Raw genomic sequence first — 72,089 nt, 5'->3', positions numbered from 1 at the left:
GCTGTTCAGGTAGGCCGGTCTGGTGTTGTGGAGTACTTTGTGTACGTTGGTGAGGAGCTTGAAGGTGATCCTCTTGTCGACAGGGAGCCAGTGTAGGTCTCTCAGGTGGGGGGGTGATGTGGCTGCGCCGGGGGATGTTGACGATCAGTCGGGCGGAGGCTTTTTGGATGCATTGTAGTCGTCGTAGGTGTTTGGCTGGGATTCCTGCGTAGAGTGCGTTGCTGTAGTCCAGTCTGCTGCTGACGAGGGCCTGTGTCACCGTTCTTCTTGTTTCGGTCGGGATCTACTTGTAGATCCTGCGGAGCCTGCGGAGGGTGTTGTAGCAGGAGGAGGAGATGGCGTTGACCTGTTTAGACATGGAGAGGGAGGAGTCGAGGATGAGTCCTAGGTTGCGTGCATGGTCGGTGGGTGTTGGTGCTGTTCCCAGTGTGGCCGGCCACCAGGAGGTGTCCCAGGCTGAGGGGGTGGGTCCGAGGATGAGTACCTCCGTCTTGTCTGAGTTTAGTTTCAGACGGCTGTTCCTCATCCAGTCGGCGACAGCCTTCATTCCCTCGTGGAGGTTGATTTTTGTGGTGTGCGGGTCCTTGGTGAGGGAGAGAATGAGCTGTGTGTCATCGGCGTAGGAGATGATGTTGAGGTCGTGTTGTAGGGGACGCCGCAGAGGATGTCGGTGGCCTCGGATTGGAAGGGCGGTAGGCGGACGCTCTGGGTTCTGCCGGAGAGGAAGGACGTGGTCCAGTCAAGGGCCTCCTCTTGGATTCCGGCTTCTACGAGGCGTTTCTTTAGAGTGCGTTGGCAGATTGTGTCGAAGGTGGCTGACAGGTGCAGGAGGATGAGAGCTGATGTTTTGCCGTTGTCTAGTTGGCGCCTGATGTCGTCTGTGGCGGCGATGAGGGCTGTCTCAGTGCTGTGGTTTTGTCTGAACCCGGACTGGGACGGGTCCAAGAAGTTGTTGTCTTCCAGGTGGCAGACCAGTTGCATGTTGCCAATTTTTTCGATGACCTTCGGAACGGGAGCAGGGAGTTGGGCCGGAAGTTCTTGAGGTCCTTGGGGTCCGCCTTGGGTTTCTTGAGGAGGGCGTTGATTTTGGCGTGTTTCCAGATTTCCGGGAATGTCGCTGTTTCGAAGGAGATGTTGATGACCTTCCGTAGGTGGGGTGCGATGGCAGCGTCTGCTTTGTTGAATACGTGGTGTGGGCACGGGTCTGACGGAGAGCCTGAGTGGATGGATTACATGACTTTGCGAGTCTCATTGTCGTTGATGTTGGACCAGGAGGTCAGGCGGTTGGCACTGGTGGTGTTCACAGGGGAGATAGGGTCTGGCGTAGTCGGGACGGTCATGGTGTTGAAGCTGTCATGGATGTCAGTGATCTTGCGGTGGAAGAAGATGGCTAGTGAGTTGCACAGTTCTCGTGAGGACGGTATATCGTTGGTGTTGGCGCTGGGGCTGGAGAGTTCCTTTACGATGCTTTAGAGCTCTTTGCTGTCGTGTACGTTGTTATCCAGGCGGTCTTTGAAGGAGGATCTCTTGGCTAATCGGATGAGGTGGTGAAGTCTGCGGGTGGCGTCCTTGTGGGCTGCGTGGTTGTCCGGAGTGCATTCATGGAGCCATATCTTCTCCAGTTACCGGCATGCGCGTTTGGAGGTCTGGAGCTCATCAGTGAACCAGGTGGCTCTCTTGCTGGCGTGGTTGTTGGAGGGTTACTTGAGTGGGGCGAGGGTGTTGGTGCAGTCGTCGATCCACTGTCTGAAGTTGCCGGCTGCGGTGTCTGGGTTGGTGGGGTCGGTGGGTGGGTTTTGGGCGAGGGTGGTGATCAGCTGGTCTTCGGTGACTTTGCTCCACCAGCGGCGACGTAGCTGTTGGGTGCGGTGGTGCGTGGTTGGTTTATTGTAGGTGAAATGGATGCAGCGGTGGTCGGCCCAGTGGAGTTTGGTGGTGTGGTCGAAGGCGACGTGGGTGCCTTGGAGAAGACGGGGTCCAGCGTGTGGCCAGCAGCGTGGGTGGGTGCGGTAAATGAGTTGTCGGAGGCTGAGGTTGGCGAGGTTGTCGATCAGGGTGGCAGAGTTGGCGTCGTTGTTGTTCTCGAGGTGGAAATTCATGTCCCCGAGGAGGATGTAGTCCGTGGAGGCGAGTCTGTGGGTGCTGGTGAGGTCCGCGATGGAGTTGCTGAATTGAGCTCGGGGTCCGGAGGGTCTGTAGATGAGTGTTCCTCTGAGGGTGGTGTTGGGGTTGGTGTGGATCCGGAAGTGCAGGTGTTCGGCGGTGTTGAGGGTGTCGTCTGCATGGGTGGCGACCTTGAGGGTAGACTTGTGGACGATGGCTATTCCTCCTCCGGTTCCGTTGCTTCGATCCCTGCGGGTGATCTTGTAGCCGTCCGGGATGGCAATGGCGATGTCGGGCACTGAGGAGTCGTTCCACCAGGTCTCGGTCAGGAAAGCCACGTCTGGGGCAATGTCGGGCGCCGAGGAGTCGTTCCACCAGGTCTCGGTCAGGAAGGCCACGTCTGGAGCAGATCCCAGAGCTCGACGGCGTGTTTGCGTGTGGAGCGGGTGTTGAGGAGTATGCAATGGAGGTGGTTGGGTCCAGTCCTTGGAGGTTTGGTGATTCTGTAGCAGGTGAAGCTGCAGGTGTGACAGGAGAAAGGTCCGTGCGTCCATTTCGGGGCAGCTTGGAAGCAGGTATGGTTTTTGCCGGCGTTGAGTGCGCGGAGGGTGCTGGCGTTGTAGCGAAGTCTGGTGTTGTGGCGTTCACGGGGTCCAGGGGTTCTCGCGCTGGGCGTGGTCCAGGCACACAGGCGCAGACAGACTTGCCTATGGCGTACCTTCAGAGGGGGATAGGGAGGGAGGAGCAGCTGGGAGGCGGGAGTGGGGTGTCCAATGGGGAGCTGGTGGGCGGGGACGCAGCGGCGGGAAGGAGCGGGAAACGGCGGCAAAACAGGGAGACGGCAGGGAGAAGGCCCAAGGCAGCTGGCGACCGTGTGGTGGCATGGAGATCGACCTGCCTGCGATCAGGTTCAGACCAGTAACAGTGAGTAGTTTGCTTTCCACTCCCTCTAGAGTCTCAACACATACTAACACCACCTGCACAGCTATGCTGCAGCGGCCAGTATACTACAGCGCCCAGAGAAAATCAGTTTACAGCACTCAGCTCAAGGTTTAGGCGCACGCTTTCATCCCCGAGTGTACCGGCACCTCACATCAGCACCATCTCACTGTGGGCAAAACAGCACTTTCACACTGGTAGGGGTAAATACTTTGCTTCCACCAGTATGCTACAGCGCCCAGAGCACATCAGTTTGCAGCACTCAGCTCACGGTTTAGGTGCACACTTTTATCCCAGAGTGTACCGGCACATCACCTCAGCACCATCTCACTGTGGGCAAAACAGCACTTTCACACCGGTAGGGGTAAATACTTCACTTCGGCCAGTATGCTACAGCACCCAGAGCACATCAGTTTACAACACTCAGCTGATGGTTTAGGCGCTGGCTTTCATCCCCGAGTGTACTGGCACCTCAGCACCATCTCACTCTGGGCAAAACAGCACTTTCACACCGGTAGAGGTAAATACTTCGCTTCACACTCCCTGTATAGCACACCCTAACCACCCCACAGAGCTCACAGTGCTCCTACCCTCCTCTTTCCTACTTTTTTCGCCCTTTTTCGTCTTACTCACTTCAACGGAAACACAAAATGGCTGCCAACACTTCCTAGTTGCAACCGTTTTCAGCCAATAAGCAGCAAGCTCGTGCTCGTAACGCCTCAGCCAATCAGATGGAAGAATTCCCAAATATCAATATCTGTAAATTTTGATATTTCTCCAAAACTACTGAATAGATTTACACCAAATAAACAAAAGCGTGCTTTCTAGACCAAGACCCTTCTCCCTGCCAAATTTGGGGAAATTCCGTTCACCCGTTTGACCTGTAGCCTTGTCTAAAGTTTCCTATGGAAATTGCATGGAGAAAACAAGGTTTGGGATCCCTCTTTTTTCTATACTCTTTATTCTCTTACTATAACGTCCCTGAAACCTGTATTTTTTTCAGTGAAACGCCTTAGCTGCAACAGAATAATAAATGTTTTTAATTTGCCGGATTGAGTGCGGCTCACCTTTGTCTCCATGTGGGATAACCTATGGAATATATTGAGGCTTGGTCCTGCCTCGAGCCTGCACCGCCTGAAAATGAACGCCGCAAACTGCCTCAAAATGGTACGCGAGGGGTATTCCGGACAATTAAAGAGCAGCAGCAAAAACGAACACATACCATAGACCAACACTGCACTACGATAACCAGCATGCATAAGAGCAAGAGCCAGTCCGCTGAGGTGACTACTAGGGGGCAATTAGCTTTAAGTAGCAACAATGGCGAGTGCACTGTTTGGCCGGATGGATGTTGTGGCTACCTACCCCGAAGAAGGTCAGGGATTGACCGAAATGCATCGGGATACAAACGCCTTAGCTGCAACAGAATAATAAATGTTTTTAATTTACCGGATTGAGTGCGGCTCACCTTTGTCTCCGTGTGGGATAACCTGTGGAATATATATAATCCTACAGATTGGAGCAGGATCAAGTCCGTTTAAACCATCATCTAGATTTATGCCCATCATGCCCAAGGATGCAATTGACTCATTCCATGATGTGGTAGTTTCAGATCTTAAAAAGTTACACCACCAGGTCAAACACCGTGGCAGAATAAAGCAAGACAAAGAAAAACAATACTGGGACTTGGTATCTAGATTAAAAAATGACCATCGTAATATAGTCTGCAGCTCCGACAAAGGCGGCAATATTGTTATATGGCCACAAGAACAATATATTGTTGAAGCCACTAAACAATTATCGGATCCTGCATGCTATACCAAAACAGATGTCCAACAGTACGACGTGGCAAGGGAAAAGTTGAGAAAACTCCTCCTCCAGTACAAAAGGGAGGGTTTAATCTCTACTCAAGAGTTCAAATTCCTGCATGTTGAGTCGCCTATTATGGCGCGTTTCTACTTAATACCTAAAGTCCACAAGGAAGTAACACCTGTACCTGGGTGGCCAATTATTTCAGCTATAGAAAGTATGGGTGAACATCTTGCTTAATATATAGACCACTTTTTGCAACCGTTGGTGGTTAAACTACCCACATACATCAAAGATACGGGACATTTCCTGAGTAAAATCTCCAATACCACCTGAACAGATGACTCTCTGCTAATTACGCTAGACATTGAGGCTCTGTATACGAGCATAGAACATCAGAAAGGTTTGAAGGCCCTGGAATTTTTTCTTGGTACAAGGCCGGTTGAATGCTACAACCATAGCAAAATGTTCATTGCACTAACAGCATGGAGTCTCAATCATAATTTCTTCATGTTTGGCAAAGATATTTATCTACAGCAGAGAGGGGTGGCGATGGGGGGCTGCTTTTCCCCGAGCTACGCGTGTCTTCACGTGGGGTTTTGGGAAAGGCAGGTCCTCATGGGAATACATCACAATACCTTTATGTAAAATGTCCAGATGTGGGTAAGATTTATAGATGATGTGTTTTTAATTTGGAGAGGGGATGTATCGAGTGCGCTTGCCTTTGTTGATCAACTTAATGATAATGATTATAACTTAAAATTCACCCATCACATCAGTGATCAATCAGTTGATTTTTTGGACGTGAAGGTTTATCACAAATCAGGCAAAATTGCTACCACTCTTCATAGAAAAGCCACGGCGGGCAATTCAACCTTGCACACTAGTAGTGCACACCCGCATCACACAATTGAAAACATCCCCTATGGAGAACTGCTCCGCCTTAAAAGAATTTGCAGCAGCGAGGATGAACTAGAGAGATGCACTATTGAAGCGTTGAGTAGGTTCAGAAGGAGAGGGTATCATGTTGACATTCTGAAAAGGGCAGTTCAGAAAGTTAATAAAAAGCCTAGAGACTGTCTTCTCCAGCAAAATATCAGGAGTCCATCAACTGAAATTGCTCCTGAAAAATCAGAGTTGAGATTCATCACACCATACAGTTGCCAGAGTAGGAAAATTAGATCAATCCTCACGAAGAGCTGGCCAATTTTACAAACTGACAATGTTATCTCACCTGAACTTCCTGACAATCCCAGAATTACTTTCAGGAGAGGGCCTACTCTTCGCAATCATGTCACTAATGCATTTCCCGAAATCCTCAAACAGAAACCCTGGTTCCCGCAGCGTCAGGGTTTCTTTAAATGTTCTAGTTGCCGGGCCTGTAAGTTTGGTGCAAATACTAGCACCTATATGACACCTTTCAGTCCCATACCTGTCAAGATTAAAGGCAATTTCAATTGCAGAACGGAATTTGCTGTATACATCCTGACGTGTACTTGCGGCCTGAGGTACGTTGGGAGTACTCGGCTCGCGGTGCACGTCAGGATTTTGCAGCATCTCCGAGCAATTGTAAATAATGACAATGCCTATCCAGTGGCGAGACACTTTAAAAGGGTGCATAGTAACAATTTGGAATGTCTCAGCTACTATGTTCTAACCTCTGTACCCTGTCCCCGTAGAGGAGGAGACAGAGACAAGTTACTTCGCCAACTAGAATCGAGAATGATACTAGAGCTCGACACGAAGGTCCCAAATGGTCTGAACACCACTGAGGACCTATCTCACTTTTTATAAGTTACTGTATCTTGTATGCAGCAGCCTTGATCGAACATCTGCTTTGACTTGTATAAGTATATGTCTATAGGTTGAAGTTTCAGTCCGCCTTCCTTCTTATGTCAACATACTGATTTACTTAGTAAATTTAATTCAATTATTTCACATCCCCTTTTCTGTTCATTATCAATTTTTCTTTTCCCTCAGTTTCGCCCCATGTATATACTTCACGTTTTGAACTTAGAATCAAACCTACCATCATTTTCTTTAGATGAGTCAGGTTATACAAAAAATACATTTAAAATGAAACATTATCTAATGAATTTATTCGTTAATGTTTTATTTGTATAATTTACTCACTAGATGTTGGGCACACGATCCATTTTTTGGAAGATTTACTATTAGACGTAGGAAATATGTTCGGGAAACAAGGGGTTGCCATCGCATTTTAGATGTCCCCTCATTTAGTGCACCCAGGTGGGGTTGCCATCGATACATAAAGATGTCCCCACAAATATGTAAATAGGGTAAAGAATGCTTCTCTTTTTTTGTATATATGTATAGTATTTATTGAGTATCAAGTTGATATCTACTGAATATAGTATCTCCAGTATACATATACATGGTATATAATCTCTAGAACGTATGTTCAGAGTAATAACATATAGTGATACAATGTATATACATGGGTGACATATATTTATGTGTATATAATGACTGTATTCTATATTTATGTATTATTTAGATTATGCTTAGATTTCAGTATGTGACGATGACATAGGCTGTAATCTCACAATCAACTCATTCATTAAGTATACGTACAGACTATGATCATCATTTTTTTGCCCTTGTGATATTTGTAACTATGTGTCACTAAGCATTTATGCAGATAGAATTTGGTCACAAATTTACATGAATTTATTCAGATATTTAGTTGTGTCAGGGACGCTAAGTCACGTCATTAATATGTGTCTTTCTTCCCCTTATCCCGAACTCATGCCATCAAATACGTAATCACAGTATGTCTTCAGTGTCTACAGGTGTCACATGGTATGCACAAGCAATTTAAAAGTTCAGGTGTGAGGGGTTTACAATTGACTGTGATCAAGGGCATCCGCCCGAAACGCGTCAGTTTTCGTTTTTGTTAAGCGCTGCTTAATAAATAATCTTTTGCCTGATATTGGAATCGTGGAGTCTTCTGTTCTTCCTGGGGACCCGGGACGGCAGTTTGGCTTCTTCTTGCTTCTGAGATATATATATATATATATATATATATATATATATATTACCTACTGGCGGTCGCCAGTAGGTAGTTATAGTTAGGATCTAGTTTCCATAGGAAATCCGCAACATTCTATTGGGAATAACTTTTGCGCCGGTGGATGAATCTTCGCGAATTTCTCAAAGAAGATGGCCCGCTCCTTCCCTGAAAGTTTTGGGGGGATTCGTCAAGTGGGGGCTGAGAAAAAAGGGGGGTTCCAAAACGTGTTTTCCCCATGTTATTTTCCATAGGACGATTAGACACGGCTACAGCCCGAACGGCTGAACGGAATTACAAGAAATTTGGCAAAATGGTAGAGTCTGATTCGCAGATCACGCTTTTGCTCAAATGGTGTAACTCCCTCCAGTAGTTCCTGAGAAAATCAAAAGAAAAAATATATATATATCTAGGCGCGCAAACTGTACGCGTACCGTACGCGTACCGTACGCGTACCCTCCCGAGCACGAGCTGAATGCTAATTGGCTGTCAACTGTCTGTCAATACTCCAAACAGAAATTGTTGGCAGCCATCTTGTGCCTCGGTAGACTGAGGCACAAGAAAGCAGAAAAACAAACGTTAAGAACTCAAAAAAGGGGCAGGTTAGAAGCACCCTGACCCCCTAGGCCTGCTCAGGGGGTCCCACAAGGACCCCCTAAGCCCCCAAAAAATTTATTTTTTTAAAATCACGGGGTACGTGCACCGTACGCATACGGTATGCGTACGGTACGCGTACCCCCCGATTTAAAAAAATAATAATAATAATTTTTGGGTCCTTGGGGGTCCTTGTGGGACCCCCTGAGCAGGCCTAGGGGGTCAGGGTGGACATTTTACTCAAACAAAACCATTGAAATTCCCCTGTTATAGTTAGTTGTACTCACTATAACTCACGCGCCCGCAATCCACTGCTGATGATGTCACATATTACATCATTCATGACATGGTCAGTGACATCACTGATGACATCTCAAATGACATCACTGATGACATATATATATTGACAGGACCTCACAGCAACAGACGCGTTTTGGCAGAAATGCCTTTGTCAATGTTACCGGCACGTAATGAAACGCTATGTTTTAAACCACACTTTCTACAATCAGAATAAAGGAAGGACTGGCACTCCATGGATAATATGGGCGCCATTTTGTAACGTGTAGATGTTATACATTCACACTATTGCAATGCTTATACATACACTTATGCATGTCCCAACTGTACTTAAATCAATTCATGTGCTGCTGAAATGCCAATACATTCAACTAATAATTCATTATAGACAGATCAATACAAGTACACGCTTCGATGTGCGTAATTGCTGTTCTTTGTGTGGAATCTACTGGCCAGTTTTGGCAACACCGGATCCCGGGAGAAGCTTCCTGGCTTTTGTGTTTTTTTTATATATATATATATATATATATATATTCACAACCAAGAAATGCTTCTTCCGGAGTGCTGGGCCCCGAGAAAGGTGGCGCAAATACCGGCGAAGCAGTCCGGTTAATTAACCAATTCAAAGAAACAACAAAGTTCGTAATGCGCTCTCAGGAAAAAGGCGAAGGAACCCAGTAGTAGAATCTGCAGTTTTAATTACACAACGCGTTTCAGCTAAAGAGCCTTGTTCACGTGTAACCCAACATAAACACAAACCGGCATTTAAATAAAGTTTCGGGGTTGAGAAAACATACATCAAAACTGAGATAGGACTGGTGCATGAAGTTGGCAGACATCTTGGAATGGTAAATAATGACATAAACGTGATTCAAAATACATAGCAAATTGAATTCATGTAAAATACATCTTATTCATTGTCCCATCCGTTCTGTGTTAAGTGCCTATTTGAAGACAATATTTACAGTATTTACAAAAGTTGCACCTGGTCTAATATGGCTAGTCCAACTGAGCAGTCTTACAGTCCCACTCAAATATATATAGGGCAAACAGTATCATTGTGGAGGTGTAACTAATACTCCATACAATAAAGATATATGTGTAAAATACACAGCCCTGCCCTTGATCTACTCGTGAATCGGGGTGTGAGGACAATCACAAAAATGGTGAAGCCAACACATGGGTAGCACAATATTCAAATTCTGTTTCTTCTAATCACCACATTATTCATTTTTGTTCATAAATGGAATAGAAAATCTCAAGGGTCCTCATTGCAAATTCTCAAAAAAATATATACAAAAAATATATATAATCACAAAATACTCAGAGAAAACTAATAGCATAAAGACTGTCCCACTCTGGATAATGATTGTTGTTAATTCTCAGACCTTACATGCCGGTAAACAAATTGTGACTTAAGTGGAGAGCGGTGAATTCCAGAGTGCAAAGGGTAGGTGCGCCCGTGCAGGTGAAAATTCAGTGATGGGCCCCTTCCTTTCCTCCTGTGGAATGAAAACATAACAAATGCAATTAAAATCAATAAATGTACAGCATACAATACATGTGCAGAAGAAGAGTCAAAAAGTACATGGAAATTGTTAAGATTGAGTGGAGCTCGTGGGCATCTTACTCTCTCAAATGACTGGCCAATTCCTCGTCCATATTAAGACCCCCCGGGAATCTTGTTTGAAACTCAATTATGAGCCGGGATTCTCTTTGTCTGAGACAAACAGCCTGATTCATGAAGCAAAATTGCGCCCGCAATGGCTGCGAAAATGCAATTGCGGGTGCAAAACACGGAATCGGCATTCAAGTACAAAATAGCGATTTCGCAAACACAGAATAGCGATTAAAATAGCGATTATGCTTTAATAGTCGCAGAGTCCCGGTAGTCGCGCATTAGCGATACGGAAATAGCGACCAACCACGGAATCTGCGAAATGAATAGCGAAACGCAATTTATTCTCAATCGGCATTCATGAAAAATATACAATAGCGGAAACCCCCAAAATCGCAATTTTGCGCGGCGCAAATTAAGGACAACTCAAAGCAGGTGGTAACCATAAAAGCCATGATTAAGTAAAATTTGAAAAACAGTTGGCCAATCACCAACAGGTCCAGGCCTGACCAATCACACATAAGGACATTCAGCAGCAGCATTAGGCGTTCCACAATGCCAGGAATGTACATGGTGGTGAGGCGGCGAAGGCTACAGCGAGCAGCACGGAGGAGACGCATGAGGCAGGAAAGGATTTACCGGCAGCGGGTCACCTTGCTGGGCCAAACCAGAGAACAGATTTATGCCAAATACAGGCTGAATGGGGAAATGATCACCTGGCTGATACAAGAACTTGACCCCCTCATGCAGCACCCAACAAGGCGAAACAATTCTGTGCCTACACATGTGCAGGTATTGTGCAGCCTGCACCTCCTGGCCTCCGGCAGTTTCCAAGGCATAGTAGCGGCTGCTGGGGGGATATCCCAGCCCACCATGTCACGCTGCCTCCACACTTTCGTTGACGCCATGCTCACCCAGCTCCACCGCCACATCACATTTCCCACGAGCCAACAGGAATTGGACCTGACAAAACTACAATTTTACAATGTAGCCCATTTTCCCCATGTCCTCGGCTGTATCGACTGTACCCACGTCGCCATCTGCCCACCAGCTGCCACAGAGTATATGTACCGCAACCGGAAGTCCTACCACTCCCTCAACATACAGATGGTCTGCAATGCCAAGACCATCATCACTGACATTGTCGCACAGTACACAGTGAGTACCCATGATTCCTTTATCTTCAGGCACAGTGGACTCCACACACGACTGCTCAGAGGAGAGTTTGGGGAAGGACACCTACTTGGTAAGTACACTTTGTCGACAATGTCACATTGCAATGAAGTCACTGCGCTGCACAGGCAATCAACATCTGCTCCTCTCATTCAGGTGACAGTGGCTACGCCCTACGGGAATACCTCCTGACCCCTTACCTCAACCCTGCCACACCTCAGCAACGGCGCTACAATGTTGCGCACATCCGGACAAGGAACTGTATAGAAAGGACATTTGGCCTGCTCAAGAGCAGGTTCCGTATACTGCACAAGACAGGTGGGGCCATGTATTACAGTCCTGCTGCGTGCTGCCGCATTGTGGCTGTCTGTGCAATGCTCCATAACATTGCAACCAAGCGCCGGATACCTGTTGACATCTCAGGCAGTGAATCTGAAGGGGACGACCGGCCACCAGCACATGTGCACCATGCACGTGGGGAGAACCCAGCTGAAGGCCACAGACGTCGCAACCACATCACAGTGAACAATTTCTAGCCCACCCTCTTCCCCCACCCCACATATCACAATTGCATGCAAAATGTAATGATTACACAAGGCTAATGTGTGCAGCAAAATAAATATATTTGTTTCATTCACAAGAAAAAGGTAATCAGTCCAACTATTTACAAATAACAGTATTCCTTCATACTGCAGTGTGCATGTACATGGCAGGCTTAGCGTCAGCCTGTGCCAGTGTTATGCAGACAGTGTCAATGGCGCCTCCTGCGCGTAATGCCCAAGCGCCTCTGAGGCTCTTCCTCTTCCTGGGCACCTGTACCAGGCGTTGCCCTGGTGCTGCGCCTAGGTGGCGGGACCAGTGTGGCCGATTGGCTGCTCACGCTGGAGGCACCCTCACTGGCATCGTCGCCCCCTACAGTGGCCGGTAGCGCAGGTGTGTGTAGTGCCGTTACCGCGGTGGTTAGGTGCTCCAGGACCCTGGTGATGTCCTCACAGCACTGCACTAGTTGGTGCTGCTGTGTGAGAGAGCGCCGCGACAACTGGGTGGTGGCATTTGCTGCCACATAATTTGACCTGCTATAGGCTGACAGCCGGCTCATCAGCTGGTGGTGGCGCCGGCTCGCTACACTGCGGTGCTTGATCAGCGCAGCAGTGTTCTCCTCCATGGCTGCAGTCATGCGGCCCATGGCCGCCGTCATGCGGCCCATGGCCACCGTCATGCGGCCCATGGCCGCCGTCATGCGGTCCATGCGGTCTCCAACTCCCGCCACATTGCGCCCAATTTTGTGCAGCTGGAGCTGGATGGCACCTTGCTGCTGTGACTGGCGCTGGTGGATCCGGAGCATGCATCTCTCTACGCTCATACAGGCATAGCGATGTCCATTGCCCCTCCTGCTGATTGGCCGCTGTGTTGCCGCTGTCGCAGGCCCAGATCTCGTAGCACCAGCTGCAGGTGGTGTTGCAGCAGGCGTTGCTGGTGCGGCAGGGACTGGGGGCACATTAGTGGGGTGCCTGGCTCTGGCTGCGGGTGGGACGGCAGATCCAGATGCAGCAACGGTGGGGGGCCTGGCCTTGGCTGCGGGTGGGATGGCAGATCCAGATGCAGCAACGGTGGGGGGCCTGGCCTTGGCTGCGGGTGGGATGGCAGGAGCAGAGGCCACAACGGTGGGGGGCCTGGCCTTGGCTGCGGGTGGGATGGCAGGAGCAGAGGCCACAACGGTGGGGGGCCTGGCTGCTGGTGTTGTTGCAGCGGCAGGGGCTGGTGCCTGGGTTTCTGGTTGTGAATCCTCCTCCTGGGCCTCCTCATCTATCTGCAGCCTCTCGCTGTCACTGCTTTCTGCGCCACCTGTGAGGGTAAGTGGATACTCATTAGTTGCATGTGACTGGCAGACGTGCTGATGTTACATGCATGCTGGGTGACATTCCCTGGATGGCTGTGGATTTGCGTACTTTGGGACCTGTCTGGCTGCATTGGGGTACTACTACATTGTGGACATACTACATCTCCCACAATGCTTCAGGGCATTCCCTGATGCGCAACAAAGGCATGACTAAGGGCCAATAAGTGAGCCTATTTGGTCAGGGACGGTCATAGGGGACAGGGTCGCAGTCGCATGCCACTTACCTTGGGTGTCTTGGGTGGGGCGGGAGGAGTCCAGAGGGGTGACGCCAACGCACGCCTCCCTCTCAAGGGTGTTCTCGACCTGGTCCTCCAAGGGTGTGTTGGGTGGGACTGTCGGTCCGCCACCTCCAGTGCCCGATGCCTCTCCAAGGCGCTCCGCCACCCTCTCCTTGGCACGACCTCGGAGGTCATACCAGCGCTTCTTAAGCTCCTCCAATGACCTATCGGCCACACCCACCGAGTTCACGCTGGAGGCTATTCCCAGCCAGATCCTCCGCTTGTCTTGCTCTGGGACCTTTCTGGAGTTGGTCCCGAAGAGCCGGTCATGGTTGGCCACCACCCCTTCAATTAGGTTCTCGAGCTCCTGCTCTGAGAACTTCAGCTTTCGCTTTCGTCCTGCGCTGTTGCTGGGGCCAGGGACAGGTTCCTCAGACATGGCAGCAGATATGTCGCTATTACAGGCGGTTGTGAAGTCGCTATCGCTGGTTTAGCGTCTGCTTTCCGACTTGCTCCCTCGGAGGTTTGCCTCACTGTGGTGTTTGGGGGTGGGAACTGCCTGCTTCCTGGTTGTGATGTCATCACTGTGCTCGGAAAGCGACTTCCCGTTTTCCTGATCGCGCGAGAATGCGACTCGCAATCCCGATCGCACGGGATTGCGAGTCGCATTCCCGATCGCACGGGATTGCGAGTCGCAATCCCGACGCAGGTAGCCGGGAATAGCGATTTTTCTGCGTTTTTAGTTGGTCGCTAACGGATTTAGCGCCCGCGTGCGAGTCGCTATTTTTTCCCCGAAAAGTACATGAATGCCGTTTTGCGTTTCCTCAATAGCGAGTCGCTATTAATCGCTATTAGGGACACGCAAAACGGCCCGTACATGAATCAGGCTGTAAGTATCCTATCGCCTCCTCTGGGATGCCTAGGAACATGATCCAATATGAAGAAATTCAAATCCGCAGTATTGGAATAATGTTGTTGTTCGAAATGTCGGGCGACAGGGTACTTGGGGTCCCTGTTGGTGATGGCCCTCATGTGTTCGAGGATTCTTTTTTTGGCAGCACAGCTAGTACTGCCAATGTACCAGAGTTTGCAGGTACATTCACTGGCGTAGACAACAAAAGTTGTACTGCATGTTAGAAATTGTGTCAGATTTTTTGAAACACCGCCATATTCAACAGATCCCCTGTATTTGCTACATTTACAGGCCTTGCAGTGACCACACGGGTAGAAGCCCACCAACCCATGTTCTGAGATTTTGGGATGTAAACTGATATCATTTTTGACCACTAGGTCACGTATATTTCTATTCCTCTTGTAGGTAATGGAGGGTCTATCTGGCATGCCACTACCTAGAATGGAGTCTGTTTTCAAGATATCCCAATTCTTGGTCAAGATTTTTTTGACTTTATCGGTCTCAGAGTTAAAGGTCAATATTAGTCTAGTAGCCTCATCGTTCTCTTCAGTATCAGTACCATGATGGTCCTCTAGGGTTTGCGATCTCTTAATACCCTTAACTCTCTCTGTGGCCTTTTTGAGTACCCAACTAGGATAGCCCCTGCTCTTGAATCTGGTAACTATGTTGTCTTGCTCCCTTAAGTAGGAATCAGCGGTATTGCAGTTTCTCTTGGCCCTCAGCAGCTCACCATAAGGAATGCTCCATTTTAGTGCCTCTGGATGGCTACTGAGGGCATGGAGAACACTGTTGCCTGCCGTAGCTTTGCGATGCAAAGAGGTACACATCTTAAGATCTTTTATGTCTAGTCTCACATCCAGAAACTCAGTATGTGTACCACTGATATTACCAGACAAGGCAATATTATATTTGTTACAATTGAGTTTGGCAATGAAGTTCTCAGCATCACTTATGGTACCTTTCCATATAATGAAAAGGTCGTCAATGTAGCGAAGCCACATGACGACCTTCTCAAAATCTTGCGCTAAGGTGTTACTGCTACCGATTTCCTGCTCCCAATATCCCATAAACAAATTAGCAAAGCTCGGAGCAAAGCAAGAACCCATAGCAGTTCCATTGGTTTGCCTGTAGAGGGCGCCATTAAAGGAAAAAATTTTGTTAGTCAAGCAAAATTGCATCATCTCCATTATCATTTTAGAATGGTCTCGGTAGCATAGAGGTCTATAGCTCAAAAAATGATCACATGCCTGTAACCCCTGTTGATGGTTAATTATGGTATACAGTGAGTGTACATCCAAGACAATGAAAATAGATTCAGGGTCCCAATTAATAGTTTCAATTTGACACAAAAAATCCTTAGTGTCTCTGATGTAACTGGGCAGTGTTGTAACATAGTCTCGGAGAAAGTGGTCCACATACTTTGAAATGTTTTCACGAATACTGACAATAGAGGAGATTATGGGACGTCCTGGAGGGTTGGTAGCATGTTTGTGGAGTTTCGGTAATAAGTATAGAATGGGGAGCCTTGGAAAATCTCTTTTCAGATAACAATACTCCTCCCAAACAAGGAGCCCCTTGTCTTTCCACATTTGCAATTTGTCCCAAATGTCTGTAATACTCTGATTGTAAACCTCAATATTGACTGGTATATAGAAGTTAGTGTCATTGAGTTGTTTTTGTCCCTCAATTATATAGTCCTCTCGATCAAGTATAACAATGTTGCCGCCCTTGTCGGCAGGGCGTATCACTATATTGTTATCGTCATGTAATGTTTTTAGTACTTTTCTTTGAGTAAAGGAGAGATTGTTATTATGTCTATTGTGTCCTCGGATGTTTTTCTTTCTTAGATCAACCTGCCCCTTAATGATACAATCATGAAAGGTATCAATACAATCATGTGGGAGTAAGGGCATGAATGTGGATTTAGCCCTGAAATGGGTTTTGGCAGGTGCATCTTGTGTCAGATTCATGTCATCCAAACATTGAGTAGTAGAGATCATACAATTGTCTGTAGTGTTGGTGTTATCGTTCAGGTCAGATATAGCTAGAAGTGTGTCAACGTCTCCAATCGGTGAAATTAAAGTTAGCAGTGGGACAGAAGGAGAGACCCAGGCATAATGTTTTTTTCTCAAAATCAGAAATTGCTCTTTTAGATAAATTAACAACAGTTTTATTTACCATGTGTGTATCCATTAGTAGTTCTTGTTTGAGCGTGTCTTTCTGGTTCCCACTGCGCCCTTTGCCTTGTCGATATTCCCAGCGTTGTCTGAGTCTCTGTTTCCGATTTCTCCTCTTCCCCGACCTCTGCCTTTTCCGCGTCCACGTCCTCTCGGTTTCGGTGAAGCATATTCCACTTGATTCTGTTTTTCCTTGTGCCGGCTCCGTTGCATCACCCGGAATTCGTCTAAAAAATTCTTTCTTGGGGCTATTTCATCACTGGAGGCACTTTCCACTGTAATATCAGATTCCGTGTCACTCATCGTTTGGTTGTCATTCGGGGTCCCACTGGTGTTTCCAGAATTTACTGCAACCTTGTCATGTTTATATAGATGGTCATACTTGCGGCTAAAGGTTAGTATTCTCCCGCAATCATAGTCAGCGTAGTCACGATTCATTTTACGCTGTTTTCTTAGTTTGATTTCTTCCTCTTGCTTTGTGAGTCGTTCCTTCATGGTATCAAGTGTTTTTTTAAGCGTTTCTTCATCCATGAGCGTTGATAATTCCGAGATTATATCACCAATCTCTTTCAGAAGCACCTCACGGTCAATCCAAGCAAAGTTGATAAGGATTTCCAGCATACCCTTTGAGCTTTTGGCTGAATGTTCTGACCATTGTTTTAGCATTAAGGGATTGGGCGCCTCATAGGTGGGTGTGATAAAGATTCTTAAACCACGGGGTACCATCGCTTGATCCACATAGTTTTGGAGAGATATCGCTTCCCACCACTTTGCTATTTCAGCACGTTTCAGTTTTTCTAATTTTCTGATTTATTCTTCAATCGGCTGATTTTTAGAAACAGGTGTTGCAGTTTTACTCGTATTTGTTATACCACTCGGTTTTCTACTAAAGAGAGCGAGAGCAGCTGCTCGTCTCCCCGACTCTTCTTCTGACATTTTTGTGCTCTCGCAACTGCAGATATCGTCATTCGTTTAAGAGTCCCTTTGCCGATTGCCCCCTCCCATATGGTGAGAAGTTCCTTTTGCCACAGTCAAAGTAGAAGATAATAATAATAACCCGTCCTTCTCCACAATCGAAAAGAAACGGATTGGTTATTGCGGAGCCCCACGCTGCGGCAAAACAATGCACAACCAGCCGCTGCCCCGGGGAGAGTCCTTGACTGGGGCCCGCCGACCCGTCGTCTCAGTCTCTCCACACAAGGGACGGACCTCAGAAGGCAACGCTTACCTACAACGGTTGGAGCTGCAGTACGGTCGTACTGTTCCGCGATCGTCGGTGAAGATCACCTGGCTGGGCCGGTCCGATGCACTCCTCCGTTAATGTTCACAACCAAGAAATGCTTCTTCCGGAGTGCTGGGCCCCGAGAAAGGTGGCGCAAATACCGGCGAAGCAGTCCGGTTAATTAACCAATTCAAAGAAACAACAAAGTTCGTAATGCGCTCTCAGGAAAAAGGCGAAGGAACCCAGTAGTAGAATCTGCAGTTTTAATTACACAACGCGTTTCAGCTAAAGAGCCTTGTTCACGTGTAACCCAACATAAACACAAACCGGCATTTAAATAAAGTTTCGGGGTTGAGAAAACATACATCAAAACTGAGATAGGACTGGTGCATGAAGTTGGCAGACATCTTGGAATGGTAAATAATGACATAAACGTGATTCAAAATACATAGCAAATTGAATTCATGTAAAATACATCTTATTCATTGTCCCATCCGTTCTGTGTTAAGTGCCTATTCGAAGACAATATTTACAGTATTTACAAAAGTTGCACCTGGTCTAATATGGCTAGTCCAACTGAGCAGTCTTACAGTCCCACTCAAATATATATAGGGCAAACAGTATCATTGTGGAGGTATAACTAATACTCCATACAATAAAGATATATGTGTAAAATACACAGCCCTGCCCTTGATCTACTCGTGAATCGGGGTGTGAGGACAATCACAAAAATGGTGGAGCCAACACATGGGTAGCACAATATTCAAATTCTGTTTCTTCTAATCACCACATTATTCATTTTTGTTCATAAATGGAATAGAAAATCTCAAGGGTCCTCATTGCAAATTCTCAAAAAAATATATACAAAAAATATATATAATCACAAAATACTCAGAGAAAACTAATAGCATAAAGACTGTCCCACTCTGGATAATGATTGTTGTTAATTCTCAGACCTTACATGCCGGTAAACAAATTGTGACTTAAGTGGAGAGCGGTGAATTCCAGAGTGCAAAGGGTAGGTGCGCCCGTGCAGGTAAAATTCAGTGATGGGCCCCTTCCTTTCCTCCTGTGGAATGAAAACATAGCAAATGCAATTAAAATCAATAAATGTACAGCATACAATACATGTGCAGAAGAAGAGTCAAAAAGTACATGGAAATTGTTAAGATTGAGTGGAGCTCGTATATTTGAGTGGGACTGTAAGACTGCTCAGTTGGACTAGCCATATTAGACCAGGTGCAACTTTTGTAAATACTGTAAATATTGTCTTCAAATAGGCACTTAACACAGAACGGATGGGACAATGAATAAGATGTATTTTACATGAATTCAATTTGCTATGTATTTTGAATCACGTTTATGTCATTATTTACCATTCCAAGATGTCTGCCAACTTCATGCACCAGTCCTATCTCAGTTTTGATGTATGTTTTCTCAACCCCGAAACTTTATTTAAATGCCGGTTTGTGTTTATGTTGGGTTACACGTGAACAAGGCTCTTTAGCTGAAACGCGTTGTGTAATTAAAACTGCAGATTCTACTACTGGGTTCCTTCGCCTTTTTCCTGAGAGCGCATTACGAACTTTGTTGAATATATATATATATATATACATATATATATATATATATATATATATATATATATATATATATATATATATATATATATATATATATATATATATATATATATATATATGTGTACGCTCGCGTGTAAAGACACAGCCACACTCGCGGGGAGAAACTTGAACTCGCCTTTCTTGCCACAGCGTGCTTGAATAGCTGAGGAGCTCAAGAGAAAGTGATTCAATCCCATTTCGCCGTGGAATTCCTGACGCGTTTCGAAGGCTCCCGCCTTCTCTTCAGAGGATTTGGCGAACTGATGATGGGAATGCAGGTACCAGCCCTGATAATGACCATGGCACGCCCCTGGTGGGCAGTCCAAATGTCCCAGTGCCTGATGGGACTGGTAGTCCTGTTTAGTCTTGGCGCCCCATGTGTGGATCAAGGCGGACGAGTGGTCTCCCCTCGCCAACCAGGCGACCTCACGATAGCGGAGTAGCAGACGGATATATGCCCGTCAAACTAGCAAGCTGGATGCTTACCCTGGTCGGCTCCTACCCTGAGGCTGCTTGGCGGTGCTCAGCGTGTATGCAGGGTCACTGCTAGCTCGTTTCCATCATGGCGCTGCTGCACTCTTGTGGCGGGTGCGGTAAAAGGATGGTGATGGTTCCATCCACATATGTACGCTCGCGTGTAAAGACACAGCCACACTCGCGGGGAGAAACTTGAACTCGCCTTTCTTGCCACAGCGTGCTTGAATAGCTGAGGAGCTCAAGAGAAAGTGATTCAATCCCATTTCGCCATAGAATTCCTGACGCGTTTCGAAGGCTCCCGCCTTCTCTTCAGAGGATTTGGCGAACTGATGATGGGAATGCAGGTACCAGCCCTGATAATGACCATGGCACGCCCCTGGTGGGCAGTCCAAATGTCCCAGTGCCTGATGGGACTGGTAGTCCTGTTTAGTCTTGGCGCCCCATGTGTGGATCAATTATATACATATTACCTACTGGCAGTCGCCAGTAGTTAGTTATAGTTAGGACCAAGTTTCCATAGAAAGAGCATTTTTTGTTTTGCTTATAACTTTGGGGTAGTTTGATGAATCTTCATGAAATGTTCCAAACTAATTCTTTATTCATATCAGCTACCATGTTGAAAGTTTGGGGGTGATTCATCAAGGGGGGGGGGCGAGAAAAAAGAGGGGTCCCAAAATATGTTTTCTCTGTGCAATTTCCATAGGAAACTTTAGACAAGGCTACAGGTCGCACGGGTCAACGGAATTACCCCAGATTTGGTCTAGAAAGCATGCTTTTGTTTATTTGGTGTAAATCGATTCAGTAGTTTTGGAGAAATATCAAAATTTACAGATATTGATATTTGGGAATTCTGCCATCTGATTGGCTGAGGCATTACGAGCACGAGCTTGCTGCTAATTAGCTGCAAACGGTTGCAACTAGGAAATGTTGGCAGAAATGTTGTTGTTGTAAATGGTAATGAAGAAGTCACACAGGGTGTCAAGACGGTAAGGAGTTTATTCAAGTAGAGCGCTGAAAGACCCGACCAACAGGACCGGGATCAAACGGGCAATAATAACCGTTAGCATGGAACACTGGCCACGTCAAGGAAACGGGCAGCTCGAGCGCAGCACGAGATGCATGCTGAGGACAGGGGAGAATATAACACATCTCCTTTCCTTAAACAGTGGAAAGGGAAAGCACCTTACAGTAAATTAAGCAAAACACAGCAGAATACACAAATGAAGATATTGCTTATAACACATAGTTTTTAGTTAAAGAGCAAAAGAAACAAATAGATCAGGACCATGTAAATAGCATTGTAAATAGCATTGCTCAGAATATAAGCTTTCCAAGTAACATAAAGCTATGTAACCCCACTCCCTTCCTTGGATGAGCAACATTTACACAAAATCTTTTAAGTAAGCAGGAGTAACTCTTTTGCGGGTTGGTCTGCAAACCTCTTCAGCAATAACCTCTTTGGTGACAGGCACATGAGTGGTTGGCTTGGTCTTTTTCTGGTAAAGCGCTACTCTGCGCAGATTCCAGGTTTGCCCATTCTGCAGCCTAACGTAATTACCAGCCACGGACTTCACCTGGTAAGGTCCTCTAAACTTGTTAAACATACTCTGATTCCCGCCAGGTTTTACCTTTACCAAATCCCCTTCAGCTATGTTACTGGGGGCACAATTCCTTGACTTACAGTGACTACCGTTCTCTACTTTCCCATGTAGCCAAGTGGGAATCAACTTCGTACCCGCAGGCCTCCCTCTCATGAGTTCAAAAGGTGTGACAGACATGTTACTTTGAACAGTTGTACGGTATGCCCATAACATTTCTTTGATCTCCCTCTGCACAGACCGACCAGCGGCCAAAGCAAGTTGCATAGTGCCTTTTACAAGTCTGTTCACCCTCTCGCACAATCCGTTCCATTGAGGGTTGTAGAGTGACGTGCGCAGATGCTTTAAACCCAAAAACACAAAATAATTCTCCATGATTGCCGAGGTAAGTTGTGTGCCATTATCTGTTAAAACTACCGAAGGGATCCCTTCACGCCTAAATATCTCATCTAGAACCTTAACTGTGGATTCAGCAGTGATGCTCTTCATAAAGGCCACCTCCACCCACCTTGAGGCCGAGTCCACTAATACCAGAGCAAACCTCTCTGAATCCAGCAGGTCATGAAAAGGTCCTATGAAGTCAACACAGACTTTCTGCCACGCACCATCATCCGAGACGATCTGTCCCGTAGTACCCTTGCCGGCACGAACCTGTAGCCTCTTTTCCGACTCTTTACATGACTGACATTGCTCCACCCAACTCTTCACCTGTGCATCAACTCCCGGCCACCAGAAGTCAGCCTTAACACGTTTGCCAGTAAGGGTCTGTCCTAGGTGGCCCTCATGCGCCAACGCAATGATACGGGGTCTAAGGGAAACAGGTGGTATGTATTTCTCACCCCGCACAAGGATGAACTCAGTCAGCAATCCTGTAACTGCACGTAAGGTCTGAGTGCGGGTGAGACCGTACTTTGCCTAGATACACCCTCCTTGCACATCTTGATCAAACTCTCCATCACAAGATCCTTTTTCATTTCCTGCATCCATTCCGCCTTGGATATGGAAGAAGGTAAGTCACTCTCTAGATCATCTAAAAACGCGACCACACTCTCAGTCACCAACTCTCTAGGTAGTACTTTAGTGTCAGGCAACCTCGACAAGCAATCAGCAACACTGTTGCACCAACCAGGTAGATACTCCACATTGCACGTAAACTCTTGGACGCTGACGGCTAACCTCGCTAACCGCCCTGAGCAATTCCTAATACCCCCAGGGGCCAAAACTTTCAATAGTGGCTTGTGGTCCGTTCTGAGTGTGAATGTGATCCCCCACAGGTACACCCGGAAGTACCGAGTGGCCCATGCAGCCGCCAATGCTTCACGCTCTATGACCGAGTAGTTCCTTTCAGTCTCGGTCAAGGAACGCGAAGCAAACGCAACAGTGTTCTGCCTACCATCACCTTTTTGTGTAAGAACAGCCCCAATCCCAACCGAGCTGGCGTCTACAGTGAGAATGGTGTGAAATGACTGTACAAAACTTGAGAGGATGTTAGCATCCACAATATTTTGTTTGATCATTAAAAAAGCGTTCCTTTGGTCAGCTTCCCATGTAAAACCTTTTCCTTTTCTCATGATGGCACGCAAGGGTTCTACCTTTTCTGCAAAATTTTTAACAAACTTAGCATAGTACTCTACCATGCCCATGAAGGATCTTAGCTTGTCTTTGTCATCAGGTTCAGCCACGTTGCATATTGCGCTTACTAGATCCTTCTTTGGCTGAATCCCCAGGCTAGACACATGATACCCCAAATAGTCTACCTCCCCAACAGCGAAAACACATTTCTCCTTGCGCAAAGTCATTCCAGCCCTTGAAAGAGCAGTGAGAACTTTATCAAGAATTGCATTATGGTCATCAACATCTAAACCATAAATCAGGATATCGTCCTGAAAAAATACCACTCTTTTAATGTTTTTCAGGACGTCAGTGATGATTCTTTGAAATGCGCTTGCCGCAGAGCAAAGGCCGAAGGGAAGTCTTTTGAATTGGTATGTTCCTTCCGGGGTGATAAATGATGTGAACTGCTTTGAGTCCGGGTGAAGTTTCACCTGGTGGTATGCACTGCGAAGATCCAACTTTGAAAAAACCTTGCCTCCACCCAAACTTAGAACAATTTCATTTATATTGGGGAGTGGAAAATTGTCCATTATCACAGCCCTGTTAAGACTTCGCATGTCTACACAAAAACGCAAAGAATTGTCCGGTTTCTGTGTGATAACTACAGGACTTAACCATTGTGTGGCCTCCACAGGTTCTATTATGTTATCATCCAATAACTGCTTGATAATTTTCCTGACTTCATCTCTGGCGGACAAAGGTATTTTCCTCGCAGTGTGTTTTACAGGTGCAACACCCCTCTTTATTTTGATAATATGTTGATAGCCAACAGCTTCCCCCAATTTCTCACTGAAGATGTTCTCATGCCTTTTAAGAATAGCTTCTAAGTTTCCATGAACACTATTACACTCGTTGTCACTATCTATACACATCACGGGTGGGTCTGCTCTCGGGTTCACCCTTATGTTTAACTCGTACTGATGTAACCATCCCAATATAGCTGGGCCGTGTGGTGATACATAAACCTTCCCTTGAGTAATTCTTCCTTTAAACTTGATGGTGGCCTCAAAGAACCCAAGGACACCTATGCTGACCCCTTGATAACCTCTCAAGGTGATGTCGGATTCGACAAGAGTCGACTCTCTGCAAGAGGAGTTAAACAAGCTCTTTGGAATAATTGTGTACAATGACCCAGTATCCACCATCAAATTTATTACACACCCATTTAATTCAAAGTCTGCTTTTGGGCGAGACAAAATAACACCTTCCATCAATTCCTGGCTCCCTGCAGAAATCATCATTACCTCCGCCTCATCATCAGTGGTTTCACTCTCTACTATGGCAACCTTTTTTGAACTATTTGTTCTACACATACGTGCATAATGTCCTTTCTTCCCACACTTCAAACAATCTCTGGACAAGGCTGTACAATTCTTTGAGTCAGCCAAGTGAAAAGGGCTACCACACCTGTTGCATGAGCGTGTGACCTGTCTGAATTTGTTTGGCTGCCCACCCCTATTAAACGAGGTTGTAGCCTTCCCCCCTCTATTTGTCTGTCTCCCTTGTAGTAGGTTAACGCTCTCTGAACTATCTGTTAGCAGGACTGCAACATCTTGCCCGCTGGCGTGCCCATGTTGTATTCTTTTAAGTTCCTTCATACATCTGTCGCTCTCTTCAGCAACCTTAGCAATAGTAATTGCCTCTGTGAGAGTGGGGTTCTTAGCTGCCCATAACTTTTCTTGTGTTTTTTTGCTAAGACACTGCACAATCAACTGATCACGGATCATCTCATCCTGAATATTGCCAAACTGGCACTTCACAGAAAGCTCCCTCAACCTGGACACGAATTCATCAATTGTCTCATTTTCTCTCTGGGGAGCAGTATAAAACTTATGTCTGCGCATTACAACATTTTCTTGTTTTGCAAATCTAGTGTACAATCTAAATAAAGCATCCTTATATACATCATCAATGTCCGTCGTCGGTTGCCTTCTCCCTTCTTCGTTCTCCGTCACAAGTCGCCAAAATGTTGTAAATGGTAATGAAGAAGTCACACAGGGTGTCAAGACGGTAAGGAGTTTATTCAAGCAGAGCGCTGAAAGACCCGACCAACAGGACCGGGATCAAACGGGCAATAATAACCGTTAGCATGGAACACTGGCCACGTCAAGGAAACGGGCAGCTCGAGCGCAGCACGAGATGCATGCTGAGGACAGGGGAGAATATAACAGTTGTGTTTCCGTTGAAGTGAGTAAGGGGAAAAAATTTACACTGCAGACGGCAGCGTTCACAATTCAGATCGAGTCGCTATTGTAGATGACGCAGTCCTGTAGGCAAAAGACATTGCTCCAGTGCGCTCTGTCCGCACCACGCATTGGTATCATTGCAGGCTCCGCAAACGTGTTTTGTTGCTTCGTGTATGGCAAACTGGGCAGCTCAAGTCAACGCCACATGGCTGTGGGCCCTTGCTGACTGCTCTCTCTGGCCTACACTCCAGACAGCAGTGTTCACAATTCAAATCGAGTCGATATTGCAGATGATGCAGTGTTGATGGCAACAGACATTGCTCCTAGTACGGCCCGCCCACAGCACGCATCATCGCTGGCTGTGCACATGCTGAATGCTTTTGATGTGGCTATGTGAATGCACTAGATCTGAAGGAGCGTTTATGATATAATCTTTTTGTGTATTATTTCAGATCTATTGATTGTGTCTCAGTATACCACAAGTTGTGGTTGTTTTACAATAGAATTTTTTCTGTATTATTTCACATCTACTGTCCCTACCTTACTGCAGTACAAACTATTGCCTCTTTTATTATTTAATCTCTGTGTGTGATCTAATGATTACTGTTGTAGTTGATGCTAGCAGCAACCAGTCCCTAATGGCTGGTTTACACTCACCCCACACGCATCCAGCACAGACGTCACTGGATATGTGGCCCTGGTAATAAAAAGGTGTCGAGTGCACGTGCCCGTACCCACTTCCACTATCTATCTGTGTCTATGTGTTCATTATCTATGCATGATACTGCCCCTGGGCCCTACCACATTATATTGTGCTGTGGACAGCGTATGCAACCATGTTACCTCTGGCAGTGGGGAAAACTTAGGTTATGTAACTTTTAGGTGCATGGCTATCACAGGTGGAAGGCAACTTTACCGACCATGAATATTGATAAAGATGATGGTTGCATGTTGTGTGTAGTGTAAGATATGTGTACATAGCAAAACGTTGTCAAAAAACCTCTATAAGCAGAAAAGGTGTGTCTCATCAAATGCTGTAGAGAGATTGACTAAAATGGGTGGTGTTTTCCAACTGCTACAATAGGAGAATTGTTATGAACTAATCAAATACTTTTTTTTAAGGTCACATGGCAATCGTGCACCCAGCGCACAAGGAGTCCGCACCCGACGCGATTTTGAGAAAATATATTTACTATAATATACGTTTATTACAGTTAGAAATATATAAATGTTTAAAATATTTTAGATTATTGCTTGCTCTCATATACACTTTAAAGTTATTTAGATATAGTTTTGAGACTTAAAAAAAAATAAGGGAATGGTGTACCCGGCGCGACACCATCCGTCTATGACGTAACACAGGACCTGGCAGCGTGCACTCATCACATACGCAACGTGCTGCGGGCGCGATCCCATACGTACATGACGTAACAAGTGGCTTGGTACTGCGTACCCATCGCATACCAAAGTAGCAGCTGGCGTAACCTCATATGTATATGTTGTTACGCGGGACGCGGTGCCATGAACCCGTCGGATACGAAATGCACATCATTTACGAGTTTAGCAATATGGTTGATAGGATTCGCGTGCTGATGGGGCTTGGCAGACTACCGGTATGGGACTCTAATTTTCTCCCAACCCCAAAAAAATTATATACATATTTTTGTGAACACTCTCTATACTTTAATTGACCATGATCAAGGCATTAGAGCATGTTCACATTATCTGCTCGAGAAGCATATAAGCTACCTAGCACATGTCACCATGCTTGTAGAAATGATGTATCTATGTCTCCGCAACAACATCTTTATGTTTAATGGAGATCTGTACAAACAAGTACTTGGAACAGCTATGGGCACTTGTTTTGCCCCCAGATTTGCCAACCTGTACCTGGGCCTGTGGGAGGAAGAGATACAGAAGGATGTAAGTTATGCTCCAGATTTCGAGAAGGTCGTAGTATGGCTTCACTACATCGGCAATCTTTTCGTGGTATGGAAAGGAAGCAAACAACAAGCCATTGATTTTATACACAAACTTAATGACAACTCCTACAACATTCCACAATCACACAATACCATACGCTGTCCGGAAATTGAATTCTTGGATGTCAGGATAAAGGCCCTACTAGGTACCCTGGAGACTGGTTTGCGCCGTAAGGACACGGCAGGAAACAGCTTTCTCCATGCCCGCAGCAGCCACCCAAATACACTGAAATGGAGCATTCCATATGTTGAGCTGCTGAGGGCAAGAATAAACTGTAGTAGTGATGATGCGTACTTGAAAAAGAGGAGGGCGTCACACTCTCTAGATTCAAAGCTCAGGGTTACCCCGAGTGGGTACTTAACTGTGCCCTTTCTAATATGAAAACCATCACTAGACAAGACACTCTGTATCCAAAAGTGAAGAATAATGAACCCCCTGAGACAAGAGTGATTCTCACGAATAATAGAGATTCACAGAAAATACAAAAAATCTTAGCTGACAATTGGAACATCCTTAAAATTAACACAACGCTGGGCCCGACTATCAGTGATAGACCTAAAGTAACGTATCTCCAGGGCCGCAGTCTCAGAGACTTGTTGGTCCATGGGGATATCACACAAACATGTAACATGGGTACACAGGCGTGTCGAGCCAGTTGTATGGTGAAGGAGTTTAGTACACCTGATTTAAACAGAAACAGAATAATCGACCAATTCCTTTCCTGTAGCGCCACCTACGTGATTTACATTCTTGAATGCCCATGCAGAAAAAGATATGTAGATAGTACTACACTCATGGCTAAGAAAAGGGTCATGGAACATGTTCGGGTCCTCACTAACAAAGACCCCCACTACCAAGTGGCGAGACGTTTCAAGGACTATCATCTGTCCAATAGTTCACTCCTACGATATTTTGTCATAGAACAGGTACTGATGGGTCCAAGAGGTGGCGCCAGAGAATTAAAACTATGCAAAAAGGAATCAGAGTGGCCTCGATCTCGAGGCAAGGTACCCAAGGGGACACAACCTTGATGAGAAATTAGCAACACACTTACTAGAAGAGTAATTGTACTGTTTTTGATTCTCTGATATGTTGTTTCCCCGACCAGTTTTAGGACCACCATGATGTATATTGATATTGATTTTAATGTGCACTCATGCATTTGACATACTGCAAATTAACATGCTTTAACCGTGTATTTTAACTATAAATCTCTCTTTTCTTCTTTTTTCACAGGAGAAAAGGAATGGGCCCACCGATTGTCAACAGGCACTTCACGTGCTCCCTACCCTTTTCTTCCTCGACATCGGGAGTGCACAATCTACTTAGATAGGAACTTTTTCACTTAATCTCACTTATTTTCACATGTAGACACTTTTGTCACCTGACTGTACTTTGGCATACAACCAGCACTACGACTGCCACTTGGCACCAGTATTGATGTACTGTACCTCTAGCTTACCAGGCCTTTTGCCTCCCTGGGGGTTTAATATATGTATATTAATTTATGTACATATATTTGTCTTTAGCTGTCGGCATCCCTTAATATTGTATCCTAGGGTGTGTTTAAATCATTCACAACTTTGCACTTTATAAAATGGCCCCTCTGTGCCGTCCTGAAAGGTTTACATAATTTAGAACTTTTTAATCCGCCATGGAAAACATTATCTCCTTTTAGGTTTGACACTGGCGCATTTGAGGTAGAAGCACGCCTGTCTCAGGGTTAATATATAACTTATTGAGTTATAGTTGCCAACTGCGTTGGAAGAGTTTCTCACCTCTTTTTACTTTCCTTTTCTTTTGCTCTGTGCACTTGCTTTCTATTCATGATGTGAAGCAACAATGCATATAGATATCTTTTGAACACATTCAAATGCAGAACATGAAATATAACATTATGCATGTAAGATTTACAGTTCTAAGATGGCCGCCGGTTTTTGTGGTGCAGTGAACATTGACTTTTATCCCTAGACTTTTGTATATGTTGCTGTCCAAGTACTGTGCCTATGTAATGCACCTCTTTGCAACACTCAGTGTGTGATTAAGAAAGTCTAACTTTTGAAACGCGTTACTATCTGAGGAATAAACTCTGCACTTTTATGCACAACTTCTGAGAGTGCGTAATTACTGTTCTTTGTGTGGAATCTACTGGCCAGTCTTGGCTCCACTGGCACAGCGTGCCACCAGACGACGGACGGAGATCCCGGGAGGAGCTTCCTGGCTTTGGTATATATATATATAGATAGATATATATATATTGATATATCTAACAATGTATAGTATACTATTTGTAAATCACCATATATCTCCCATAGGGACATTGCTGCCTATTCAAGGCATGAGAAAGTTGTAAATATTCAATTTTGAGCCACCTTGATACTATGTATACAATTGATCACTGTAAGATGGCGCTCACTGGGAGTTTTAAGTCCTCTGTCGATGTCGACCGAGAGGTGTCTCCTTTATACTTTGCAATGTGTATTTAACATAACCGGTTAAACGTGTGTAACTCACACACACTGACGAAGGCCAACGGCTGAAACGCGTCTGTGGCGAGCTTGTAGTTAAATAAACTACTGTGTAACGAGTACCCCTCGAGTGCTGTCTTTTCTTTTCCTGGAATATTGGATTTGGATGAGCGCGATGTTTTGCGGCGTTCTTCGAGCCGCTGACAGCACCCGCCCACGAGTGCACTGATTCTTCGAAGTACGGAGCGACGGACTTAAACGGCATCTCCGTGCACCGCCCAACCGCCAGCAGGAGGGTCTATTGCGGTTGATCCACCCCCTTCCCGGAGAGTACGGGCTGATTCCTGGAGGACGCCGGCGTGCCGTGGGTCATCCCTTGGAGTCAATCGGAAACACCGGGTCGGGTAAGAGGACCACCGCGCGACTTAATTTTCCCGGTTAATAGTGTGCATCTCACACGAGGGAGCGGACATTGGGCAGAGCGTCAGAGGGGCAACTCGTTGGCACACAGTCAGCACAAGCGAAGCCCAGAAACCTATGCGCATGCGCAATAGCCAGCGAGAGCGCAAACAGTAACCGGGACTATGTTCTCTGAAACAGAACGCCGCACAGCGGCAAAAGACATGTTTAAGCAGCGCGACAAACGGGAGAGGGCCAATGAGGATGTGCCAGTGTTAGATCCACAGAAGGCTAAAATAAAGGAGATGATGATGAAACTAGAGCGGTTGCATGAACGTGAGACACGGAAGTGGTGGGAAGCCACGAGCCTCACCAGTTATGTTGAAGAAAAGAGAGTACCACGGGGGCTGAGGGTTCACACTGTTCCATCTTATGAGAACCCCGACCCCCAGTTACTCACAGATTGGGAACAACATACTGCAACTTATACAGAAGGAACCCTTAAAATATTAATTAAGTACGCCTGGAGTGACCGTGACAAGGCATTGGAAGAAATTAAAATCCTGGAGGAAAAACTTGAGGAGGAATCAGATAAGGAGTTAGTGCTCAAACTGAAGACAGAAATGAAAGTGCGTCTCACTAAATACGAGCAGAAAATACGCACGAGGAAACAGGAAAAATATCAGAGGGATGAGGACGATTACCAGCAGGGGCGCATCTTAACATATGCAAAAAAGTATGATGCATCGCGTCAAGCACTACAAGCAAAAACCTCCTCAGCTCCTGAAATCCCCACGTCTGAATCTGATATAACCGAAAGCGAATCGGGGGATGAACAAGTACCACCAAGGGGGCCACCCACAACACGCCAAAAGCCACGATCTACTGAACAAAGTGACAGTGGAAAGACCCGTTTTCACCAGGAATACGACATCATCAAGGGTACCTGGCTAAGAGACGGCAAGACGAAACCACCAGACATGGCAGATCAATCGCAGAGAATAACAAGAAAACGAGGCGGACAAGGAGAGGAGGCGGCGGCAACAAACGACGGCGGAAAAGGGAGAGGCAGAGTCAAGCCCAACAACTGGAGCAACCGAACACGTGGCACCAAGAATAAGTCAGACAGTTGAATCCACCGGTCAAAATCTAACGGTGGTCAATCTGTCTGAAAGACGTCTAACAGACACTGAAATTAATCTACTTAGTCTTGGACTCACTTTTTGCCCCAACACTCCACTCGAATATACCCAAACGAGGATAGACCTCTTCAGATTCACACGCAAGCTGAAGTTACATAAGTACTTCAAACTACGGCCCCACCTGAAGGAAAAGGGAGGAGCAGGCACCAGAGCAACTGCAACGGATGCCCTCGTGGGAAGAGAGATCGAATCTATTGAGATACTCGAAGAACTGCGTGAAGAAGAACATACACGGGACTCATCTAGATCCCTGAATAGAGGACAAAGAGCTCTCGCCTTGGGTATTGAACAAGATCCCGAGGAGAGTGGGTATAAACCATCAGCAATTTTCATCCCACAGATGCCCTGGGATGCTATCGACGCCTTCTCGGAAGCCATGACACAAGATCTCATGCAATAAAGGAAAGTAAATCATCCGATAAAACACAACATTACTGAGCAACAAAAAACGGCCCTGCAAAATCTTATGAAGGATGAAAAAATCATCATCAAACCTTCAGACAAAGGGGGTAATGTTGTGATCCTTACCAGAGAATACTATAGATCTGAAGCATTACGCCAACTATCCGATACCAAGTTTTATGTTAAATGTAACAACGAGGCATACTCGGAAAGTATCCGGAGTTATGACAAACTGATAGGGAAATGGCATCAGTGCAACATGTTGAGCAAAGATGAATTTCTCTTCCTCCGGACCACCCAACCTCTCACACCGACCTTCTACCATCTGCCAAAACTACATAAGGATAGCCTATTCCCCCCAGGCCGTCCGATTGTCTCATCGATTGGCAGTCTAACCGAAAAAATGTCCAAGTTCATAGATAAGTTTCTTTTTCCTCTGGTACTAACACTCCCCTCGTATGTACGGGACACCAAGGCTTTCTTAAACTTAATAAGAACTGTGAACTGGGACAATGATTGCCTATTGATGGTACTTGACATCACCAGTCTATACACTGTCATTGACCATTGACAGGGTCTTGAGGCAATCGGACATTTCTTGAACTTGAGACAATTGAGGTTTACCACCCACAGTATCATGATTCTTGAGTTCATTGATTTCTGCCTGAACAATAATATATTCCTATTTGAGGATCAATTGTTTAGACAGGTGTCTGGGACAGCGATGGGCACCTGCTTCGCTCCCAGCTACGCGAATCTTTTCGTTGGCTGGTGGGAGGAGCAGGTGCCCAGGAGCTGTATGGTGGATGGAGTGGAGGGAAAGACGGAGGGTTGGTTCAGGTATATTGATGACCTGTTTATTGTTTGGCGGGGCCCAATGGTAACAGCACAAGCCTATATCGATTTATTGAATGATAATGCCTACAATTTACACTTTTCAGGGACGGTTAGTCCGGCGTCAGCCGAATATCTGGACCTAAAAGTGTTCTCGCAAAACCAGCAGATCCACACAGCAGTACATAGAAAAACAACTGCTGGCAACTCCACACTTTTCGCTAGCAGCAGCCATCCGCCCCAACTGATCAAGAGCATTCCTTACGGAGAATTACTTCGGCTCCGTAGGAATTGCTCAAGATTGGAAGATTTTGATGAGGCAGCCTATGATTGTGTCAACAGGTTCAAGGCCCGGGGATATGGAGAATCCATTCTGAAAAACACCTTAAAGAAAGTCAGAGCTATTCCTAGAGATTCACTGATCACCCCCAAACCTGCCACTAAGAAAGCTGAGGATGGCAAGGGTAAATTTAGACTCATAACCCCCTTTTCGGCTGGAGCGAAGGATCTTAGATCTATGCTGCGAAGAAATTGGCACATTCTTAAAACTGACAGTACCATCAGAGACGACCTACCCACTTACCCACTTATAACCTTCAATAAGACCAGATCTTTAAGAGATCATTTGGTGACTAGCCACTTAGAGAAACCACTGCCTAAAAGCAATACTCTAAAAACCATGAGTGGTTTTTTCCCCTGTGGGAAGTGCAAAGCCTGCGCCGGGAGCAAAAGAGTTCTCACAGTGGAGAACCAAGAAACGGGTAAGGTACTGCGTATCAAACAGTTCATCACCTGTAGCACCCCCCTAGCGGTGTATTGTTTAGTATGCCCTTGTGGCCTCCGCTACGTAGGGAGCACCATCAATATGCTGAAGTTGCGGATCCTAGAACACCTTAGAGCTATCGACAAGGCCGACCAAGCATATCCGGTGGCCCGGCACTTTGCCGAAAAGCATAATAGAGACCGCAACCAGCTTCAATACTTCGGCCTTGATATCATTAAAACTAATGCCAGAGGGGGTGATTGCTTACGACGATTGCGAAGGCTAGAGTCCCGCTATATTATAGATCTTTGTACGAAGTGGCCCAAAGGGATGAATAGTGGGGAAGAGATGGTCGTCCATTTAGGCGAATAGTAGCTGTACTGTGTCAAGATCTAAGTTTACTCTCCATTTGTTGACCTTCTGGGGATCACACTGTGTATATATTAGTGTATATATTTTGGCGCGTGTGTACATATTGTATAGTGGTGCATAGTTGTAGGAGGGATGTGATGATGTACCGATTTCCTTTCAAGCACATGCATACACATACTTACCATTATAGAGAATCAGTTTTCTGTACACATGCTAATAGTGGTATCTTGATAGGCTCAAAGGGCTCTTTGATTCCTATGTTGTGTGTTTAAATTAACACTTAACTAGATCTCTACTTTACCACTTACTCAGCTTTCATATATTTTTTATTTCTTTCCTCCTTTGGGACCTCATACCGTTTTTGCACTATATATGACAGGTTGAAGTTTAACAATTTTTGATGTATATAAAATGTATAATAGGATGTACATAGAGCCACCTCTCTTTAGTTTAGAGGACCATTGCCGATCCACGGCTATATCTAACAATGTATAGTATACTATTTGTAAATCACCATATATCTCCCATAGGGGCATTGCTGCCTATTCAAGGCATGAGAAAGTTGTACATATTCAATTTTGAGCCACCTTGATACTATGTATACAATTGATCACTGTAAGATGGCGCTCACTGGGAGTTTTAAGTCCTCTGTCGATGTCGACCGAGAGGTGTGTCCTTTATACTTTGCAATGTGTATTTAACATAACCGGTTAAACGTGTGTAACTCACACACACTGACGAAGGCCAACGGCTGAAACGCGTCTGTGGCGAGCTTGTAGTTAAATAAACTACTGTGTAACGAGTACCCCTCGAGTGCTGTCTTTTCTTTTCCTGGAATATTGGATTTGGATGAGCGCGATATATATATATATATATATATATATATATATATATATATATATATATATATATATATATATATATATATATATATATATATATATATATATATATATATATATATATATATATATATATCCTCAAAAACAACTGAGCGACCTACTGACCAGGAGCCAACTAAGAGCCGTACTACCACAATTCCAGCCACACGAGATGCTAGACTGTTACTAACACTTTGCGATCTGGGGGAATCTGGAAATCCCACAAGAAGCGCGAATATTACAGAACTTCCAATCACACAGCGGGAACTACATAATATTGATATTCAGCAAAAGGGAGCTGGCGACAGTCGATTCAAGCCGGTAAGCACATTTTTGCCTGTTATGCCTAAAGATGCAGTAGACATTTATCATGAATGCGTAGTGGAAGATTTAAAAAAACTACACCGCACCACACAAGGACAAAAGCATAAGCGTACTGTTGAACATAACCAATACACAGCGCTAATGAAGAAACTGAGTCAAAACCACAAAGTGGTAATTAATAAGTCAGATAAAGGCGGAAAAATTGTCTTGTGGTAAAAAAAAGATTACATCACAGAAGCCATGAGACAGTTAAATGACACCAATTGCTATATAAGATCTAACGGTTTGGCCTATAAAAAAGCAAAAGAGGAACTTAAAAAAATGTTATCCTCATACAAAAGACTCAATTCCATTTCATCCACAGAATTTGACTTTATGCACGTGGAACATCCGGTTATACCGATATTATATCTAATTCCCAAGGTGCATAAAATGAAGGTTCCAACACCCGGTCGACCAATTATATCGGCCATTAATAGCAATGGAGAGAACATTTCTCGCTATATTGACTTTTTTCTTCGGGACATTGTTAAAAGCTTACCAAGCTATTTGAAAGATACTGGTGATTTTCTGAATAAGTTGAATTTGATTCAGTGGCAGGACAATTGGTGTTTAGTGACTCTTGACATCGAGTCGTTATATACTTGTATAGATCATTCCAAGGGTGTTGAAGCAGTTAAACACTACTTGGGCCTAAGAACGTGTGAGTACTACAGTCACAATAAAATGTTATGTGAGTTAGTCAATTGGTGCCTTCATAACAACTTTTTTATGTTTGGGAAGGATGTTTGGAAACAAGTCAGGGGTGTGGCGATGGGATCATGCTTCTCTCCCTGCTATGCGTGTTTACACGTAGGCTGGTGGGAGGAGCGTGGTCTCACCGCCACACCCGGTTTTAGTGGTGTTAAACACTGGATGAGATTTATAGATGATGTGTTTTGTATTTGGGAGGGTGACGAACAAAGTGCCTTAGAATTCGTCAATGCATTGAACCTTAACAAAGAAAATCTTTTTTTTACCTCCAGTATCAGCAGAGTACAGGCAGAAGTTTTGGATGTACACATCACGGTGAATGACAACACTTTAGTTACATCACTTTTTCGCAAACCTACTGCTGGCAACAGCATTTTGCATGCCAGCAGCAAACATCCCAGGCATGTTGTTGAAAATATCCCATACGGAGAGCTGTTACGTCTAAAAAGAATCAGCAGCACTCCAGAAATATTTGAACAAGAAGCTGAATCAATGATATCCAGATTAAAAGCTAGGGGATACAATAATGCAACACTGCAAAAGGGCTTTAAAACAAAGCAGGGAAAGATCTAGAGAGTCGTTGTTACAATCTGAGGTTCCACAAACAAGTAATGACAACGCCACTCCACGCTTAATTTTATCTTACAGTAAACAAGAGAGACAAATTAAAGCGATTGTCAAGCGACACTGGCCAATTTTAATGACCGATGGGTTCCTAAGTGACATACTTCCTGAAATTCCAACAATATCATACAGAAGAGCTAGAAGTATGCGCAACAGTTTGGTTAAATCAAACCCCGAGCTAGGTAGTGGCAGCACCTGGCTTAAATCTAAAGATGGTTTTTATAAATGCTCAACGTGTCGAGCTTGTAAATTTGGTGTTAACACCACGCATTACAACACCCCCTTCAGCAAGGTGCGCAAAGCTATTAGGGGTAATCACAACTGCCACAGCGACTATGCCATATATGTCCTGACGTGCACCTGCGGCCTACGATACATAGGCAGTACCAAATTACAGGTGCACGTCAGGATTTTACAACATCTTCGAGCAATAGTCAACAATGACAGCACATACCCCGTAGCACGCCACTTTAAATCTACGCATAACAATGATTTGAGTTGTCTATCGTATTTCGTCATTGATGCAGTGGCCCCCCAAAACGTGGGGGAGATAGAGAAAAAATCTTGAGAAGGAAGAAGACACAATATATTGTTGAGCTGGACAGCAAATACCCAAATGGGCATAATACTACAGAAGATTTACACCATTTTCTGTAGCATATTAACCTGTAAAATTATAATGCATCTGTAGTGGACCCATTTCTGATCATCTTATTCAACTTGTGTTTCCGTTAATAGGGATTGCCTGTATGAACAACAAGTGAATCTGGTGGAGGATTGCTTAGCGGTCTAGTGCATCACTGGAAAACGGGTTGGATATTAAAACAACCATATGAAAAATTATGCTGAATTAATTCACCCGAAAACATTATAAATCAGACCGCACTTTGTAAATATTGTTAATATATGTAATTCTTTTGTACCATGTTAATTTTCACTAATTTCTCATGTATCTATACACTCTAGAAACGTAAGATTTTTTTGTGTTAAGCCATTTGTTAATAGGGTTTGAAATACAGCACAGGGTGTAAACAATTAATTCCATGGCATTAATGTATCCTCAAACAGAGCGCTTAAAGAGGATTTGTGTCTTTTAAATCACAATAATTTTTTGTGCATTTGTCATATATGGTTTATACACCAGTAATTATTCCATCAGACAAAATTCATTCATTGGTACAATAGGACTCTTCATTTCATAGGGGGCTAATATACAGTGGTATTCCACCAAATAGGAAACTGTGTTTGGTTACAAGAAGAAGTAACAGGGAAATATAACATCAATCCTGTCAGCAATATAATGCATTTTAAGCAGTAATAAGTTCATTATTGATTTTGATAGTTTGTTTTACTGTGTATCATAGATGAAATGTTATGTAAATAGTGTAAATTGGTGTATATATATATTTATCTGTATATATTATCATAAACTTTTTACGCAAATAGATTATATTTTCTTGTAATTCATACATTAGTCCCAATGTTTAACTGTTATTTATTAAACAGTTTTGATGTGATTCAGCATTCAAGCAGAAATATTATTGTACGCACATTATTTGTAATGAATTGACGTGGTGTTTTGTAAAGTATTTTCTTTATGTTTACCATGTGACCATGTGATACACTTGAGAGGTGGAGCATCACTTTAAAAAAAAGTATATATTAAGTCAGCTGACCGGTGTACGGTGTGTGAACATGAGCACTTGTTGTTCGAAACGCGTCGCCCGTTCAGAGGTCAACAATAAAATCTACCTTGCCGACAGCCTGGGGTCCGTGTCTTCATTTCGGCGTTTTACGGAGGTGGTGAAGATCGTTGGACAGCGATTGCACTTTATTTGTTTGTAACTTTCTTAAAAAAGCCATCAGCTTTAGAAAAAGCATGGATGGCTAATTACATTGTACCTTTTTTAGGCGTTTTTAACACTACAGTTATTTATATTTTTAATCATATGTTGCCCATGCTCGTACTGCTTAATATATTGTACTGTATACTGTGTCTCTATTTGCCAACTGTAATGAATTGTTTTTAAATGATATTTTTATTGAGTGTCTATAAAATTTGCACTTTTATGATTGTAAAACCTACAATCGAATAAAGATTTTTGAACTTGAACTATATATATATATATATATATATACCAGCTCCAAAACACCAACCAGCCGCACTCTCGAGCGGGTGCACACAAAGCGGGGGTGTGCCCGCGTACGTATTACAGCTCCAGGTTCACAGGATATTTAATCCAAAAGAATGCTGCACACGCAGGGGTGGTTCCAAACAAGAATCTTTAATGTTGGAACACTCACAGCAACAAGACGCGTTTCGCCATCGGGCTTCAAGCAATTACACTGCTACTAAATCCTCCATCTAAATATTTATTTTTATATATCCACTCATTCTTCAATGCAAATTGCTATATATATAATGCATATTTAAATAACGAAGCAAACCGCATTCACTGGATGATGTCATCAGTGATGTCATCAGTGATGTCATTTGAGATCTCATCAGTGATGTCACTGACCATGTCATGAATGATGTAATATGTGACATCATCAGCAGTGGATTGCGGGTGCGCGAAATATAATTAGTACAACTAACTATATAGGAGCAATTTCAATGGTTTTGTATGAGTGAAATGTCCAGCTAACTATAACACCCCTAAAACTTATAGTTTTTTGAGTGTATTTTAAAGGTTTTTTAAATGCTAATTCCTAACTATATAAGGCCTGAAACCTATGTTTTTTTCTGTGAATTTCAAAGGTTTTTTAAATGCGAATTCCTAACTATATAAGGCCTGAAACCTATGGTTTTTTCAGTGAATCTGCAAGGTTTTTTAAATGCTAATTCCTAACTATATAAGGCCTGAAACCTATGTTTTTTTCAGTGAATTTCAAAGGTTTTTTAATGCTAATTCCTAACTATATAAGACCTGAAAGCCCACCAGGAATCTCCAGTAAGCGCCAGGGGACTGCATTGCAGAGAGGTGTAATGAAGCCACGCCCCTTTTTACACCTCTCTGCAACGCAGCCCCCGTGCATGTTTGAAGAGGGGGGAACTAATTCCCCTTGCATACTGGGGGCCTCTGGGGGCCAACTAGCCCACCTTGAACCTCCAGTATGCACCAGGGGGCTGCATTGCAGAGGTGTAATGAGGCCACACACTTTTTTACACCTCTCTGCAACGCAGCCCCCATGCATGTTTGAAGAGGGGGAACTAATTCCCCTTGCATACTGGGGGTCCCTGGGGGCCAACTAGCCCACCTGGAACCTCCAGTATGCGCCAGGGGGCTGCATTGCACAGAGGTGTAATGAGGCTATGCCTCTTTTTACACCTCTCTGCAACGCAGGCCACTGGCGCGTTTGCAGAGGGGGGACTAATTCCCCTTGCATACTGGGGGTCCCTGGGTCATATCTGCCCAAACGCCAAAATTCTGAACGATTGAAAATGACTTTTCTTGAGAAACATTTGGATTTGGATTATCATGTTCTATACTTTGGAATTTTTGAAAGACTGACTTTGAGGATGCTATAAATTACTCAAGTCTGCCCGAATTGTGTGGGTAAAATTGATACCTAGTCACTTTGAATAAGAATGTACTTACGTCTCGTCTAACATTTGGAAGAAATATCTAGTTATATGACAACAGGATACCGACATAACTTGAACGAAATAAGAACGCCCTGAAGAAGTTCTGTTGTACAGAACGAAACGCGTCAGCTGGCTGTGGTACATAAACTTAAGGAAAATAAAAGCATTTGAATATACACCAAGATTCAGCGCTTCAATAAGGACTCTAAGTGATATGATTTGATTGGGCTTATTGTGCAAGTGGTGCTGTGCCAAACTTTGGAATATTCTCCACTACTCTCTACTACTTACTCTCTACTACTCCACTACTCTCTAATACTCACTCTCTACTACTCATTCTCTACTACTCTACTATTCTCTACTACTCTCTCTCTACTACTCACTCCCTGCTACTCACTATCTACTACTCTCTACTACTCACTCTCTACTACTCTCTACTCTCTACTACTCACTCTCTACTACTCTCTCTCTACTACTCACTCTTTACTACTCACTATCTACTACTCTCTACTACTCACTCTCTACTACTCTCTCTCTACTACTCTCTACTACTCACTCTCTACTACTCACTCTCTACTACTCTCTACTACTCACTCTCTACTACTCTCTACTACTCACTCTACTACTCACTCTCTACTACTCTCTACTATTCTCTCTCTCTGCTACTCACTCTCTACTACTCTCTACTACTCACTCTTTACTACTCTCTACTACTCACTCTCTACTGCTCTCTACTACTCACTCTACTACTTACTCTCTACTACTCTCTACTACTCACTCTCTACTACTCACTCTCTACTACTCTCTACTACTCACTCTACTATTCACTCTACTACTCTCTACTACTCACTCTCTGCTACTCTCTCTACTGCTCTCTACTACTCTCTACTACTCACTCTCTACTCTATTACTCACTCTCTTCTCTCTACCTCTCTACCTCTCTCTACTTCTTTCTCTACTAGTCTTTACCTCTCTACCACTACCTCTCTACCTCTACACCTCTACCTCTCTACCTCTCTCTACACGCACACATATACACACATATATATGCATATATGCATATGCATTTATGTATGTGTATATTTACGAGGCCGAAACGTTATGCTGTCCGTGTGTTGCAGAATAAATTAATTTACTCACGGAAACTTCTGGGTCTGCTGTTTTCTGATGGCGCTGCCGTGATATTGATACCCCAGCGCTGTTTTGAGAGAACCCGTGTGGATTTATATATATATACATACATATTTAAACATATATAATCTGCATATCTATATAAATACAAATATAAATGCATGCATACATATACATATATGCATACATATGCATGTTATTTACATGAAAGTTTTAAAAACACTTATAAAAGCAAAGCTAAAAAGCCGCCTCATTACAAACAGAATGGCTTTAACTTAAACCAGGGCGAGATCTATTGCATTTTCAATGCTTGTTTACTTTGGTTCCATCAAGAAGGCATTCAGATGTGTCACACATTTGCCATAAATTCTGAATGTTAGCACTCTAGTTGCTCATTAGATCACTGTAGTAAAGCTACTGCTCACCAGGGAAGTCTGCTGCTAATCATACTTTCTATGGCAAAATGAACCCCCTCATTTTGTTCCTTTTTAAATTAAATGTTTTCAGACTTACCACTTCATTCCAATCAAGATGGCTTCTGGTGTGCCATACTTTTGTCATAAGTAAGACTGTTAGCGCTCTAGTTGTTCTTTAGAACACTCTGGGACGTTCTGTCATTGGGCTATCCTTGGGCTACATCTGGGTGATATTTGGGCTACATTTGGGCTCTTCTGTCTCTGGTGGCCATCTTGGAAGACTGCATGTCAGATTTTTTTAATGAAATAGAAGAGGATTTGGGAAGTCACTCAAAATGTGCCCTAATTTTTCTTTCTGCAGCACTAATCATACTTTCTATGGCAAAATATACCCCCTCATTTTGTTCCTTTTTAAATTAAATGTTTTAAGAGTTACCACTTTATTCCAATCAAGATGGCTTCAGGTGTGCCATACCTTTGTAATAAGTAGGACTGTTAGCGCTCTAGTTGTTCTTTAGAACACTCTAGGAGGCTGCAGTAGAACACAAAGGAATCAACTGACACTCTCTGTCCTTGTTGGATGTACATGTTTTACTGAGAATGTCAGACTTCATTCCCACATGACTGAGAAAGATAATGTGAATTTACAGAAAATATGCTTTCAGTTTAGCTTATAGATCCCCTTCCAAACCACTGTGGAAAAAGCATGAGATAATAGTTTTCTTTCAAACATGATTCATGATATCCCAGCAGAAGGCTTTTTCACATGGTAAAATCACCTTAGAACACACCACAATTCCTAAAATGAGTATGGTACCATCAACAAATGATTTATAATGTAACTAAAGTCCTAAAACCCTCTATTAAGTACAATGCTTTTTAATGAGGTGCTATCATGTATATTGGTCCCAAGATGGCTGCCAACACTTCTTGGATGAAGTGCTGACAGCCAATCAGCTCTCACGATGAGATGTGTGGTTAGGCTCCGCCCAGATATATATGTGTTTTTGAAGTTAATTTTCATAAAAACCACTGGAGCAATTTTCACCAAATATAGCAAAGGCACTTCTGCGTACCAGTCCCTACAATTTTGCTACGTTTGGTGTAATTCCGTTCAGCGGTTCGGGCTCTAGCCTTGTCAGAACATCCTATAGAAATTAACATGGGGAAAACACGTTTTGGGACCCCCTTTTTTTCTCAGCCCCCACTTCACGAATCTCCCCGAAACTTTCAGGGAAGGAGCTCAGCGGAGCTGGCCAAAGGTTTGGAAAATTACACGCAAATTCCTCAACCGACGCCAAAGTTATTCCCAATAGAATGTTGCGGATTTCCTATGGTAGCTAGGTCCTAACTATATATACCTACTGGCTATCGCCAGTAGGTAATATACATACATACATACATACATACATACATATATACATATATATATATATATATATATATATATATATATATATATATATATATATATATATATATGTTAGACGGGGACCTGGAGGGTCGGCCGAGCACAGTGATCGCACAGACAGGTAACTTCCCCCCCCACAGATGGACACCACACAAAGATCAGGGTAACACCTTTTATAGGCACTTCTGGTAGTAGAGTGGTACGATACAAGGCGATCAGGACACGATGATCCTCTCAATTCTAGTCTCTAGTAAGGGAAGGGGGTAGCGGGACAGTCTTGGTACCCACGGGTACGGAGGTGTAACGGTGATAGCTCACAATCCTCGAGCTCGGTGTTCGGATGGGTCAGACCGCGGCAGCGCCAGCAGGTCCCGAAGAGGTCGTAGGTGGCAACGGGCCGCGGCAGCGCCAGCAGGTCCCAACGAGGATGAAGGTTACAACGGGCCGCGGCAGCGCCAGCAGGTCCCACGAGAATGCAGGTTGCAACGGGCCGCGGCAGCGCCAGCAGGTCCCACGAGGCTGAAGGTTACAACGGGCCGCGGCAGCGCCAGTAGGTCCCACGAGGATGAAGGTTGCAGAGGGCCGCGGCAGCGCCAGCAGGTCCCACGAGGATGAAGGTTGCAGAGGGCCGCGGCAGGGCCAGCAGGCAGGACAATAGTTCACAAGGCAGGGCTGTGGCAGCGCCAGCAGTCCGTCAAGGATGAGTTCGTCGCGGTGTCTCTCGACTCCAGGATACAACTGCCTTCCTGTCCTGGGGCGGCCTCAGTTATAGGTCTGGCGCCCTTTGATGTCCGGACCCTCGCTCTTGGAGGTCGGGAGGTCTGGGATGAGGGAGTCCAGACACCCAGCAGGGGGGTGGAGCCAGCGCCCGAGGAGGCTGGGGGTGCTCGGCACCTGGCGGGGGAGAGCCATCGACACTTCTTACTCCCATTGACCTGCCAAGTGGTCCGTTCACCTCCTGGGTGGAGGGTGGTGCCGGGATGTCGGGGCCTGGCCAGGCCCAGGGTTGGGGTCGGGCTGAGGCCGCGCGGCCGCGTGGTGCCGTGTCCAAGATGGCGGCTGGGCCGGGCAATGGTGCTGACGGTGGCCCGGGCCCTGTCCTGCGGGGAGGGAGCGAGCCCTTCATGTGGCCTGTCCAACAATATATATATATATATATATATATATATATATATATATATATATATATATATACTTGAGGTATGTATGGATCAGGCTTCTTTATTGTTTTTCAGGTCTCCCACGACCCCGCAATGAAAGAGAGACGCGTTTCGCCTGCGCAGCAGGCTTTATCAATCTAATTGGCGCCATGACATTTTCATAATATATAGCCCTCCTCCCTCCTTCAGGCATAAATGGACATAGAGAATAGACTGCGTGGTTGACGTTATAGGTGGAAAACATACTGGCCTTCGACATATACATTCATTGCAAAGTGCAAGACATTCAAAGTTATAAATATTGCACTCTACATATAATGCCAACAAGTAAAAATGAACTAATTCATGATATAGACACAGAAAAGATTATATACATCAGTCTGTTCAGCCTGAGATATAAACAAGTCCTCATGACATGCCGAGGTACTTTCATAATAAACAACGTCATGGTGCCAAGGCTCTCAACATATGCTGCCTTCCTGATGATGAATCTAGTAAATACTGGAAGATTTAAAGCTGCTTTAAATACAGGTTGTGCTGCCAATGTTAATGATGCTTACTCGCTCCCACTTCATTTTATCGTAGTCCAACAACACAAAGTCTATCCGGTAAAATCTAAAATGAAGATACACTGAACAACAGTTCATAAAGCTGTGTTTTCAAATGCGCGCAAAAACACGCACTCAAGATGAAAGCATATTGGGCTTGTAGCACTTCCCTGGGGGTCCTAGCTGCACATGCTGTGCATAATTTCAACGCTAACAACAACTAGGGCCGGCTCTGATCAGTAAGGCTGAGCCAAATACTATACAACAGAGAAAGGATGCCAGTACTGATGCTGGAATTCAACCAAATGAATTACCAATGTAAAGACCACAGTTCAATACATATGTATGCTAACGAATAGCAGTTTATTTTGGAAAATATTTTTTTTGTTTGAACACACTTTTTAATTAATACAGGGGTTCAAAAGACAAAAAATATGGAAAAACAATCAAGTTAAGGACGCGAAAAGTGGGATAAAAACCTCATGCATACCATCATTCATAGTTTTTCAAGCATCTCACAGTCATACCTCTCACATTCAAGCAATCAAACAATGTACTCAACACAAACTGGAAGAGAAATAAACCAGTTGGTTGGGGACTGGGTCTGCTGTGTCATTTATAACCTTTCATATAATTCACACCAATACACTACCATACACATTTTTAAATCATAAAGTTCAAGTCTCAATCCATAGAGTTAGAGTGTAAAGACAAAAGGTAAAGAAGCACAATTTTCATTAAACACCCAGACATAAAACAGCAGACCAACAGGCCTACACGTTTCGAGTCCCCAGTGTTGACAGGATTCTCATCAGGGCCAGTAAACTCAAGTAGTCCTTTATCCAAAACAGGAAAGTTCAGTGAACAGAGTTAATCACCTGGAGGTGAGAACACCACAGGCTGAGTTTGCTGGTATAGATTCCTCAGCTTGATGGATTAGGCGTGTGTGGGGACCAGAATCGGTCCAATAATGATTGTGCTGCACGGGGTAGCAGTATGTTTCTTAATCCAGCGTGGTCCAAGTCTTAATCTACGTCGGTGATGCTGCGCAGCATCACCGACGTAGATTGATTCATGGCGTCGGACGCTCCCTTGGTATTGTTACCGTGTTACCGTGTTAAGTTTCGGCGATTAAGACTTGGAAACTTGTCCGGTATATATATATATTTTTCTAGGTGGTTTCTTTGCACTTACAAATTTACAAGAATGGACTTGGAGATTGTAGGGTCATAACCACTCAGGCAAATATATTCACATGTCGGATATAGAGCACCCTGCCTTCTCGCTGTAAGGCCTGCTGTAGGGGTGGCTTCCCTATATCTCATGCAGTATCTGTGGGCATGGCACAGGTGAATGTGTGCCATGTCGACTCTTCAGTTTTCTCTGAACCAAGAGACATAACCTGCACTGGCTGTGTGCATGATCTTGGTGAGGGGTCCTTAGGGTAGCGAAATACATGGTGCATCCCGAGTGCATCCTCTTCTGTTACAAAGTCCTAGGTACCATGGGTAGAGTTTACTATGGAGACTTACAAGGCGGCAGAAGTGGTGCTAATTGTGGACAGTTTTAGGGAAAGAGATAATGCACTGGGAACCTGGTTAGTAGGGACCCAGTGCACTGTCAGTCACAATCACATCATGTTCCAGGCACAAAGTGGGGGCTAACCATGTCAAAAGAGGCGCTTTCCTACACCTGTCACTCACGTCGCCAGCCTTCTGACTCATACCACCAGCCCCTTCACTCGCCAACCCAGTCACTCACCTCGCCAGCCTTATGACTCGCCTCCCAGCCCTATGGCTTACCCCGTCAGACCTTTAACTCATCTGGCCAGCCGTCACTTGCCTCACCAGCACTGTGACTCGTTTTGCCCGCCCCGTGACTCGCCCCACCTGCCCCATCATTTGCTTCAGGAGCCCTGTCGCTCGCCTCACAAACCCTGTCACTAGCCTAATCAGCCCCATTACTAACCTTGCCAGCCCTATGACTCGCCTCACTAGCCCTGTGACTCACCCTGTCATTCACCTCTTTAGCCCTGTGACTCACCCCACCCGCCCCGTTCTCTCGCCTCTAGCCCTGTTACTCGCCTCGCCCTCCCTGTCACTCGCGTCACCCGCCCTGTGACTCGCCTCTCTAGCCCTGTCACTCACCTCGGTAGCCCTGTCACTCGCCCCGCCCTCCCTGTCACTGGCCTTGCCCTCCCTCTCACTCGCATCGTCCTCCCTATCACTCACCTCTCTATCCCTGAGATTCGGCTCGCCCTCCCTGCCTTTCACCTCACCCGCCCGGTGACTCCCCTCTCTAGCCCTGTCACTCGCCTCACCCTCCCTGTCACTCGCCTCTCTATCCCTGAGACTCTCCTCACCCTCACTGTCACTCGCCACTCTATCTCTGAGCCTCGCCTCACCCTCCCCATCACTCACCTCTCTATCCCTGAGACTCGCCTCGCCCTCCCCGTCACTCCCTGTCACTCGCCCTCCCTGTCACTTGCCTCTGTAGCCCTGTCACTCGCCTCACCCCCCTGCCAGTTGTCCTCCCTGTGACTCGCCTCTCTAGCCCTGTGACTCGCCCTGTGACTCGCCTCGCCCTCCCGGTGACTAGCTTCTGTAGCCCTGTCGCTCACCTCACCCTCCCTGTCACTCGCCTCGCCCTCTCTGTCACTCGCCCTCCCTGTCAGTCGCCCTCCCTGTGACTCGCCTCTCTAGCTCTGTAACTCACCCTGTCACTCGCCTCGCCCTCCCTGTGACTCGCCTCTAGTCTCTAGCCCTGTCACTCGCCTTGCCCTCCCCGTGACTCGCTTCTATAGCCCTGTCACTCGCCTCACCCTCCCTGTCACTCGCCCTCCCTGTCACTTGCCTCTGTAGCCCTGTCACTCACCTCGCCCTCCCCGTGACTCGCTTCTGTAGCCCTCACACGTGCCTCACCCTCCCTGTGACTCGCCCTCCCTGTCACTCGCCTAACCCTCCCTGTCACTCGCCCTCCCTGTGACTTGCCTCTCTACCCCTTAGACTTGCCTCACTCTTCCTGTCACTCGCCCTCCCTGTCACTTGCCTCTCTAACCCTGAGACTTGCCTCACCCTCCCTTTCACTCTCCTCACACTACCTGTCACTCGCCTCTGTAGCCCTGTCACTCGCCTCTGTAGTCCTCTCACTCGCCTCACCCTCCCTGTCACTCGCCTCTGTAGCCCTCTCACTTGCCTCACCCTCCCTGTCACTCGCCTAGCCCTCCCTGTGACTCCCCTCTATAGCCCTGTCACTCGCCTCGTCCTCCCTGTCACTCGCCCTCCCTGTCACTCGCTTAGCCCTCCCTGTCACTCGCTTCACCCATTCTGTGACTTGCCTCTCTAGCCCTGTCACTCCCTTCTCTATCTCTTAGTCTTGACTCGCCTTCCCTATCACTCGCCTTACCCGCCCTGTGACTCGCCTCACCCGCCCCGTGACTCGCCTCTCTAGCCCTGTCACTCTCCTCTCTATCCCTGAAACTAGCCTCGCCCTCTCTGTCACTCGCCTCACCCACCTTGTCACTGGCCTCTGTAGCCCGCCTCTGTAGCCCTGTCACTCGCCTCACCCTCCCTGTCACTCGCCCTCCCTGTCACTCACCCTCCCTGTCACTCACCTCACTCTCTCTGTCACTCGCCCTCCCTGTGACTCGCTTCTGTAGCCCTGTCACTCGCCTCGCCACCCCTGTCACTCGCCTCGCCCTCTCTGTCACTCGCCCTCGCTGTCAGTCGCCCTCCCTGTGACTCGCCTCTCTAGTCGTGTAACTCGCCCTGTCACTCGCCTCGCCCTCTCTGTGACTCGCCTCTCTAGCCCTGTCACTCGCCTTGCCCTCCCCGTGACTCGCTTCTGTAGCCCTGTGACTCGCCTCACCCTCCCTGTCACTCGCCCTCCCTGTCACTTGCCTCTGTAGCCCTGTCACTCGCCTCGCCCTCCCTGTGACTCGCTTCTGTAGCCCTCACACTTGCCTCACCCTCCCGGTGACTCGCCCTCCCTGTGACTCGCCTCACCCTCCCTGTCAGTTGCCCTCCCTGTGACTCGCCTCTCTAGCCCTGAGACTCGCCTCACTCTTCCTGTCACTCGCCCTCCCTGTCACTTGCCTCTCTATCCCTGAGACTTGCCTCACCCTCCCTTTCACTCTCCTGACTCTACCTGTGACTAGCCTCTCTAGCCCTGTGACTCGCCCTGTCACTCGCCTCTGTAGCCCTCTCATTTGCCTCACCCTCCCTGTCACTCGTCTAGCCCTCCCTGTGACTTCCCTCTCTAGCCCTGTGACTCGCCTCGCCCTCCCTGTCACTCGCCCTCCCTGTCAGTCCCCTCCCTAACCCTCTCACTCGCCTCGCCCTCCCTGTCACTCGCCTAGCCCTCCCTGTGACTCCCCTCTCTAGCCCTTTGACTCGCCTCGTCCTCCCTGTCACTCACCCTCCCTGTCACTCGCCTCGCCCTCCCTGTCACTCGCTTCACCCATTCTGTGACTCGCCTCTCTAGCCCTGTCACTCCCTTCTAGAATCCCTTAGTCTCGACTCGCCTTCCCTATCACTCGCCTTACCCGCCCTGTGACTCGCCTCACCCGCCCTGTGACTCGCTTCTCTAGCCCTGTCACTATCCTCTCTATCCCTGAAACTAGCCTCGCCCTTCTGTCACTCGCCTCACCCACCTTGTCACTGGTCTCTGTAGCCCTGTGGCTCGCCTCTATAGCCCTGTCACTCGCCTCACCCTCCCTGTCACTCGCCCTCCCTGTCACTCACCCTCCCTGTCACTCACCTCACCCTCTCTGTCACTCGCCCTCCTTGTCACTCGCCCTCCCTGTCACTCGCCCTCTTTGTCACTCACGCTCCCTGTCAATCGCCCTCCCTGTTACTTGCCTCGCCCTCCCTGTCACTCACCCTCCCTGTCACTCGCCTCGCCCTCCCTGTCACTCACCCTCTTTGTCACTCGCCCTCCTTGTCACTCGCCCTCCCTGTAACTTGCCTCTGTAGCCCTGTCAATCGCCTCAGCCTCCCTGCCACTCGCCCTCCCTTTCACTCTCCTAGCCCTCTCTGTGACTCCCGTCTGAAGCCCTGTGACTACCCTGTGACTTGCCTCGCTCTCCCTGTCACTCGCCTCACCCTCCCTGTCACTCGCCTCTGTAGACCTGTCACTCACTCTCCCTCACTGTCACTCGCCCTCCCTGTCACTTGCCTCACCCTCCCTGTTACTCGCCCTCCCTGTCACTGGCCCTCCTTGTCACTTGCTCATCATCCCTTTCACTCGCCCTCCCTGTCACTTGCCTCTGTAGACTCGTCACTCGCCTCACCCTCCCTGTCACTTGCCCTCCCTGCCACTCGCCCTCCGTCACTCGCCTCACCCACTCTGTTACTCGCCCTCCTTATCACTCGCCCCTTCTGTCACTCGCCCTCTTTGTCACTCACCTTCCCTATCACTCGCCCTCCCTGTCACTTGCCTCGCCCTCTCTGTTCACCCTCCCTGTCACTCGCCCTCCCTGTCACTCGCCCTCTTTGTCACTCGCCCTCCTTATCACTCGCTCGCCCTCCCTGTCACTCGCCTCTGTAGCCCTGTCACTCGCCCTCCCTGCCACTCGCCCTCCCTGTCACTTGCCTCTGTAGCCCTGTCACTCGCCCTCCCTGCCACTTGCCCTCCCTGTCACTCGCCTCTGTAGCCCAGTCACTCACCTCACTCTCCCTGTCACTCACCTCTGTAGACCTGTCACTCGCCTCACCCTCCCTGTCACTCGCCTCTGTAGACCTGTCACTCGCCTCACCCTACCTGTCACTCGCACTCCCTGTCACTCGCTCTCCCTCCCTGTCACTCGCCTCTCCCTCTCTGTCACTCGCCGTCCCTGTCACTGGCCCTCTTTGTCACTCGCTCGCCCTCCCTTTCACTTGTCCTCCCTGTCACTTGCCTCTGTAGACCTGTCACTCGCCTCACCCTCTCTGTTACTCGCCTTCCTTGTCACTCACCCTCCCTGTCACTCACCCTCTTTGTCACTCACCCTCCCTATCACTCGCCCTCCCTGTTCACCCTCCCTGTCACTCGCCTTGCCCTCCCTGTCACTCGCCCTCTTTGTCGCTCGCCCTCCTTGTCACTCGCTCGCCCTCCCTGTCACTCGCCTCTGCAGCCCTGTCACTCGCCCTCCCTGCCACTCGCCCTCCCTGTCACTCGCCTCTGTAGCCCTGTCACTCGCCCTCCCTGTCACTCGCCCTCCCTGTCACTCGCCTCTGTAGCCCTGTCACTCGCCTCACCCTCCCTGTCACTCACTCTGTCATTCGCCCTCCCTGTCACTTGCCCTCCCTGTCACTGGGCTCACCCTCCCTGTCGCCCTCCCTGTCATTCGCCCTCCCTGTCATTCGCCCTCCCTGTCACTTGCCCTCCTTGTCACTTGCCCTCCCTGTCACTCTCCTCGCCCTCCCTGTCACTCGCCTCACCCTCCCTGTCACTTGCCCTCCCTGTCACTCTCCTCGCCCTCCCTGTCACTCGCCTCGCCCTCCCTGTCACTCGCCTCACCCTCCTTGGCATTCGCCCTCCCTGTCATTTGCCCTCCCTGTCACTCTACTCGCCCTCCCTGTAACTCACCTCGACCTCCCTGTCACTCGCCTCGCCCTCCCTGTCACTCTCCTCGCCCTCCCTGTCACTCACCCTCCCTGTCACTCGCCCTCCCTGTCACTTGCCCTCCCTGTCACTTGCCCTCCCCGTCACTTGCCCTCCCTGTCACTCTCCTTGCCCTCCCTGTCACTCGCCTCGCCCTCCCTGTCACTCGCCTCGCCCTCCCTGTCACTTGCCCTCCCTGTCACTTTCCTCGCCCTCCCTGTCACTCGCCTCGCCCTCCCTGTCACTCACCTCGCCTTCCCTGTCACTCGCCCTCCCTGTCACTTGCCCTCCCTATCACTCTCCTCGCCCTCCCTGTCACTCGCCTCGCCCTCCCTGTCACTCGCCTCGCCCTCCCTGTCACTCTCCTCGCCCTCCCTGTCACTCGCCCTCCCTGTCACTTGCCCTCCCTGTCACTTGCCCTCCCTGTCACTCTCCTCGCCCTCCCCGTCACTCTCCTCGCCCTCCCTGTCACTCGCCTTGGGCTCCCTGTCACTCGCCCTCCCTGTCACTCGCCCTCCCTGTCACTTGCGCTCCCTGTCACTTGCCCTCTGTCACTTGTCCTCCCTGTCACTTGCCTCGCCCTCCCTGTCACTCGCCCTCCCTGTCACTTGCCCTCCCTGTCACTTGCCCTCTGTCACTTGTCCTCCCTGTCACTTGCCTCGCCCTCCCTGTCACTCACCCTCCCTGTCCCTCGCCCTCCCTGTCCCTCGCCCTCTCAGTCCCTCGCTCGCCCCCGTCCTTGGCTCCTTGTGAGGCGGGGGCTCGCCGCGGGGGGGGGGGGGGGGGGGGCGCACCGCTTCTCTATAGTGACAGCGCCCTGGCCGGGTCTGTATGGCCCTTTATTCCGCCTCTGGTGGGGGCGCTTCGAGGCCCCCGAGCCGGGTCCCATCTGCGGGATGCACTCGCCGAGAGCGCTCTATTGTGCCCCTCTGCCCGAGACGGCGCCCCCGCCCTGTGCCCCCGCCCTTTATCTCTTCCCTCTCTACCTTATTTCCTTCTTTTCCCCTTTTCATTCTTGCGGAGCGCTGCGGAGCGCTGCTTCCGAGGGTGATGTCAGGCGTGCGCTCCGGCAGCCAATCAAACCTAATGCATCCCCTTTTGTCCGCGCATCTCAAGTGCTCGACATTTTCCACTCAAAGAAACACTTAAAACACATCAGCCACAATCCCGCACAAACCTGCCACTTGTTGGCTCATTGTGCTGAGAGGCTGCCTGCTCCGGCTCCTGCCTGCGCCGGTGAGTGGGAAAAGAAACAGACAACACACAAACAAACGTGCAGGACAGCGGGCAGCACTTCATGCGAGCCGAGGGCGAGGGAGAGCAGCTTAGAGGGGCAGAGAGCAGGAGCACTTCACAAGAGACACACAGAGAGCAGGAGCACTTCACAAGACACACACAGAGAGCTGGAGCACTTCACAAGACACACACAGGGAGCTGGAGCACTTCACGAGAGACACACAGAGAGCAGGAGCACTTCACAAGAAACACACACAGAGCTGGAGCACTTCACAAAACACACACAGAGAGCAGGAGCACTTCACAAGAAACACACACAGAGCTGGAGCACTTCACAAAACACACACAGAGAGCAGGAGCACTTCACAAGACACACGCAGAGAGCTGGAGCACTTCACAAGACACACGCAGAGAGCTGGAGCACTTCACACAACACACACAGAGAGCAGGAGCCCTTCACAAGACACGCAGAGGTAGAGCACTTCACAAGACACGCACAGGGCTGGAGCACTTCACAAGACACACACAGAGAGCAGGAGCACTTCACAAGACACACGCAGAGAGCAGGAGCACTTCACAAAACACACACGGAGAGCAGGAGCACTTCACAAGACACACGCAGAGAGCTGGAGCACTTCACAAGACACACATAGAGAGCTGGAGCACTTCACAAGACACACACAGAGCTGGAGCACTTCACAAGACACACGCAGAGAGCTGGAGCACTTCACAAGACACACGCAGAGAGCAGGAGCACTACACAAGACACACACAGAGAGCAGCAGCACTTCACAAGACACACACAGAGAGCCGCAGCACTTCACAAGACACACACAGAGCTGGAGCACTTCACAAGACACACACAGAACAGGAGCACTTCACAAGAGACACACAGAGAGCAGGAGCACTTCACAAGACACACACAGGGAGCTGGAGCACTTCACAAGAGACACACAGAGAGCAGGAGCACTTCACAAGAAACACACACAGAGCTGGAGCACTTCACAAAACACACACAGAGAGCAGGAGCACTTCACAAGAAACACACACAGAGCTGGAGCACTTCACAAAACACACACAGAGAGCAGGAGCACTTGACAAGACACACGCAGAGAGCTGGAGCACTTCACAAAACACACACAGAGAGCAGGAGCACTTCACAAGACACACAGAGGTGGAGCACTTCACAAGACACGCACAGGGCTGGAGCACTTCACAAGACACACACAGAGAGCAGGAGCACTTCACAAGACACACGCAGAGAGCAGGAGCACTTCACAAAACACACACGGAGAGCAGGAGCACTTCACAAGACACACGCAGAGAGCTGGAGCACTTCACAAGACACACATAGAGAGCTGGAGCACTTCACAAGACACACACAGAGCTGGAGCACTTCACAAGACACACGCAGAGAGCTGGAGCACTTCACAAGACACACGCAGAGAGCAGGAGCACTACACAAGACACACACAGAGAGCAGCAGCACTTCACAAGACACACACAGAGAGCCGCAGCACTTCACAAGACACACACAGAGCTGGAGAACTTCACAAGACACACACAGAGAACAGGAGCACTTCACAAGACACACGCAGAACTGGAGCACTTCACAGGACACACACAGAGAACTGGAGCACTTCACAAGACACATAAAGAGCTGGAGAACTTCACAAGACACACACAGAGAGGTGCAGTACTTCACAAGACACACACAGAGAGCTGGAGCACTTCACAAGACACACACAGAACAGGAGCACTTCACAATACACACAGAGAGCTGGAGCACTTCACAAGACACACACAGAGAGGTGGAGCACTCCACAAGACACATAAAGAGCTGGAGTACTTCACAAGACACACACAGAGAGGCGGAGCATCTCTCAGAACACACCCAGAGAGGTGGAGCACTTCACAAAACACACACAGAGAGGTGGAGCAGTTCACAAGACACACACAGTGAGGTGGAGTACTTCACAAGACACATAACGAGCTGGAGCACTTTACAAGACACACACAGAGAGGCGGAGTTATTCACAAGACACACATAAAGAGCTGGAGTACTTCACAAGACACACACAGAGAGGTTGAGCACTTCACAAGACACATAAAGAGCTGGAGTACTTCACAAGACACACACAGAGAGGTGGAGCACTTCACAAAACACACACGGAGAGGTGGAGAACTTCACAAGACACAAAAAGAGCTGGAGCACTTCACAAGACACACACACAGAGGTGGAGTACTTCACAAGACACACACAGAGAGTTGGAGCACTTCACAAGACACACACAGAACAGGAGCACTTCACAGGACACATAAAGAGCTGGAGCACTTCACAAGACACACACCGAGAGGTGGAGTATTTCACAAGACACACACAGAGAGCTGGAGCCTTCACAAGACACACACAGAACAGGAGCACTTCACAAGACACACACAGAGCTGGAGCACTTCACAAGACACACACACAGAGGTGGAGCACTTCACACGACACATAAAGAGCTGGAGTACTTCACAAGACACACACAGAGAGGTGGATCACTTCACAAGACACATAAAGAGCTGGAGTACTTCACAAGACACACACAGAGAGGTGGAGCACTTCACAAGAAACATAAAGAGCTGGAGTACTTCACAAGACACGCACACAGAGATGGATCACTTCACAAAACACACACAGAGAGGTGGGGCACTTCACAAGACACATAAAGAGCTTGAGCACTTCACAAGACACACACAGAGCTGGAGAACTTCACAAGACACACACAGAAAACAGGAGCACTTCACAAGACACACGCAGAACTGGAGCACTTCACAGGACACACACAGAGAACTGGAGCACTTCACAAGACATAAAGAACTGGAGTACTTCACAAGACACACACAGAGAGGTGGAGCAGCTCACAAAACACACACACAGAGGTGGAGTACTTCACAAAACACACACAGAGAGGTGGAGCACTTCACAGGACACAAAAAGAGCTGGAGGACTTCACAAGACACACACAGAGAGGTGGATCACTTCACAAAACGCACACAGAGAGCTGGAGCACTTCACAAGACACATAAAGAGCTGGAGCACTTCACAAGACACACACAGAGAGGTGCAGTACTTCACAAGACACACACAGAGAGCTGGAGCACTTCACAAGACACACACAGAACAGGAGCACTTCACAATACACACAGAGAGCTGGAGCACTTCACAAGACACACACAGAGAGGTGCAGTACTTCACAAGACACACACAGAGAGCTGGAGCACTTCACAAGACACACACAGAACAGGAGCACTTCACAATACACACAGAGAGCTGGAGCACTTCACAAGACACACACAGAGAGGTGGAGCACTCCACAAGACACATAATGAGCTGGAGTACTTCACAAGACACACACAGAGAGGTGGAGCATCTCTCAAAACACACCCAGAGAGGTGGAGCACTTCACAAAACACACACAGAGAGGTGGAGCAGTTCACAAGACTCACACACAGAGGTGGAGCACTTCACAAGACACACACAGTGAGGTGGAGTACTTCACAAGACACATAAAGAGCTGGAGCACTTTACAAGACACACACAGAGAGGCGGAGTTATTCACAAGACACACATAAAGAGCTGGAGTACTTCACAAGACACACAGAGAGGTGGAGCACTTCACAAGACACATAAAGAGCTGGAGTACTTCACAAGACACACACAGAGAGGTGGTGCACTTCACAAAACACACACAGAGAGGTGGAGAACTTCACAAGACACATAAAGAGCTGGAGCACTTCACAAGACACAGAGGTGGAGTACTTCACAAGACACACACAGAGAGCTGGAGCACTTCACAAGACACACACAGAACAGGAGCACTTCACAGGACACACACACAGAGGTGGAGCACTTCACAAGACACATAAAGAGCTGGAGTACTTCACAAAACACACACAGACAGGTGGAGCACTTCACACGGCACATAAAGAGCTGGAGCACTTCACAAGACACACACCGAGAGGTGGAGTATTTCACAAGACACACACAGAGAGCTGGAGCCTTCACAAGACACACACAGAACAGGAGCACTTCACAAGACACACACAGAGCTGGAGCACTTCACAAGACACACACACAGAGGTGGAGCACTTCACACGACACATAAAGAGCTGGAGTACTTCACAAGACACACACAGAGAGGTGGATCACTTCACAAGACACATAAAGAGCTGGAGTACTTCACAAGACACACACAGAGAGGTGGAGCACTTCACAAGAAACATAAAGAGCTGGAGTACTTCACAAGACACACACACACAGATGGATCACTTCACAAAACACACACAGAGAGGTGGAGCAATTCACAAGACACACAAAGAGCTGGAGCACTTCACAAGACACACACAGAGAGGTGGAGCACTTCACAAGACACACAGAGAGCTGGAACACTTCACAAGACACATAAAGAGCTGGAGCACTTCACAAGACACACACAGAGAGCTGGAGCACTTCACAAGACACACACAGAGAACTGGAGCACTTCACAAGACACATAAAGAACTGGAGTACTTCACAAGACACACACAGAGAGGTGGAGCAGCTCACAAAACACACACACAGAGGTGGAGTACTTCACAAAACACACACAGAGAGGTGGAGCACTTCACAGGACACATAAAGAGCTGGAGGACTTCACAAGACACACACAGAGAGGTGGAGCACTTCACAAGACACAAAAGAGCTGGAGTACTTCACAAGACACACGCAGAGAGGTGGATCACTTCACAAAACGCACACAGAGAGCTGGAGCACTTCACAAGACACATAAAGAGCTGGATCACTTCACAAGACACACACACAGAGGTGCAGTACTTCACAAGACACACACAGAGAGCTGGAGCACTTCACAAGACACACACAGAACAGGAGCACTTCACAATACACACAGAGAGCTGGAGCACTTCACAAGACACACACAGAGAGGTGGAGCACTCCACAAGACACATAATGAGCTGGAGTACTTCACAAGACACACACAGAGAGGTGGAGCATCTCTCAAAACACACACAGAGAGGTGGAGCACTTCACAAAACACACACAGAGAGGTGGAGCAGTTCACAAGACTCACACACAGAGGTGGAGCACTTCACAAGACACACACAGTGAGGTGGAGTACTTCACAAGACACATAAAGAGCTGGAGCACTTTACAAGACACACAAAGAGAGGCGGAGTTATTCACAAGACACACATAAAGAGCTGGAGTACTTCACAAGACACACAGAGAGGTGGAGCACTTCACAAGACACATAAAGAGCTGGAGTACTTCACAAGACACACACAGAGAGGTGGAGCACTTCACAAAACACACACAGAGAGGTGGAGAACTTCACAAGACACATAAAGAGCTGGAGCACTTCACAAGACACAGAGGTGGAGTACTTCACAAGACACACACAGAGAGCTGGAGCACTTCACAAGACACACACAGAACAGGAGCACTTCACAGGACTCACACACAGAGGTGGAGCACTTCACAAGACACATAAAGAGCTGGAGTACGTCACAAAACACACACAGACAGGTGGAGCACTTCACACGACACATAAAGAGCTGGAGCACTTCACAAGACACACACCGAGAGGTGGAGTATTTCACAAGACACACACAGAGAGCTGGAGCCTTCACAAGACACACACAGAACAGGAGCACTTCACAAGACACACACAGAGCTGGAGCACTTCACAAGACACACACACAGAGGCGGAGCACTTCACACGACACATAAAGAGCTGGAGTACTTCACAAGACACACACAGAGAGGTGGATCACTTCACAAGACACATAAAGAGCTGGAGTACTTCACAAGACACACACAGAGAGGTGGAGCACTTCACAAGAAACATAAAGAGCTGGAGTACTTCACAAGACACACACACACAGATGGATCACTTCACAAAACACACACAGAGAGGTGGAGCATTTCACAAGACACACAAAGAGCTGGAGCACTTCACAAGACACACACAGAGAGGTGGAGCACTTCACAAGACACACACAGAGCTGGAACACTTCACAAGACACACACAGAGAGCTGGAGCACTTCACAAGACACACGCAGAGAGCTGGAGCACTTCACAAGACACACACAGAACAGGAGCACTTCACAATACACAGACAGAGAGGTGGAGCACTTCACAAGACACATAAAGAGCTGGAGCACTTCACAAGACACACATAGAGAGCTGGAGCACTTCACAAGACACACACAGAGCTGGAGCACTTCACAAGACACATGCAGAGAGCAGCAGCACTTCACAAGACACACACAGAGAGCCGCAGCACTTCACAAGACACACACTGAGCTGGAGAACTTCACAAGACACACACAGAGAACAGGAGCACTTCACAAGACACACGCAGAACTGGAGCACTTCACAAGACACACACAGAGAGCTGGAGCACTTCACAGGACACACACAGAGAACTGGAGCACTTCACAAGACACATAAAGAACTGGAGTACTTCACAAGACACACACAGAGAGGTGGAGCAGCTCACAAAACACACACACAGAGGTGGAGTACTTCACAAAACACACACAGAGATGTGGAGCACTTCACAGGACACATAAAGAGCTGGAGGACTTCACAAGACACACACAGAGAGGTGGAGCACTTCACAAGACACAAAAGAGCTGGAGTACTTCACAAGACACACGCAGAGAGGTGGATCACTTCACAAAACGCACACAGAGAGCTGGAGCACTTCACAAGACACATAAAGAGCTGGAGCACTTCACAAGACACACACAGAGAGGTGCAGTACTTCACAAGACACACACAGAGAGCTGAAGCACTTCACAAGACACACACAGAACAGGAGCACTTCACAATACACACAGAGAGCTGGAGCACTTCACAAGACACACACAGAGAGGTGGAGCACTCCACAATACACATAAAGAGCTGGAGTACTTCACAAGACACACCCAGAGAGGTGGAGCATCTCTCAAAACACACCCAGAGAGGTGGAGCACTTCACAAAACACACACAGAGAGGTGGAGCAGTTCACAAGACACACACAGTGAGGTGGAGTACTTCACAAGACACATAAAGAGCTGGAGCACTTTACAAGACACACACAGAGAGGCGGAGTTATTCACAAGACACACATAAAGAGCTGGAGTACTTCACAAGACACACACAGAGAGGTGGAGCACTTCACAAGACACATAAAGAGCTGGAGTACTTCACAAGACACACACAGAGAGGTGGAGCACTTCACAAAACACACACGGAGAGGTGGAGAACTTCACAAGACACATAAAGAGCTGGAGCACTTCACAAGACACACACACAGAGGTGGAGTACTTCACAAGACACACACAGAGAGTTGGAGCACTTCACAAGACACACACAGAACAGGAGCACTTCACAGGACACACACACAGAGGTGGAGCACTTCACAAGACACATAAAGAGCTGGAGTACTTCACAAAACACACACAGACAGGTGGAGCACTTCACAAGACACATAAAGAGCTGGAGCACTTCACAAGACACACACCGAGAGGTGGAGTATTTCACAAGACACACACAGAGAGCTGGAGCCTTCACAAGACACACACAGAACAGGAGCACTTCACAAGACACACACAGAGCTGGAGCACTTCACAAGACACACACACAGAGGTGGAGCACTTCACACGACACATAAAGAGCTGGAGTACTTCACAAGACACACACAGAGAGGTGGATCACTTCACAAGACACATAAAGAGCTGGAGTACTTCACAAGACACACACAGAGAGGTGGAGCAGCTCACAAAACACACACACAGAGGTGGAGTACTTCACAAAACACACACAGAGAGGTGGAGCACTTCACAGGACACATAAAGAGCTGGAGGACTTCACAAGACACACACAGAGAGGTGGAGCACTTCACAAGACACAAAAGAGCTGGAGTACTTCACAAGACACACACAGAGAGGTGGATCACTTCACAAAATGCACACAGAGAGCTGGAGCACTTCACAAGACACATAAAGAGCTGGAGCACTTCACAAGACACACACAGAGAGGTGCAGTACTTCACAAGACACACACAGAGAGCTGGAGCACTTCACAAGACACACACAGAACAGGAGCACTTCACAATACACACAGAGAGCTGGAGCACTTGACAAGACACACACAGAGAGGTGGAGCACTCCACAAGACACATAAAGAGCTGGAGTACTTCACAAGACACACGCAGAGAGGTGGAGCATCTCTCAAAACACACCCAGAGAGGTGGAGCACTTCACAAAACACACACAGAGAGGTGGAGCAGTTCACAAGACACACACAGTGAGGTGGAGTACTTCACAAGACACATAAAGAGCTGGAGCACTTTACAAGACACACACAGAGAGGCGGAGTTATTCACAAGACACACATAAAGAGCTGGAGTACTTCACAAGACACACACAGAGAGGTGGAGCACTTCACAAGACACATAAAGAGCTGGAGTACTTCACAAGACACACACAGAGAGGTGGAGCACTTCACAAAACACACACGGAGAGGTGGAGAACTTCACAAGACACATAAAGAGCTGGAGCACTTCACAAGACACACACACAGAGGTGGAGTACTTCACAAGACACACACAGAGAGTTGGAGCACTTCACAAGACACACACAGAACAGGAGCACTTCACAGGACACACACACAGAGGTGGAGCACTTCACAAGACACATAAAGAGGTGGAGTACTTCACAAAACACACAGAGACAGGTGGAGCACTTCACAAGACACATAAAGAGCTGGAGCCCTTCACAAGACACACACCGAGAGGTGGAGTATTTCACAAGACACACACAGAGAGCTGGAGCCTTCACAAGACACACACAGAACAGGATCACTTCACAAGACACACACAGAGCTGGAGCACTTCACAAGACACACACACAGAGGTGGAGCACTTCACACGACACATAAAGAGCTGGAGTACTTCACAAGACACACACAGAGAGGTGGATCACTTCACAAGACACATAAAGAGCTGGAGTACTTCACAAGACACACACAGAGAGGTGGAGCACTTCACAAGAAACATAAAGAGCTGGAGTACTTCACAAGACACACACACAGAGATGGATCACTTCACAAAACACACACAGAGAGGTGGGGCACTTCACAAGACACATAAAGAGCTGTAGCACTTCACAAGACACACACACAGAGGTGGAGTACTTCACAAGACACACACAGAGAGCTGGAACACTTCACAAGACACATAAAGAGCTGGAACACTTCACAAGACACACACAGAGAGCTGGAGCACTTCACAGGACACACACAGAGAACTGGAGCACTTCACAAGACACATAAAGAACTGGAGTACTTCACAAGACACACACAGAGAGGTGGAGCAGCTCACAAAACACACACACAGAGGTGGAGTACTTCACAAAACACACACAGAGAGGTGGAGCACTTCACAGGACACATAAAGAGCTGGAGGACTTCACAAGACACACACAGAGAGGTGGAGCACTTCACAAGACACAAAAGAGCTGGAGTACTTCACAAGACACACGCAGAGAGGTGGATCACTTCACAAAACGCACACAGAGAGCTGGAGCACTTCACAAGACACATAAAGAGCTGGATCACTTCACAAGACACACACAGAGAGGTGCAGTACTTCACAAGACACACACAGAGAGCTGGAGCACTTCACAAGACACACACAGAACAGGAGCACTTCACAATACACACAGAGAGCTGGAGCACTTCACAAGACACACACAGAGAGGTGGAGCACTCCACAAGACACATAATGAGCTGGAGTACTTCACAAGACACACACAGAGAGGTGGAGCATCTCTCAAAACACACCCAGAGAGGTGGAGCACTTCACAAAACACACACAGAGAGGTGGAGCAGTTCACAAGACTCACACACAGAAGTGGAGCACTTCACAAGACACACACAGTGAGGTGGAGTACTTCACAAGACACATAAAGAGCTGGAGCACTTTACAAGACACACACAGAGAGGCGGAGTTATTCACAAGACACACATAAAGAGCTGGAGTACTTCACAAGACACACAGAGAGGTGGAGCACTTCACAAGACACATAAAGAGCTGGAGTACTTCACAAGACACACACAGAGAGGTGGAGCACTTCACAAAACACACACAGAGAGGTGGAGAACTTCACAAGACACATAAAGAGCTGGAGCACTTCACAAGACACAGAGGTGGAGTACTTCACAAGACACACACAGAGAGCTGGAGCACTTCACAAGACACACACAGAACAGGAGCACTTCACAGGACACACACACAGAGGTGGAGCACTTCACAAGACACATAAAGAGCTGGAGTACTTCACAAAACACACACAGACAGGTGGAGCACTTCACACGACACATAAAGAGCTGGAGCACTTCACAAGACACACACCGAGAGGTGGAGTATTTCACAAGACACGCACAGAGAGCTGGAGCCTTCACAAGACACACACAGAACAGGAGCACTTCACAAGACACACACAGAGCTGGAGCACTTCACAAGACACACACACAGAGGTGGAGCACTTCACACGACACATAAAGAGCTGGAGTACTTCACAAGACACACACAGAGAGGTGGATCACTTCACAAGACACATAAAGAGCTGGAGTACTTCACAAGACACACACAGAGAGGTGGAGCACTTCACAAGAAACATAAAGAGCTGGAGTACTTCACAAGACACACACACACAGATGGATCACTTCACAAAACACACACAGAGAGGTGGAGCAATTCACAAGACACACAAAGAGCTGGAGCACTTCACAAGACACACACAGAGAGGTGGAGCACTTCACAAGACACACACAGAGCTGGAACACTTCACAAGACACACACAGAGAGCTGGAGCACTTCACAAGACACACGCAGAGAGCTGGAGCACTTCACAAGACACACACAGAACAGGAGCACTTCACAATACACAGACAGAGAGGTGGAGCACTTCACAAGACACATAAAGAGCTGGAGCACTTCACAAGACACACATAGAGAGCTGGAGCACTTCACAAGACACACACAGAGCTGGAGCACTTCACAAGACACACGCAGAGAGCAGCAGCACTTCACAAGACACACACAGAGAGCGGCAGCACTTCACAAGACACACACTGAGCTGGAGAACTTCACAAGACACACACAGAGAACAGGAGCACTTCACAAGACACACGCAGAACTGGAGCACTTCACAAGACACACACAGAGAGCTGGAGCACTTCACAGGACACACACAGAGAACTGGAGCACTTCACAAGACACATAAAGAACTGGAGTACTTCACAAGACACACACAGAGAGGTGGAGCAGCTCACAAAACACACACACAGAGGTGGAGTACTTCACAAAACACACACAGAGAGGTGGAGCACTTCACAGGACACATAAAGAGCTGGAGGACTTCACAAGACACACACAGAGAGGTCGAGCACTTCACAAGACACAAAAGAGCTGGAGTACTTCACAAGACACACGCAGAGAGGTGGATCACTTCACAAAACGCACACAGAGAGCTGGAGCACTTCACAAGACACATAAAGAGCTGGAGCACTTCACAAGACACACACAGAGAGGTGCAGTACTTCACAAGACACACACAGAGAGCTGAAGCACTTCACAAGACACACACAGAACAGGAGCACTTCACAATACACACAGAGAGCTGGAGCACTTCACAAGACACACACAGAGAGGTGGAGCACTCCACAAGACACATAAAGAGCTGGAGTACTTCACAAGACACACCCAGAGAGGTGGAGCATCTCTCAAAACACACCCAGAGAGGTGGAGCACTTCACAAAACACACACAGAGAGGTGGAGCAGTTCACAAGACACACACAGTGAGGTGGAGTACTTCACAAGACACATAAAGAGCTGGAGCACTTTACAAGACACACACAGAGAGGCGGAGTTATTCACAAGACACACATAAAGAGCTGGAGTACTTCACAAGACACACACAGAGAGGTGGAGCACTTCACAAGACACATAAAGAGCTGGAGTACTTCACAAGACACACACAGAGAGGTGGAGCACTTCACAAAACACACACGGAGAGGTGGAGAACTTCACAAGACACATAAAGAGCTGGAGCACTTCACAAGACACACACACAGAGGTGGAGTACTTCACAAGACACACACAGAGAGTTGGAGCACTTCACAAGACACACACAGAACAGGAGCACTTCACAGGACACACACACAGAGGTGGAGCACTTCACAAGACACATAAAGAGCTGGAGTACTTCACAAAACACACACAGACAGGTGGAGCACTTCACAAGACACATAAAGAGCTGGAGCACTTCACAAGACACACACCGAGAGGTGGAGTATTTCACAAGACACACACAGAGAGCTGGAGCCTTCACAAGACACACACAGAACAGGAGTACTTCACAAGACACACACAGAGCTGGAGCACTTCACAAGACACACACACAGAGGTGGAGCACTTCACACGACACATAAAGAGCTGGAGTACTTCACAAGACACACACAGAGAGGTGGATCACTTCACAAGACACATAAAGAGCTGGAGTACTTCACAAGACTCACACAGAGAGGTGGAACACTTCACAAAACACACACAGAGAGGTGGAGCACTTCACAAGACACAGAAAGAGCTGGAGCACTTCACAAGACACACACAGAGAGGTGGAGTACTTCACAAGACACACACAGAGAGCAGGAGCACTTCACAAGACACACACAGAACTGGAGCACTTCACAACACACACACACAGAGGTGGAGCACTTCACAAGACACAGAAAGAGCTGGAGCACTTCACAAGACACACACAGAGAGGTGGAGCACTTCACAAGACACATAAAGAGCCGGAGTACTTCACAAGACACACACAGAGAGGTGGAGTACTTCACAAGACACACACAGAGAGCTGGAGCCCTTCACAAGACACATAAAGAGCTGGAACACTTCACAAGACACACACAGAGAGGTGGAGTACTTCACAAGACATACACCGAGAGCTGGAGCACTTCACAAGACACACACAGAACAGGAGCACTTCACAAGACACACGCAGAGCTGGAGCACTTCACAAGACATACACACAGAGGTGGAGCACTTCACAAGACACATAAAGAGCTGGAGTACTTCACAAGACACACACAGAGAGGTGGAGCACTTCACAAAACACGCACAGAGAGGTGGAGCACTTCACAAGACACAGAAAGAGCTGGAGCACTTCACAAGACACACACAGAGAGGTGGAGTACTTCACAAGACACACATGAAGAGCTGAAGCACTTCACAATGGGGCCCGTGGAGGACCGCAGCGCCCCCTCCACGAGGAGCAACGCCCGATGATGAAGCATGACACTCGCATGGGTGTGTGAGGGCACTAAGATAAAAAGCAGAAATTCCCCCACCTTTACTTCTGCCCAACTTTATTGAGAGAGCACCCTAACACTTTCCCCAACCAGAATAGGTTGGCCTGTCTTCTTTTCTTTAGGAACAGCTGCCCCTCAGTGAGTATAACGCTTGTCTTTGGGCGCATTGGTACTGGACCTACTATTTCCAATTAGGCTCCCTATCCCCCCCTCTTCAATGTGTGTTCAGACATTCAGTCATCCCTGGCGCCTACCAGCGTTACGGAGGTCTGCAGTTTTTTGGGGATGGTCACATATTGTACCAGTTTTATCCAAATTCTGACCACCCTCATGGCCCCACTTAGAGAACTAACCAAAACAAATGTAGTGTGGGAATGAGTCCCACACAGGAGCAAGCTTTTCAAGCAGCAAAACAAGCGCTGTCCGAACAGAGTACTTTGGTCTGTTTTGATCCCCTCCATGAATCTAATTTGTCGGTGGATGCCCGCCCCACCGGCCTTGGGGCAGTTCTATCACAGTGGCATATGCTAGTCATGCTTTAACCCCTTCGCCGCAGGGCTAATTTCCCCGTGGCGCTGGGTGAGGGGGGCCGCGCATGGTGCAGCGGTACTCATGACGAGCCCAGCTCGTCATGCTGCACAGCAGAGCTGTGCTCATGACGAGCTGAGCTCATCATGACTCCGCCCACTCAAAGGAACGCCCCGCACAGGAGGGAAATTAGCCCAGCGTGGGCATTCCACGGCCGTTATGACGAGCTCAGCTCGTCATGAGCTCAGCTCCATTGTGCCTCATGACGAGCTCAGCTCGTCATGAGCATTGAAGAGGCTAACAGATACTGAGCAGCGATACTCTCATATTAAAAAGGAAGCCATTGATGTACATTGGTGGTGCTGCCATTTTCACTTATATCTTAACCCCTTCGACGCTCATGACGAGCTCAGCTCGTCATGAGGTACGCCTGTCGTACGCTGATGACGAGCTGAGCTCGTCATGTAATGCGGGTTTTAAAAAAACTCAGCGCACAGCGGGAAAACCGCTAGCGCGCATGAGGTTAACGGCTAACCGTTTATAGTTCACACGGAACACAAGCCCCTGATACCACTATTCACTGGAACATCATCAAAGCCAACTCCCAGGCTCATGAAGTGGATCCTTCAGTTGCAGGAATACCGCTTCTCTGTAGTGTACCAACCAGGATCCCATAATCCAGCAGACCATCTATCCCGACATGCATGACCTGTCACAGTTGTTGATACATCAGAAGCTGAGGGCATGGAAGAATACATGTGACTGGAGGTGGAGCAGTCACGGCCGCTGCCTATCTCCTTAGATGACATCATAGCAGTCCGATGAGTCTATTCAATTAGCAGTTTCAGCTGTAATCTCTAGGAACTCGCACACCTTCACTCACCATTCATCTCATCGCACAGATGATGCTCAATTGACATTGTCGTCGCTACATGACGTCAGATACAAACTTGCTACTTCCCCCGAAAGGTGCCTGCTGAGCGCTCCTCGGTCAGGGATTCCAGCATCTTTGCAGAACCAGGTGATGGATCTAGCCCACTTTGCCCACCAAGGAGTAGTGAAGATGAAATCTAAGCTCAGGTGCAAAGTATGGTTTCCCAGTAAGACCGTGTTCTATGTGCCAGACTGCTGGTCCAGCCGAGCCACCCATACCCCTCATCACTGAATCCATTCCATCCGTTCCCTGGTACAGAGCGAATATTGACTCCAGAAGCCCCACGATGGTCGCCAAATGTTGGTGGTGATAGATGATTTTTCAAAGTATCCTGAAGTGAAGTTTCTAGAATCAGTAACTGCGGCCCAGGCCATACCTCGACTGGAGATGGTTATGGCCACTCATAAACTGTTGAAGGAACTCAGGACAGATAATGGTCCCTCTTTTTCTAGTCAGGATTTCTCTGAATAAATGGCTCAAGAAGGGGTTGTCCCTAAAGATCACTCCCCGCTGGCCGCAGGCAAATGATGAGGCAGAATGCATCATGCCAACTTTGATCAAAGTTCAGATAATGGTGATAGCCAGTGGGCAGAATATGGAGGGCGCTTCGTAGGCTTTCCTCTGTGAATATTGTCTCACTCAGCATGCTACCACTGGGCATTTCCCAGCACATTATGTATGAACTTGATGGTGGGAGATACCATTCCCCATGTTGGAGAGTCATTCGGAAATTAGAAAAAAGCTGCTGACGCGCTGCACCGGTGCCCTGCACATAATGGAAGTATGACCAGGAGGCGACGGGCCAAGCAACGGAGTTTCCGGATTGGTGACATGGTGCTTGTCAGGAACAGATGTGCGGGGAAGCAACTTTATGTTGTTGTTTGAGGTGGAGCCTTGGAGAGTGAGTGCTGTGAAAGGGACTATGGTCAATGCCCAAAAAAATGGCAGGACACTCATGAGAAACATCTCCTTCTTTAAACTGTACAGGCAGCCAGATTCTGAGGTGGAGAATATTGATTGATTGATTGATTGTGGGTTTCTAAAGCGCTAGAATCGACTCCCGAAGGGGTATCTCTGCGCTGTAGACCGCTGGGGAACCCGTCCTGGCTTTCCCTGTGAGATGGTCCTTACTGGGTATCTCCAAGGTGAAACCAGGCATCCCCGGCGTATGTGGGGGGCCGTTGTGGAGATGAGGCAAGCTAATGCCCAGAGTTGCCGAGTGTGATCCCTGGTTAGAGTAGGTACCGAAGCGAGAATTATCGAGTCCGCTGACCCTGGTCCACGACCCTGCCGCGTCGGGAATTGAACCCTGGTCCCAGGCCATCCTCTGCTCCTGGGTCTGCCACCTCTAACCAGTGAGCCACACCACTCCACGATATTCACTGTGCGTCTACGGAAGAAGAACTTGAGGTGAAGAAGAGAATGTTAGAGGTCTGCAAGTTGGTGCCTGCACATCTTCCCCGTCTCCATCTGGGGAGCTTGATGAATGAATGAATGCTTTATTGTATGATTACCTAAAATCATTTACAAAAGCGATGCATATTACGATCATGTTTCAAACAGTAAACTGATAAAAGAGAAGTATTTAAAAGCATTGAAAATGCAGAGGGATTTAAAAGAGAAGAAAAAAAACATATACATATACATTGATTTGGACTGTCAGTGCCCTATTGTCAGTTCATCTTAACTTATCGGGCTTGGTACCAGATCACCGATGGCCGTAGGATGCTTTATTAATTGTTTGCTCAACGAGAGTGGCAATGTTCTTGACCATTGGAATTGGCAAAGGGAGCTTGATGGTCATCCCGGGAAACATGTTCCCTTGAATCACAGAGGAATAGTTGACCAGACAACACTGGTGCAGGTCGAGAAGAGGCTGAGATGGTTGAGTCTGAATCGCACAGGCAAGGCATGGAGAGATGTGCTTTATAAGCTCGGCCAGTGACTTCCACAAAATTTACTGTTAGACGGGGACCTGGAGGGTCGGCCGAGCACAGTGATCGCACAGACAGGTAACTTCCCCCCCACAGATGGACACCACACAAAGCTTATGGTAACACCTTTTATAGGCACTTCGGGTAGTAGAGTGGTACGATACAGGGCGATCAGGACATGATGATCCTCTCAATTCTAGTCTCTAGTAAGGGAAGGGGGTAGCGGGACAGTCTTGGTACCCACGGGTACGGGTGCGTAACGGTGATAGCTCACAATCCTCGAGCTCGGTGTTCGGAGGGGCCAGACCGCGGCAGCGCCGGCAGGTCCCGAAGAGGTCGTAGGTGGCACGGGCCGCGGCAGCGCCAGCAGGTCCCAACGAGGATGAAGGTTACAACGGGCCGCGGCAGCGCCAGCAGGTCCCACGAGAATGCAGTTTGCAACGGGCCGCGGCAGCGCCAGCAGGTCCCACGAGGATGAAGGTTACAACGGGCCGCGGCAGCGCCAGCAGGTCCCACGAGGATGAAGGTTACAACGGGCCGCGGCAGCGCCAGCAGGTCCCACGAGGATGAAGGTTGCAGAGGGCCGCGGCAGCGCCAGCAGGCAGGACAATAGTTCACAAGGCAGGGCTGTGGCAGCGCCAACAGTCCGTCGAGGATGAGTTCGTCGCGGTGTCTCTCGACTCCAGGATACAACTGCCTTCCTGTCCTGGGGCTGCCTCAGTTATAGGTCTGGCGCCCTTTGATGTCCGGACCCTCGCTCTTGGAGGTCGGGAGGTCTGGGATGAGGGAGTCCAGACACCCAGCAGGGGGGTGGAGCCAGCGCCCGAGGAGGCTGGGGGTGCTCGGCACCTGGCGGGGGAGAGCCATTGACACTTCGTACTCCCATTGACCTGCCAAGTGGGCCGTTCACCTCCTGGGTGGAGGGTGGTGCCGGGATGTCGGGGCCTGGCCAGGCCCAGGGTTGGGGTCGGGCTGAGGCCGCGCGGCCGCGTGGTGCCGTGTCCAAGATGGCGGCTGGGCCGGGCAATGGTGCTGACGGTGGCCCGGGCCCTGTCCTGCGGGGAGGGAGCGAGCCCTTCATGTGGCCTGTCCAACATGCGTCCCCCCCAGCTGAAGGCGGGGAGAGTCACCCATCTTCTTGGGGACTTTCCTCGTCGAGGCGGAAAAAGCGGGACAGGCCATCCGCGTTGGCGTGGTCTTGGCCGGGTCGATGTTCCACAGTGAAGTCCATCCCCTGCAGGGAGATGGACCAACGTAGTAGTTTCGGGTTTTCCCCCCGCATCTGCATGAGCCATTGCAGGGGTCGATGATCGGTCTGGACCCGGAAGTGGGTGCCGAAGAGATAAGGCCGGAGCTTTTTGAGGGCCCACACCACGGCGAAGGCCTCCCTCTCGATGGTGCTCCAGCGTCGTTCTCGGGCCAGGAGCCGTCTGCTGATGAAAGCCACTGGCTGGTCAAGCCCTTCGGGGTTCAGCTGGGAAAGGACTGCCCCAACGCCATGGTCGGAGGCATCTGTTTGGACGATAAATTCCCGACTGTAGTCGGGGGCCTGGAGCACCGGGGCGGAGCACATGGCGGCCTTCAGCTTCTCGAAGGCCGCTTGACAGTCTGGGGTCCAGTTGACCGTCTTTGGTTGGTTTTTGGAGGTGAGTTCCGTGAGGGGCCCTACGATGCTGCCATAGTCCCTCACGAACCGTCGGTAGTAGCCCGTGAGTCCCAAGAAGGCGCGGACCTCGGTCTGGGTGATGGGGGACTGCCACGACTGGATGGCCGCGATCTTGAGTTGCAGAGGGGCCACCAGACCGCTTCCCACCTGGTGCCCGAGATAGGTCACGGACCCCTGTCCAATTTGGCATTTGCTGGCCTTGATCGTGAGGCCAGCTCGTTGGAGGGCCTGTAGCACCTCTCGGAGGTGGTGGAGGTGGTCGGACCAGTGGTGGCTGTACACAGCGATATCGTCCAGGTAGGCGGCGCTGAATCCTTCGAGTCCTGCCAGGACCTGGTTAACTAGCCGCTGAAAGGTTGCTGGGGCATTCTTCATGCCGAATGGCATGACCTTGAAGTGATAGTGGCCATCCGGGGTAGAGAATGCAGATCGTTCTTGGGCCCGGGGTGTGAGACCGATCTGCCAGTAGCCCGCTGTCAGGTCGAAGATGCTGAGGTAGCGGGCAGCTCCCATGCGGTCGATTAGTTCATCGGCTCGGGGGATGGGGTGTGCGTCTGTTCTGGTGACCGCATTCAAGCCCCGGTAGTCGACGCAGAACCGGAGCTCTGGCGTGGCGCCGGGGGCGGCCGCTTTGGGGACCAGTACTACCGGGCTGGCCCAGGGGCTGTCTGAGGGCTCGATGATCCCGAGTGTGAGCATCTTGGCCACCTCCTCTTGGATGCAGGCCCGTACCCGATCTGGTACGCGGTAGGCCCGATGGCGGATAGGGGGACTGTCTCCAGTGTCCACGTCGTGTAAGCACCAGGGGGTGACCCCTGGGGTGAGGGAGAACAGGGTGGAGAACTGGAGCAGGAGGATTCGGCAGTCTTGGCGCTGTTCCAGGGTGAGGGCCTCCGAGAGTCGGACCCCGTCCACGGAGCCGTCCTTCTCCCGTGACCGTAGGAGGTCCGGAAGGGGTTCGGAGTCCTCCTCGGTTCCATTGTCGGTTGCCATCAGGAGACTGAGTTCGGAGCGTACAAAGTGGGGTTTCAGTCTATTAGCGTGGAG

The sequence above is a fragment of the Lissotriton helveticus genome, chromosome 5_1 (genome assembly GCF_964261635.1).
Source record: "Lissotriton helveticus chromosome 5_1, aLisHel1.1, whole genome shotgun sequence".
In the NCBI taxonomy this organism is placed as follows: Eukaryota; Metazoa; Chordata; class Amphibia; order Caudata; family Salamandridae; genus Lissotriton; species Lissotriton helveticus.
Note: the sequence above shows the minus strand (reverse complement) of the source record.